This window comes from Mustela nigripes, chromosome 5 (genome assembly GCF_022355385.1).
Source record: "Mustela nigripes isolate SB6536 chromosome 5, MUSNIG.SB6536, whole genome shotgun sequence".
Classification (NCBI taxonomy): domain Eukaryota; kingdom Metazoa; phylum Chordata; class Mammalia; order Carnivora; family Mustelidae; genus Mustela; species Mustela nigripes.
Window position 1 is genome coordinate 149,024,334 of NC_081561.1, and position 70,415 is coordinate 149,094,748.

The following is a 70,415-nucleotide window of genomic DNA, read 5'->3' on the forward strand; positions in this document are numbered from 1 at the left end:
TGGACTTCGGTCTAGTGAAGGACAGGTTCACACATACTTGCAATGCAATGTCGTAAATATTCCTTTGCATTGTTGACGCATAATAGCCTTGAAATTAGAGCATACACTTTGCTTGTGGGAAACCATAAGCCCATCTCAGTGGGACCAGGACTGGTCTAACCCGTTGAACTGATAGCCTTTGTGTTCCAGAGTGTCAACAACATGGTAGGTGGTGCGGACAGACGGATCACACGGGGTTTTTCCTACCAACGAAATCTGGGGTTATTGGGGTCGTATCACTGCAGCAGGGAGAAGACACGGCTCCGCTCGTGAACGCAGACGGGCAGCCCCGCGAAGCTACTGTTGCGCGTCGACTGCTTTGTTACAATGTTCCCTCTCCCTCCATCTGTCACTGTGTGTACTGTAGCGATACAAGAAATTAAAGAGAAAATGAGGAAGATATTTTTCAAGCTTTCAAAATCCAAATATTAGCAGTCACAATTATTTTACACAAAAAAATCCGTGCACGATAACCAGCCCCAGATCCTTGCTCAAATTTGGAGACACACTTAGGGGACTGAAGAACCTGCTGAGTTTTTTGTTCTCACTCTCTGCAGCTAGGAAATAAAGTCCCTTTCCGTGTAGAGTTAGCAGCCCTGCTAGGTCAGGCCCTGGGAGCCTAGGACCGGCCCCCCCAGCCTGTCCAGGCTGAGGAGAACAGGGGTGGGGGTCTGTTTGGGGACCAGACGAGAAACACTCAGTAACTGCAAAGCACAACCACGTTTAAGGCGGAACCAGTAGACTGTTTCATTTTGGGGCGTCAGGAGCCAAACTGTTACATGAGGTCAAAACACACGTTTGTCACCAGCACGTGAGACTTCACTGCCGTTTCCGTGGGCAAACACAGGGCCCGACGGCGCCCGCCAGCCGCAGCAGTCAGCTTGCAGGACGGCCCGCGCGTCCAGGCCAGCGTCGCCCTGTGACTTTTCGTGCGGCGCCGATGATTGGGATCCCCTCACAGGAGTGAGTCCGCTCCGCGAGGTCCTCTTCTCTCTGGTGCAAAGAGCGAAAGACCCACGAAGACCCTGGCTCCCAGGCAGGGTCCGACATGCCGCTGCTGGAGGGCAGAGGGAATGAATGACACGTGTCCCTTTATGACTTGTGCCCAGAGGGTTTTCTACGCTCGTGTGTGGCAGCTTGTCCTCTGTTGGGTCTGCTTACCTTCCTGGTTCTGTCTGCCCCACGCTCCCACACGTGCAGTAAGCCTTCCTCAGGCCAAGCTGGATGTGGCACCCTGGGTCACCCCACATGGCCAGTCCCCCCGGCCCCGCACCAACCCTGACCCCAGGCACGCACATCTGTTGGCCAGGCCCCGGGGGTCGGTGCTCTCCCACAGCAGTGGAGCTGAGGAGACAAGGGTCTGGGTTTGCATGTGGGGAGCCTTGTGTGAGGTCACAGGCGATCAGCCCCAGGAACCTGGGCTCTTCCTAGCTTGGCACATCCCAGTGGCTCTTTTCTGGGAAGTGGGATCTTTATGTTACTTATCTAAGGTAAATGTTGAAACTTTCCATTTTATAACAAAGTAAAAGATAGATGTATTCTCACTAGCCATTAAGGAAACCACAAATGACTTAATGTTTGTTTGTTTGTTTGTTTGTTTTTCAAAGAAATGCTTTTTAAGTCATGTTTTGGCAAGTAATATCATAGCTATTTCTGGGTTTTGAGCTTTTCTTGACTAAGGTTTCTGGACTAAAGATGTTGAAGACTACTTCAGTTTAAAAATTAGAGAATATACGAAACACCACATTAAGGTCAAGAGCCCAAGAGCCCAAAGCTATGAAAGGTAGCTTATGGTCACGCACAGGAAGGGTAAAAGCCCAAGAGCCGCGGGAGCAGAATCAGGGATCCTGACCCCCCCCGTTTGCTTGAAGCTCACGCACAGTCTCTTAATGCGTCCGCTGAGGCCCCCGTTTACAGAAAAAGATCATTCCGTCTTCCTGGACCAGCTCATTTGTTATTAAAACTAAGTGAGAAAATAGGGTTTGCAATGTCTAGTTCCTTTCCTTAAGTGAGTGGCATTTTCAGGTTAACGTCGCCGCACCCAGAGGCATTTCCCTTCCTCACCTTGCCACCAAGCAGGACAAGCAGCGGGAGGGTGGTGGGGGGCGTTGGGAGAACAGGCAGAGACCCCACAGAGACCCCCTGCCTCCCTCAGCCTCCAGGGTCATGCTCTCACCCGGCCGAAGGCCTGTCTGGACCATTCTCTGAGCTCCGGGCCCTCATTAACGCTACAGTGAGATCGGGAAGGCGCTGCCCAAGGACGCCGTCTCCCGTGGGGAGGCAGGACAGAAGGCCTGTGCTCAGGGGCAACATGTGCGGGAGCGGCTCGCGTGGCCCTTCTCGGCCTCGGCACACGTCCTCCCACTGGCCCAAGGCCGCCCTCATCCTCACGCTCCGTCTCTGTGGACGTAAGCCCGTGACCGGCCCGTGTGTGTGTGTGTGTGTGTGTGTGTGTGTGTGTGTGTGATCTCACCCTCCGCATCTGAGGAGGCGCCGCCTCCCCATATCCTGCTCCTTCAGCCCCGCGGGGCAGATGCTGTCTGCTCAGGGCCACCGGCTTCCCCTCCCCCAGTGCCAGGGCTCTGCAGAGACGCACAGGGACACCAGGCCTTTTCTGCTCTGCCGGTCACCCGGGGGAGCGATCCGCAGGGCTCAGGCAAGGCCGAACAGATGCTGTCGCAGGACAGAGGGGACCAGGCCAGGGCGACGGGACTCCGGCTCCAGGTCCCCCGCCAAGTCCCACTCAGTGTTCCCAGGTCCTGAGCTCTATGACCTGGTGACTCTGTTAGAACAGTCCCCAGATCTTGCAAAAGCAGCCACGCCTACATGGGGCCAGGATCGGGGTTCGGCGCTAGACAGGGGAGGAAGGCCGAAACGGCACAGCTCCACCACGGGCCCGGGGCTTCCTTCACGGGCGGTGCACCCCACAACAGAAGATGGGGCCCTCCAGGGACAGGACCCTCCCAGACACAGGCTGCGCCTCAGGAGTCCCAGCACACAGTGGAAAATGTTATTTTGAACTCTAAATGGTGACTTCTAAGCTGGGCCCAAGGGAGGCCAGTCTTTGGGGTGAACATGGCAGAAGCCGAGCTTGGACGCCAGGGCACGCTGTCAGGGCTGGGCAGGCCATGGGGGCCGCGTCCCGGGCAGGCACCTGGGTGAAGGACTGAGCACAGTTGGAGGACCGCTGCTCTGTGAATGCCTGGACATGCCCCGTCCTGCCCGGGACGGACCATCTGGGCAGAACTGTCCCCACCACAGGAACACCTGAGCTGCGGCCACACCCTCGGACCTGCGCTGTGGGAGCCCCAGCCCCTGGGCTGCCTCCGTCCCTCCTGCCCCGCATGCCAAACAGATGACCTCTGCCCTGAGCCCCTTGCGAACCCTTTCTTCCTGATCAGCCCACAGGTGAGGGCCACCCAGGGCCAGGGGACAGGAGTTGGACAAATGCCCTGACTCCTTTCCTTCCCCAGGACCATCTGGCTCCTCCAACAGCCTGGGGACTGCTGGGCTGGGGTGTCCACAGTGATTCGCACTCTGGGTGTGGGTGTTAAGCCTCTCACTTCCCAGCTCCCGGTCCAGATTCCCAGAACCACCCTCCAAAACAGATGACCTCATCCACGCCCGTGGCCACGCTCCGCTTCAAGGCAAGCCGGCTAAGACAAAGCCCAATTGCAAAGTTTTCTTGGTTCTCAGAGAATCAACCCGAGGAAACTAATCTTTTGTTATCATAAAAGCTGTAACCACCCAATTGTGATAAGCATCACAGCATGACTGCCCGGTCCTCGGAGGATGGGGCCGTCTGGGCATTTGCCTGCTTCCCGGGAAGCCCGCTGGCCGGCCCCGCGGCCAGCCTCCCTCCCCGCCGCCCCTTCTTCTAGGCTCTACGACTCACCACCCTCTTTCCAAGAGCACAGTCATCTCTCAGCAAATCAACCTACAGAGGAACACATTGAAACTTTTACAATGCATTCCTGTGCAAGGTTACGCCCAGGACATTCTGGTTAGCTTTTGGGTGTTTCTGAGAAGCTTCTGCATCTCCTTCAGAGGCTGCTGCCTGGGGAGTTTAGCCTCTGGACTGGCCGCCTCACCCATCCCGGGCTCACGGCTCCCAGCTCCGTTCTCCCACGCATAGAGCGCCCTCGGCTCCCACACCTGCCCAGGGCTGGCCAGGGCCGGGGTATAGATCATCCGTGAGATGCGGAGAGGGGCCCTGAGCCCCGCCGAGCCCCGAGCCCTGAGCCGTCCTGTCTTCCTTGGCCTTGTTCTGCTTTTGCCGACACCCAAAGGACATTCTCCTCGGAAAGAGGTTCCATCGCAGAAGGCTATTTGTGAAGCCTGTCTGTCTGTCCGTGCAGCACCCAGGGGGACCCAGCAGGTGCACACCCGTGTCAAGTCACCTGTCACAGCCGCGAGGGCTGGAGAGTTTTCATCCAGACCCCCTCCTGTTTTCAGTTCTTTTAGGAATTTGGTCCTAAGAATTCTTGGTGGGAGCTTGCACTTTTTCTCATAAGACAGACAGCAGTGTGAGGGGCGAGACAAAGCTGGAGGCTCGCTCCCTGCCACCGGGGTCTTTGCTTTGAGACCCCTTCTGTGGGTCTTCCTCCCCCGCTCAGGATCTTCTAGGTCAGGCCCAGATCCCGAGCTCTCCAGGCCGCTGACGGCCGTCCTGCGGGCTGAGAAAGAGCCGAAGTACAGGGCGACCTCACACGGTGGCTGACTCCCCTCCCGTGAGCCCGGGGCCCAGTCCTTCCCGCAGAGCCCCTGCAGGGAGTGCCGCCCAGTTCCCTGCGCCCGGGGCTCGGGCTCCCCATGCTGGCTCCGAGCTCGGCAGCTCCGGGCGCCGGCTCTTCCTCCAGACTCCCCCGTGGCTCTCGGAGTCCGCGTCCTCCACCTGTGGGGCACGTACCTCTCTCCTGCCCGCAGGCTCCCGGTCGCTTCTCACCACCCCCCTTCTCCAAATCACCTCATGCCCAGTTTCGGTCACTGCTACTGCCTTTAATAGCCTTTAATTCCAGCAGTGACCCCGTAAGGAATGTTACCGCTGTCATAAAAGACGGGAACCTGAGGCTCAGGGGACTAGAGATGCCGTCCCAGACACACGCAGATGGCTGGGTCATGGCGGTGGCCACGAGGGCTGCAGAGCCATGGGCTGCCTGACGTGGGACGTGACGCTGGAAGTGTCCCAGCATCTCCCAGGCTGAGGCTAGTAACATTCCACGTGAAGAACAACAGGACTGCGTTTCACGGGCTGCCTGCTGTCTGCGGGCAGCTCTGCTCGAGCCGTGCAGCCACCCGGGCATCCCCCGGGGAAGAGTGTTTGTCTGAGTCTGTGTCTAGGTCTTTGCCGTGTGTGTTCAGGAGTGAACTAGCAGGACCAAATGGCATCTCTGTGTCTAACTTCTGAAGGACCGCCATGCTGCTTTCCATAGCAATGGATCTTCTAATTAAGCAATAAATAGCACAGGGCGCCTGGGGGACTCAGTGGGTTAAGCCTCTGCCTTTCGCTTGGGTCACGGTCTCAGGGTCCTGGGATCAAGTCCCGCATCGGGCTCCCTGCTCAGCGGGGAGCCTGCTTCTCCCCCGCCTCTGCCTGCCTCTCTGCCTGCTTGTGATCTCTCTCTCTCTCTCAATAAGTAAATAAAGTCTTTTAAAAAAACTAAGGTGTGCTCCCATTTTTTAACCTCTGAAAGACATGGCATTAGAAAAGAAAGACCTTGGGAGTTAAAAAAGAAAAAAGAAATTATCTGAGAAGACTTTGAATGAGCCATTATGGCATTCTAGCGATGGGTTCCAGAAGGAGCAGATCTCGGTCCCTTTAACAAGAGACACGCGACAGCCTGGAAGGCAGCCCGTGGCACAGAGGCTCCCCGGAGGGGCCCTGCAAACCTGCGTCCTTGTCCCCTGGTGCGGGACAAGCCTCAGTCCCAGCTGAGTCTCCCCAAACACAGACGGAAACTCTGGAGTCGGGGGATCCTCCTGACGTGAAGCTCCTGCCCCTCCTTGCAGAGTAGCTAGAGGCCGGGCTTCTTACCTGCGCCGGGATGACGTCCAAGGACACCGTCCTCCGTCCCTCCGGAAGGCCTGTCCTCATGAGGTGGAGCGTGTGCATAATATTCAATGCAACCTTAAATACATCGCTTGAAATATCCCACATTAAACATATAGTAGCACATTTAATATAAATGTCTTGTTTAATAATGTAATTTGCTCCTGAAACCATATCAAAAAGAAAAATAATTCCATCTTCAAGCAGGAAAGATTACATGCAATTTGTCCCAACCCAGAATAACTAAGCAATTTTCACAAATAGAAAAATAAATCCATGGATAAAAGAAAAACCCTATAAAAATAATAATCAGCAATCTGAAAGTGAAGAAATACCATATAAAATAAAATGTAATTAAGTTTTATTATGCAAACACTTTTTCTTCTTTCTACTCAGTTTTTTTTTTTTTTTTTTTTTGGATGCGTGCAGCTAACTTGCAGTCAGACTGTCCTTTTAACGTAAAGTTACAGCAGAGAGAAAACCCACTGGGACAGCGCGAAGGTGAGTCCCCATGTGTCCCGGGGGCATGAGGTAGGCAGGCAGACAGGGCCGGGAGCTGGGGGCTCCCTCCTCCTCGGTCCTCCTGGGCAGCGGGCCCCAACTCTGACCGTGCTGTGTCCACCCGTGGGCACTGGGCCTAGCTGTGATCCAGGCGATGTCCTGACTACAGCCATGGTGCCGAGGTGTCGGCTCAGGGCATCTGCCGGACACTGGGGAGTCAAAAAGTCACTCCTCACAATGCATTTGATGTGTTGGGGAGAAACCGCCGTTCTGGGGGGAAAGCAATGTCTGGAAGGGGTGGGAGTTTTCCGGCGCTCTCTGCCCGGAGGGGGGGCTGGAAATAGTCTTCGAGCCAGGCCTGCGGCTACCAGGCCCCGTGACCGCCCAGCGGCCGGTCCGCCCGCCTGTGCAAGGACTGTGAGGGTCAGCTGGCAGCTGTGGATGGACACTTGGCAGCTCAAGACCCAGATGCCTTGGCAGGAGGGCCCCCCCGGCTTCCCCAGCACGGACGGGCCCTCGCCGGGCTGAGGATGTCTGCTCCCGTCCGCAGACCTCACACCCCACAAGTCCCTCCCCTGGGAAGAGGCTTGGCCAGGCTCGGGCTGTCCCCAAAAGTCCAGGGTTGTTCCCTCCCACACTGGGTTTCCAGGCTGGAACCTGGTCCCATCTGTCTGACGGTTTTCCGCCCTTCACAGAACCCTGCACGGCGGACGCTGGGTTTGGGCTCCACGGTGGGCCATTGGACCCGGGCCTCGGGGGCGTGCGTGGCGGTGCGTGGGGGTGTGCGTGGCGGTGCGTGGGGGTGTGCGTGGCGGTGCGTGGCTTCTCTGCAAGCCCCCAGCCTCTTCTGCTGCCGGGGCCAAAACTCAACTTGGAGAAACTCAGACGGAGCAAACCCTGCCTGAGACGTCGAAACCCACAGAAACCCCAGGAAGGCCCCATTGAACCCACAGCAGGAGCGGCCGGCTGCCGGTGGCAGTGAGGGGCGGGGCTCTGTCCCAGAACCGTGTCCCCTGCTGACCATCGGACCCCCCTCCGGATCCTCGCGAGTCAGGCTGTGCACTGCCTCGTTCACCGGCGGGCGCGCAGCAAGGGCGTGGGCACCGCACCCTGCAGGGGCAGCTCCTTCCAGAACAAACCGCCCGTCGGAGACCCGTGCATTGTGCCAGGTGGGAAGCTTGCCCAGAAGGGAATGAGAGACCACACGGGAAGCTTCTCCGCGTGACGCGTCCCGGTTCAGCGATGCCGCGCTCCTGTCGATCACAAACCCTCGGTCCCAGGAGGGTGGGCCCCAGGGGCCTCGGACAGGGAGAGGAGCAGCCCGTGGACTTCCACCATTGATCATAAAACACAACGTGTGTTGAGACGCCTCTCAGCCGCATGCCAGCCCCCTGAGCACCCGCACAAGATGCATCGTTCTGATTTCTCGAGTCAGATGTGCTAAGCCCCTCCGCCAGGCCCCTGCAGACCAGCCTGAGTCACTTCCCTGACTTGAGGTACAGAGACCTGGTCTCTCCCTGCACATTTGTGTCACAAAAATCACCATTTCACCTCCCAGATCAGAGCAGGGTCCCCCCCGCGTCCCCAGACAGCCTGCCGGCACCTGGTTGCTCCGACGCGTGCTTCCCGCCTCTGCCCCATCCCTGCCTCCCCGAAACCCTGGGAAACCCCACGAGTCCCGCCCTGGAGCGCAGCTCGTGTATGTGTGTGTGTGTGTGTGTGTGTGTGTCCGCACAGACCGACGTGCGCTCCTCTCTCGTTTGGGTAGGGAGCTGCTCGGAGACACGCGGCTGCTCAGTGGGGGAGGGGGCTCCTGTGTCGCTAGTGTCCCTCCGGTCCAACCACTGCACGCCTCTGCCCTCCCGCTCAGCTGAGGAGCGCCAGGAGGGAAGGGGCGCCCGGCACCAGGTTGTGCTCCGCTCTGGCCGCTGATGGAACCCGCGAGGTTGGCCCTGAGTGGAGTCGCTTCCTCCACGCAGCCCCCGCGCCTACACCTTCGCCTGGGAAGGGCAGAGGGGAGACCTTCACCAGAACGGGCTCACGTTGAGGGGGGCAAGGCATCAACTCTCCCCTGCTGGGGCTTGGCTCCCTCCACCCCACTGGAGGCCCTGCTACTTCTTTTTAAAAAAGGGAGAGAGATTCATTTATAGAAAACCTTTTTACAATTTATTTCCTGTTGTTAATCCTCAAAGTATAAAAATGAGGCTCTAGCTAAATGCAGGGTTTCCGTGGTGAAATGTTGACCATGTGAACAAATAAATAAGTATTTACAGTCTTTGGCAGAAAGAATGAAGTGTCCTCAATCTGGAAGAGAAATGTGTTCAAAAAAACATAAATAATATACCAAAAAACTGTGGTACAGTCTAAATATTCACATCGGCTCCCACGGCGCCGTGTTGTTTGGCTAGGGACGCCAACACGGCGGTCTCCGCGGCCTCCGTGACTGTCCCGTCCAGTCCGAGCTCCAACGCCCCTGTCCTGGGGACGCGGCTCCGCAGAAAAGTGCAGCAAAACAAAAAATCCACCTCGAAGGAAGCAACGCGCGACTTTATCAAATGGAATGTGCCCGCCGGGACCAAAGCTGTGCGTCCTCTCTAGCATACACGGACATACGGGCACGGTCAGCGGAGAGGGGAGCAGGACTTGCCTCAGACAAGACCAAGTTCTCTTCTCAAGCCCCTCACGTGGAGTGAGATTGTTACTTTCTGTGGAAAGATCGTGCAATTTAAGGCAAAGAACAAACACACGCGAATTTGTGTAAGTTACGCACGTTACGTGCGACACACACGTGACGCACGACACTCGTATGACTGGTTAACGGCTGCATCTGACAAGGCTTGCTGCTGCTTTTTCTTTAACGCTCCGAGTCTTAAATCCCATGTACAGCGACCGGCAACGAGCACAAAGACGGAATCACGGCCGCCGGCCGCAGCGTCATTTAGGCTCCGCTATAAACTCCCCACGAGCAGTGACGTGTTCTCTCCCGTGTTAAGCTTTATCACGGCACCATAATACTGTGATCGGGTAAAGCTTGTATCTTGATAGGGAGGCATTTGTGGTAACTGGATTTTTATATTATCCTAGATGTGCTACACCCTTATTCCCAGAAATCATGCAACATGTGTCACGTGATATATTTAAAATAAGTTATTGGCAAATGAAGCTGCACCAACAGTCTTTTAATAAATATTAAGGAAACATCTGTTAACGGGAACCTTAGTGGAAAGTGTTGCCAGATTCGGTAATCCGCTTTGGCCGGTTTCAAAGCCTAGAACGGGACTGAACGGCAGAGGTGTCCTGGCGGAGGCGTCCGTCTGCTGGTCAGTCCTCCAGCAGTGGAGACGGGCAAGGGGGCTGAGCAGGAATCCCAGCAACAAGAGAGCAGAGTCAGGGGACAGCCGGCCAGGAGGTCGCTCAAGCCCGTCGGGTGGGAGGCTCTGCCGGACCCCCACTGGGACCCGTGCTCGTGCTGCTTTCCCGGATGTCCCCTCTCGGGTACACCTGCCCCTCTCTGCCACGGACAGGGGCTTCTGCTGTGGGCAGGGGTGTGGGGGAAGGGCATTCATTCATTCTCCTTACTGCTAACGTGCCGATTAGACAGCTGGCTCCCCAGCGTGTGGCGGGTCTCCCGACCTCTCTGCCCCCACGGCTCGCCGTACTCCGGCGGACCCGTCTCTGGGGTCGACCGGATGGGGCTGCCTGCTACTGGAACGGACATGGCAAACACTGAAAGTCACATAGCAATGTTTCTCCTGCTTAATTTATGATAGTGGCTTGAGCACAATATTCCCTTCAACTCCATATACACATAAATACAATAGGTAATTACATTTTATATGTAAACGTCATTCTTTTTAAACAAACAAGGAAAAAACGATGTAATGCCATGCTCATGGTCACTGCACAATGTCTCGCGTGTCCCCACGCTGTGTTCCTGGAGTGGGATGCCCGTTCACCTTCAACACGGATCCTCCGAAGGCACGCGGGCTCGGGGTCCATGACGGTGCATGACCCTCAGTGTCAAGGTCGAGGACAGGAGCTGCTGCTGAAGAGAGAGAAGCTGGAAGCAGCCGCACGCTGGGGGTCTAGGGCGCAGCGTCTACAGTACGTCTCTGGAGGTGCGGCAGGCTCCGCTCACACGTCTACAAGCAAACAGCCGTAAGTGGAATTAGGACAGCCGGACCGCGGGCTTGGTTTCCTTTTATTTGGTTCTACCTGGAACCTGAGTATCATCGTACGTTTTAAAAAATCCACAATACGGACGGATGGACGGACGGATGCTCCGATGTGTGTGTGGGAGGGAGGGCGGACACGTCACGTCTGGAGAGACGGCCCGACCGAGGGAGAGCGGAACAGACACCACAACACCAGAAGCGCCGCCCTCGGGCTCCCTTTCCCGCTTCATGTGGATCTCCAGCGTGGGGTGGTTGAAAGCTACCTTGGAGCCTCCCTGACCTCATCAGCAGGAGGGAATGTTTCATGTGCTCATGAAGGTGCAGGTCGCACGGACAGACGGACGGGCAGCCTTCCAGGTCTGCCGTATTGTGATTCAAATCTATTCCTAGACTCGGAACTGCCGGAACCGCCTTCCCGCCGCTCCTCCCCCTCCCGTCCAGGCCTCCCCGCTTCCCTGCCCCTCCCTATTCCCCCCTTCCTTCCCGCCTCGCCCCTCCATAGCAAGGTCGCAGCCTAAAACAGCCTTAGTGGTCCAGAGCATGTGCAGAGGACAGACGACGATGAACAGGCAGAGCCGGTGGGTTGGGACGTGTTGCTTCCGCCGAAGGAATTAGCATTCGATTCAGAACAGACACTGAAGGAAAACCAACCGGGCTGCCGGAACAGAGCCGGCGCTCGCGGCCCAGCGCGCTGCTTGTACGACAGGACCGCTGAGGTGCGTGTCCCTGCCCCGGTCCCTGCGCTGCGAGCCGCCGCGCGGCGAGGTTCTCACCCACCTCTGCACTCGTATCTGAGGTCCGAAAAATAGACCATTTCTTGAGAGAAGACAAAGAGACCCAGCCGCCCGCCGGCATAGGTTTGGTCGTAGATGGGTCCTGAGTCCGCCATGACCTGCTTCCCTTCATGCACTAAGACTCTGCAAACAGAGAGAAAGGATGCGGGGGTGAGCGCCGGCGGGTCGGGGTCAGCTCCGTGCTCGCCAGCCCCCAGCAGCAACAGGTCACGGCTCCAAGACCCGCCGTCCCCCATAGCTGGCCCCTCGGCCTCAGCGGGGCCTCTCGGTCCCCATGGCTGGAGCCAGACAGCCGCCACGGCGGGGGGACGGTTTCTAGGCCGCACTGACGGGGCACCACAGCCTGCCCTGGCACGGACGCCACGTGCCCGCTGTCCCCACCGCTAGGCTGGCCCTCGTGGCGGCAAGGACGGGGCTATCTCTGAACGCCCGGAGCAGGACGGCGTGCGTGGAGGCCTCCCTGACGGGAAGGCGGCCCGCGGGCGAGCGAGCACCGCGGCCAGACAGCCAGCCTGGGCTGCCCCTGCCCCGGGCCGCTCACTCCTACCGCAGACTCCTGCTCCCAGCCCTTGGGAAGAACCCAGCCCAGTCCTGCACTTTCTAGCCAAGTTTAACTTCGGGAGAAAACAAACACCTGATTTAAATCATCCATATTTGTTTTAATCCAAACCACTCACAACCACTGTCACGCCAAAAGAGCAAAATCCTCTCAGCCTGATCCGTGTGAGGGTTCCGTGATGGCTTTAAATGCGGCCGTCCACAGTGTCAGACGGAAACACCAGGCTGTTCTCTGAAGGAGACCGAAGGTACATTTGCAAAGAAGCAGCTAATTTGCACTTTCTGGTACGCCTCAGTGGCTCAATCATTGTCTCCCTTCAGCTCAGGTCATGATGCCGGGCCCTGCGATCGAGTCCCGCATCGGGCTCCCTGCTCTGCAAGGAGCCTGCTTCTCTCTCTGCCTCTCCCCCTGCTCGCTCGCTCTCTCTGTCTCTGACGAATAAATAAAATCCTTAAAACATCATAACGATGGATACTCTCTGTCCCTGCCCAGAATGTTCATTAGGAGGAAAGTCATTTCTCTTCCTCTGAGTTCCATGAACGTGGCAAGTTTAACGCTCTCCGCTTCCGTCACTCGGCGTTTCCCCGTAACTGGTGTGCCGGGAGGGGCGGGGGAGGAAGGCCTGTGATGTGCCCGGGACAAAGGCAGACCTCCTCGCGGAGGGGCGTCCCCTGGGGACGGGCTGGTCCCGAGTCCCACTCACCTCATGTAGCCTGTCTTGGGTCTGTGGGTCAGATGCCACCTGTACGCGGTGTAGTCTTTCCAGCCGATGTTCTTGGGGTCGTGCCACAACGTACGCACCTGGGAAAACACACCGGTCCCGAGTCTAGCGGGCACCCGAGTCCTGACCGCGGTCCCACGGCACCGAAGGCGAAATAAAGACGTTACTGGGCAAGCGAATCCCCCCCCACCCCAGTCTTCGGGTAGCCACGTTGCCGTCTGAGGGGTTTCATTGCATAAATCTCCAGCCTGGACAGGATCCCCTGATGGGAAGCCATGCGGTCCCGGGCTCCGAGCGCCGGCGCTTGGGCCAGAGCCAGCCGGGGATTCGGGTCCTCCATCCTCTGCCTCAACACGAGGCCTGGGGCTAAAACCTCAACTGAACACCGGGTTCTCCCTCTCTCTAGAAGAAGGTAGAAATGACAGACTTAATCTACAAGAGGAGCATCAGCTACGTTTCTCAGAGCGCCAGGCCTGGCCTCTTCAGGCAGGGAGGGTCTGCGCAGGAAAGCGTTAGGACTGGTGTAGCTCGGACTGGTGAGTCCGAGCGGATGACGCCCCGTGGCCAGGCGACTCTGGACGGGGCAGAGCCTGCTCCGTAGAGAACGCGGCAGCCGCAGGCCATGTTGAGGGGCCAGTGCTCGGTGTGGCCCGGTGCCCTCACCTGACCCTGGCCTGGCGTGGCCCGGTGCCCTCACCTGACCCTGGCCTGGCGTGGCCTGTGCCCTCACCTGACCCTGGGTGTTGCCGGTGTGCCACAGAGCGTTGCGCAGGTGCTCGCCGGTCCCCGTGGTGGAGTTCACCACCTTGAGGGACACGCCGGAGTAGCCGTAGGCGCGGGTGGGCTGGTCCTCCCAGTAGGTCTGCGTGACCTGCTTCCACATCACCACATAGAAGCGGCTGCTGGACTGGTAGCCGAAGACGAAGCCGGCGTAGTCATCGTCCCGGTCGGTGTTGACGTAAAACGTGCCGCTGAAGTCGACAGACCCAAACTCATCAAAACCTGGTGCCAAGGAAACATTCAGTCACAGGACTGGGTCGGAAACAGCCTGTGGGGAGATGCCAGGTTGGCCTGGGACCCGCGGATGCGCACAGGACGAGGTCCACTGTGGCTCCGTGCCTCGGCCGCTTCGGACGCGGGGGCATTTAACGTGTTCAGATCCCACGTCCTAGATGCTGGCGGAGCCGTGCTGTGTCATGTAGCACTTCACAGACCAAATCCATAGCATAAAATGGCATCCTGGATGTGAGATTGCAAACATGTGACTCCCCAGGCCCTTGGCAAGACCATTTAGGCCGACATGGAAGGGTGGGGACTCCCGCGAGACCGCCCTAACCGCCCCCCCACCCCGCAAGCCTCCTGCCTGCTCCGTGGGCACCTCGTCCCCAGGAGCCAGGAAGGACCATGCGCGAGGCTCACCGACAGCGATGCCGGGGTCCGAATTGGCCGTCTGCACCAGCTCCTTCCCTTGGTGGCGAATGACCCAGTTGGGGTCGATCTGAGTGGTGCCCTTGGGGTCCAGATGCACCATCTGGAAGTTCCTGAAGTCTGTCTCGCTGATGGCGCTGTTTTCGGGGCACACGTCGTCGATGTCGGGGACGCTGTCGTTGTCGAAGTCATCCCTGCAAGCGTCCCCACGCCCGTCGCCTGCCGCCGGCACAAGCAGGAGGAGAAACGGGGGAGAGGGTTTGCCGCCCGCCTCCCTGGCGCGTCCTCACAGCTCGAGGAGACGCGCCGTGGAGCGGTGACCGTGTGCGGCAGCCCCGGCCAGCCCTCGAGGGTCCCCGCGCAGCCCTGGGCTGCGGGCTCTGGGGGTGTCACTGGACCACCGCGGCTTGCGGTCCAATAGAACTTCCGTCACGACCTTTCTTCATCGTCCTGCCCCTAATCTTCCCATCGGAAGCAGAGTTCTGACTCTACAAATGACTATCCCTGGGGACGTACGACCTTATTTTTTCTGGAAGTTTCTTTCAACGTGTCCAGCGAGGTGGTGGAAGGGGTGGGGGTGTGCGGCGGGCCCAGACCACCGGCTGCTCATGGGGGACCCATGGCTCCCGCAATGGCTAGTCTGCGGTGAGCACAACCGCCCCCAGGACAACGGCCGCTTCCTACACTAGCGCGCGTGAGTGTCAATTGCTTCGGAAAGAGAAAAAGGTACCGCGTGCAGCTAACTTCCCGTCACGTTCTGGAAACCAGCGGTGCGTGGCCCGCCGACGGGCGCAGGCGAGCACACTCACGTGAGGACACGGGGAAGCCCTGAGCCCTCCTGCGAGCCGGCTCCTCCCCTACATGACCACGGGGTGGCCTGAGCGAGCGCCGTGGGTCCAGACAGGTCTTCGTGTCCCGCAGGAATCAGGCACATGGCTCAGGGGTACGGAGGGGACCCCCGGAGCCGGCCCCAGGCCCCGAGTCCCTGTGCACCTGTTGCTCCGTGGCTCAGACGCCCTCCGCCCCACCTCCGCTCTGGAAGGCCAAGCAGCGCCTCCCACACCTGCCACCACTTTCTCACGCTCCCCCAGAAGCCCCGGGCACAGCGTGCACATCACTGTCTGCTGGAGACCTTCCCGGGGTCCCAGGTCCCCCTGCAGCTCCCTGGGTGGGCTTAGCTGCCCAGAAAACCTGCCCCTTTTCCTGATATTTCACAGCCTCCGTTGTCTGTTGCTTTGTCCATGGCAAACCGCAGCCCTCACCGTCAGGAGGCGACACGGCGTGACCCAGACCCCCGCCTCGTCCTGCCTGTCGCGGGGCCTCTCTGCAGAGACCACCGACAGCTGTGACGCAGAGCCGCCCCGAGGCACGGGGCACATGGAGCCTGGCCTGGCCCGGCGGGCTCTCCCGGGGGAGAGCACAGCACCCCACTTCCTCCACGGACGTGGCCCCCGGGGCTCCCTGCTGAGGCGCCTACCGTCTGAGTCCTCCTGGTCCGGGTTGGACACCAGCCGGCAATTGTCCCTGTCGTCGGGGACCCCGTCATTGTCATCGTCTGAGTCACAGGCGTCGCCCTGGCCGTCGTGGTCGTGGTCGGCCTGGTTGGCGTTGGAGATGTAGGGGCAGTTGTCCTGATTGTTCTGGTGGCCGTCCTCGTCAATGTCCTCATTGTTGTCACACTGGTCTCCCACGAGGTCGTTGTCCACATCGGTCTGGGGGACAGAGCAAGACCCACGCTGAGTGTCTGCCCAGCACGTGGGGCGCCAGGCTGGGGGTCCCGTGGACCTTGGGGTTGGGCCGCCTCATGCGCGCGCGGCTGTGTCCCCGGGGGGGCTGTCCGCACCGGGGGCAGCGCCAGGACACTGCACCGCCACGACAGCTCTCCACAGGCTCACGTCACGGGAAGAGGACTGGAAAGAATTAACGCCACAGAACCAAGTGCCTCTTGGACAACGTCTGCGACAGGCTAGCCCACGCCCGACCACGACGCGTTCTGTTCACTGCGTCTTCCAAGGGCAGATCTGGAGGAGAAGCGGATTCCCTGCTTGCTTCTGGGAAAGGAAGATGAGTGGAGGGAGGCACGGCTCCGCCGGGAAGGGCGGAGAACGCCGGGCATCTGGCCTGTGGCCACCGAGATACGGCAGTGAACGCTCGGGTCAGTGACGGCTTCAGTCCAACCACTGAAACGCCGGTGCCGCCGCTTGCTCTCACAGCAGCCGGACAGCCACAAGCACATGACTGTCCACAAGGGACAGACCCCCGACCCGCGCTGCCCGCAGACCCAGTGGATGGACCACGAGATCAGCTACCTGGTCCGGGTTGTGCACCAGCGGGCAGTTGTCGCAGTGGTCGCCCACGCCGTCCCCGTCCGTGTCTCTCTGGTCAGTGTTGTACACGTACGGACAGTTGTCCCGCTCGTTGAAGACGTCTGTGGGCAATCCAGGGAAAGACAAAAGAGCACCGAGCTTTTCCTACTGCATTGAGCAACTCAGAGCCAAACGTCCATTTAACCACGAGGATCTAAGATCATGGTGAAGTGGAGCCATAACTGCATTCGTGGGAAAACATGTCAGGTTTCCTGTCAAAGTCCAGATCCCCCTAGTTTGAACCAGAGCCGCTCGCGGAGGTTTCCGGGCAACGCGGCACGACAAGAAGCTGTGTTCTCACGGCGAGCTGAGTTCACCGTGCGGACCGTCTCCCTCGCTCCCGTCCCCTAGGCCTTGACCTGGGGCACGCTCCCGCCCCGTCACCATTTGCTCCGCGGAGCAAAGGCGATAGAGGCCGAGGCCAGCGATTCCCCGCGATACCTCATCGTAAGACCCCCGCCCACGGTGCCGAGTGCTGAGTCCCGTCAGCACCGGAGCCACGGGGACATGACAGAACACTGGGTCACACAACCCTGTCCGCTGCTGGCAAAACCCTGGAGAGCACAGCCGCTGAGTCAGCGGGACACACAGGACAGACCGAGGCACTCCGGCCGGGACCACGCGGGCCCGAGGGGGCAGGATGCGGAGGGCAGCGAGAACGCACCCCCAGGAAGGGCTGGCGGGTCCGGCCATGGCCAGGGCAGAGGCACCCGCTGGCCGCAGCCTGCAGACGTCGGCACGGCTGCCTGCCGGGGCCCCAGCCTCTCGGGTGGAGTGCCAGCGGGAGGTGCTGGAGTGCCTGACGCCTGGGGGACCCCCGGCAGCTTCCCCACGGCCAGCTCATCACTTGTTAGAAACAAGGGCCAGGGAGGGATACCCCGAGACAGGGAGAGGGGGCCGGCGCTGCCGTCCGACACGTCTCAGAGGCACAATCTGTTGGGAGACGGGACTGCGCTCTGATGGGGATGAGTGGGAAGGACACAGGGTGCAGGGCTGGGGCCTGGGTCACGAGAAGGAAGTCACCGTGTCTGCGGTTCTAGGAGGGAGGTCCTGAGGCTGGCGACCCCCACTGACCCCAGGAGGGACGGGTTGGGTGAGGCTGAGCTGCCGCCAGAACGGTTCATCACGATTCATCCGGTGCCAGCACACGGAGCGGCCGGCTTACGCCACACCCGTGGGGGGACAGTAACTCGGGAACTCGTGTCCACGTCAAGGAGCAGGACTGACCATCCCCATCAATGTCCACGGAGCACGCGTCCCCCTCTCCGTTGTCGTCCGTGTCGATCTGCGCGGGGTTGTGCACGTACGGACAGTTGTCACAGCGGTCCCCAACCTCGTCCTTGTCGTAGTCAAACTGGCGGGGGTTGAAGAGGAGCTGGCAGTTGTCCTACGGAAGGGCAAGGGCAGGAGTTGGGACCCCGCGCGGGAGCCGGAGGGGCAGCGGCCCTCGCGGACGGCGCAGTCAGCCCCAGCCAACACGTCACTGCCACCAAGTCACTGGGTGGCCACCGATGCATCCGACATTGTCCTGCGACAACGATGACACACAGTGTGGCTCGTGGTGAGAACCCACGCATCCCCGTCGCGCAAGTGAGCAGGCGGGTGGTGAAGGGTCCATGGGTCGGTGGGAGGCGGATGTGGCGGAGCCATGAGGAGCCGCGGGGGTCTGTTCCACAAGCGCTGTGCGCCCGTGTGCACGCAGACTCACTCGCGTCCTGCAACAGTTTCCACAGGAAGCGTCCCGGCTGCGGGGACGGCCCGTCACTCGCCGGGGAATGGCCGCGCTCATCGCCGGCTCCCCCAGGAGGGCGGGCAGGCCTCTGAGCCACCGAGAGGTCCAACTCCCGCTGGCCTCCCAGCAGAGCACCTGCGGCCCGTGCCCGGCCAGTGCCGGGTTGCGTGTGCGGGAATGCAGCTCACAGACGTGTCCGGGGGCCTGGGCCCGAGGCTCCCCTCCCTGGCTACCCGACTCCGAGGTCCAGAGCCACCCACCGGCCTCACCTTCTCATCGTCCACGCCGTCATTGTCGTCGTCATCATCACAGGCATCCCCGGTGCCGTCCTTGTCGAAGTCTTCCTGGCCGGAATTGGGCAGCAGCGGGCAGTTGTCCTGCAAGCAGAGAACGCACACGAGTGAGAACACATGCGGGGGCGGGGGAGTGAGGCTGTGGGCACAGAGCTGGTCGCCCGGAGATTGGGAGCTGTCATCGGCCCGGCAAGGCTGTACTGGAGACGACATCCTGTGGCCAGCGTGGCCACACAGGGAGGCTCACATCCCTCACCCGGGACCCCCATGAAACAGCACCAGAGAGCAAAAACCCGAGAGGGGGAGAGCCGCCACCCTGAGAGCCTGGAGAAGGGCTGAGCCCGCCGCGTCCGCCTCCTCCCCGTGATGCCAGCTCCCATCACAGAGTCCAAATCACGTCCCCGTCAGCTCTTCACACAAGTGGGCAACTGGCGTCCTTAGAAAACTCATTTTGTTTCACTCCAGCGATGTCATAATTCACACCTGAGCTGCGTTTCAATTCTGTGTCCCCGTCTGTGTCCCCACAGGAGTCCCAGCCTCCAAACAGACCAGACCCCCGGGGCCGCGGCTGGAGCCGGCGAAGATCCCAGGACCGTCACGCCCAGGCCCCCCGTCCCACAGATGCGGTGAAACATGAGCCTTCTCTGGCACAGGGAGCCGTGGGGAGCGAGCAGAGGACGCCGCCACAACCCCAGAGCCCCCGATCGTGTGGACCCATGAGTCACGTCCGAACAGCCGCAACCACCCCGAATGGGGGTTCCTGGACAGGTAGGAAGCCCAGGAGCCTGTGGCTGGGCACCTTTGGGGCCGTGCCCGGTGCTCACCCGGATGCAGTGGTACGTGGCGTTGGTGGCGCAGACCAGGTTCTTGTTGGGCCAGCCGTCCAGGTCCGAGTCCTCCCCGCAGATGAGCCCGTCGCCCGCGTAGCCCGTCTGGCACTCACACTTGTACATGGGGTCGCTGAAGTGCCCCAGGTAGATGCACTCCGCGTGCCGGTGGCAGGAGTGAGTCTTGTCCTTGCACGGGTTCTCGGGCTCACACACCTGTGGGGAAGGGCCACATGGCTCGGACACATGGACCTCACCCCTCCCAAGCAGGGTGTGAGGTGGGTGCTCGGGGACCAGCGCAGGGCAGCGGGGACCCTCAGCAGGTGCCGGGAAGGCGTGCAGACCCTCGGGGCAATGCTCGCTCTGGAGGCTTTTCCAGCGGCTTCCGAGCGGCGCTGGCATGATGTCTGAGCCGGTCCGTTTGGGTTCCTGCAGGAAAGCTGTGCTCTGCACCCACCAGGGTGGTCCAGGGGGGCTGGTGGACAGGCTCCCACTCCCATAGCCCTCTGCCCGCCCTAGGGAGGCCACCCCTGCTCTTCTTCACGCCCCCTCTGCCCAATACCCAGGTTCTCCCCGATGGGTTTCCAGCCTCTCCCCAGGGCAAAGGGTCGGGGTCCTCACCTGCTTCTCAGTCCTGGCTGCCTCCAGGCCAACGCCGAAGGGCTGGGTCCCTTTGTAGCGAGGGGGGCACGGCAGGCAGTGGAAGCCGGGGTTGGTGTTGACGCAGCGGTGGGCTTTGCTCGTGGTGAAGCAGACGTCGGTGACCACAGCGCACTGCGGGGCATGCTGATGTGAGCCCCGGCCCGGTCCCCGTGAGTTCCCCTCCCCCGGGGCAGGGACCCACCTCGTCCAGGTCCTCACAGTGCGTGCCGTTGCCCAGGAAGCCCACAGGGCAGGAGCCACAGGACCAGGAGCCATCAGGGAAGCTGTTGCACTGGGCTCCCGGGAAGCAGGGGTTGGACAAGCAGCCGTCTGCGTGGGAGGAAGCAGAGCAGGGTCAGCACAGGACGCGGAGCGGGGTCAGCACAGGACCGCGCCCCAGCCCCTCGCAGAAGGACGCAGGCGCTGCCTGCATCAGGAGGGGCTCGCTGCAGGGAAACTGAGTTACTCCGGGGGACAGGGCTTCTGGCGGAGTCGCCACCTCAAGAATAGATCCTCGGGTTGTGAAGTACAGGGGCTGCAGGGAGCCTGGACGGCTGTCGTAGCACAAAACGTTTCCCTCACAGCGCGCATCTCCGTGTCTATGTGCAAACACAGACAAGCTCGGCGATCAGAGCAGTTACGGTCGAGTGCACAGAGCTGAGCTTTCTTCCCTATTTTTCTGCTGTTCTGCGCTCGGTCCTACATCCTCCGCGTCCGGAGCCGCCCCCGACACCCACCTATGGGGCAGCTCCTCCTGTTGCACATCTGATGCTCCCTCACGTCCCCCGCGCAGTCCTTGCCCCCGTGCTGCGGCTCGGGGCTGTTGCAGACGCGCGTCCGCTCCCGGATCCCGCCGGCACAGGTGACGGTGCAGGCTGACCACGGCGACCACGGGCTCCACCGGCCGTCGACTGCAGGCAGAGAGCACAGAGGGTTGGTGGGGAAGGCGACCTAAGCCAGACAGAGCAGGGTCCCCGTGTGGGGCTGGAACACTGGGAAGAGTGCGTGCTCACGGCACTGAGTCGGGGTGAAGCAGACCGGGGATGTCGGCGGGTGTGGTTTTCACCTCTGGAAAATCACACGGATGCCGTGAGGAGAAGCTGGCCGCTGGCCCAGGGCCCCGGCATGGCAGAGCTCGCATCCGTTCCGACGGACAGCTCGGCAGTGAGGGGAAGCTCCCCACACTCTCCGTTTCGCCGCTGTCCCGCAGGGCGTGACCGGGGCTTCGGAGAGGGCTCCTGCACCCTGGGTTGCCGGTCCAGCTGCAGAGCCAGCCGTCCCCTGAGACCCACCGGTCTGGGCCCTGCACGTGGACCCCGGTGAAGGACGCGCAGCGACAGTGCCCACGGTACAAGCTGATGTTTTCCTGATCGTGGGTGAGCTGTCGTCTCTCTGGGCTGGCTCTGGTGAGGTCAGGGCTCGCAGGCCATCCGGAGTCACCCGGAGGCCCGCTTCCAGCACGCAGCCAGCGAGGTCTGGTGGTGCCTCGATGGCTCGGGCCCGGTCCCACGGCCGCCGGCAGGAACGGGCCTGGCCCCAGACCCCCGCGCCCCACCGTCCGCGAGCACCCGCTCCCACCCAGCCGTCGCCCCACCTACTCGGACACGGGACGCCCTGGCAGCCCTTGGTCTCCCGGCCGCTGCCTTTGCAGTTCTTGCCCCCCATCTGGGGGACGGGCGAGTTGCAGAGACGGATTCGCGTGATGTTGCCGCTGCCACAGGTCACTGAGCAGGACGACCAAGGCGACCAGTGGCTCCAGCCCCCGTGCTGCCGGACTGGCACAGACAAGGACACGCATGTCAGGGCGGCCGCAGCCCCACGTTTGCTCACATGCAGGAGTGGAGAGAAGTGGCCGGGGAAGGACCCTCCCCCGAAGGAGCCCCCAGACAAGCCTAAGGGGTCCCCAAAGCCCCGCCCAACCCCACCGACCCCCCCACCCACAGGAGAGCGATGCCCACCTCAGCCCTGAGACCCAGAGGCCTGGATACTCACTGCGATGGTCACACTTGCCCAGGCTGCACGCCCGCGTCTGGATGGACGGCCCCAGGCAGGTGTTGCTGGTGACGTCACAGGACCGCCCTCTCTGCTGGGTCCCTGAGCCACAGGTGGCAGAGCACTCCGTCCACTCTGCCCAGGGGGACCAGCCTTCCTCGCCGTCCAGCGCTGGGTGGGAAGCACAGGGCCTGTTAAGCTTCGCCCAGGGTGGCCACGGGACAGACTGGCCCGCAAAGGGCCTGCGAGGCGGAAGCCGCGTGCTGGGGAAGGCAGGTGCGTGGGGTGCGCCGCGGAGCACAGCGGAGGCCCTGGGGTCTACCGTCTGCGCGCCGAGCCACGCTCCCCACCAGCGTCGGGGAAGGGGTCTACGGATTTCTGAAGATGGTTCACAGGAAAGAGTCTGAAATCAGGTCCACACGGGGCTTTATGGGACGTACTAAGACTTAACATGCTTCCTTTTTAACCTCCGTTGCTGAGTGACACTTGGTAATGAAATATTTCAATTTTGGTTGATTACAAGTCACCAAATTTAGTCCCAGACAATTTAAATCACCACAAGTTAAATAAAAAGGTAATTTCCTGCAAAAAAAATCCTCTGAGTGATGACTTTCTGTAAGTGACTTCCTGCAAGAGGCCTGTCGGGGAGCAGGAAACGCACTGGTTCCCGCATCGTCCTCGGGGTGCACGCCCTGCAAGGGGTTAACATTCCAGAACGCAGGAAACCAGATGAGAAAAAGGTCTCGGGATCGTGTTTTCATCATCCGCCTCGCGCCAGGCACGGTGCGTATCAACTCAGAAGGCGCATCAGGCTCTCGCACACGCCGTCTGCCTCGACACTGTCCATTTCAATCATAAAACTAACCCCTGGGAGCCTGGGTGGCTCAGTGGGTTGAGCGACGGCCTTCAGCTCAGGTCACGATCCCGGAGTCCCGGGATCGAGCCCCACATGGCGCTCCCGGCTCCACGGGGAGTCTGCTTCTGCCTCTGACCTTCTCCCTCTCATGCTCTCTCTCACTGTCTCTCTCTCTCAGATAAAAAAAAAATATAAAATCTTAAAAAATATAAAATCTTAAAAAAAAACTAACCCTGAGTAGGCGGCATAACTCTCCCGTATTTTACAGACAATGAATTGAGCCCCAGAAAAATTATATTTTGCCCCAAATCAGAGTGTCAGAGCCTGACCTCACTGCCCTGCCGTTCTCCAGCTGCATCCAGAGGGCACGTGAGAAGGGGCGGCCCTGGGGGCAAAGCCTACAGGGCGTCCCCAGCCTGTGACCTCCGCCTCAAGGCCCCAGACCAGGCAGGGTAGGATGAGCAACCGTGAGAGAACAAACATTCCGGGAACCCGGACGCTCCCGGAGTGGCCGGCACGCTCACACAGGGAAGGAGAGAGGGGCCCACATGGCTCCCAGAAGGACAGATGTGGCGGAGCTCAGCAGCAGGAGAGGGGGACAGCTGCCCGGGGCTGCCCCGGCTGGGACACAGGGGCAGCGAAGCCTGGGAAGGCGTCCACGCAAAGCCACCACCCCCAGGTGAGGGGCCGGCGACACGGCACAGCAGGACGTGGGTGAGGACCTGAGCCTCCGCTGGACCCTGGCTCCCCAGAGCGCTGCAGGCCAGGGGCTGTCCACAGACGTGGGCTCAGCCCATGGGCACCCTCCCACCCCGTGTCTGCTCCTGGGGGTGCATCTGTAAGCAGTGGGGAGGGGTGAGGCTCCGGTGGGCTTTGTTCCTGTGGTCCTTTCCCTGTGGGGTGCGCCGGCAGGGTGACACGCTGCCCTGACACCTGCAGTGCCCAGCTCCCAGGGGTGCTCTATCCCTGCACAGCAGCTACTGAGTCCACTTCCTCACCCGGTGACAGGACGGCAGCCTGAACTCCAAGGACACTCAGACTCCTGGTCAGCGCGGACCGACCGTGAGTGCCAACCGCTTCGGGGCGAGGCGGCCTGCGTCCTCCCCCACGTCCAGCTCACAGGGGTGAGGCCCTGGCCAGCGGCGGGTCAGCAGGCAGAGCAGCGAGCAGGCACAGACAGGTGGGCAGGCGGCGGCACACGCCGCGCGCACTTACAGCGGAAGCAGGACGGGCAGCATTCTCCTTCCACAAAGGACGGGTTGGCGCAGGTCGCTGGGGGACAAGTGATTTGGTGGCAAACGGTTTTAAATTTCTGCAGACAAAAAAGGGGTCCATGAAACACTCATTTAAACGAGCAAACATCAGTGCGAGGGCTGGATGGCAAGGTCTGGGGGGCGGCTGTGCCCGTGCATGGGGCGGGAGGGCCCGGTTTTGGCATGCTGCTGACCCCCGAGGCCGCCCTTCGTGGAAAGGGGGAGCGCTCCCCGAGGGCAAGAGGCCAAGTTACCTACCGATCACCATGTGGTCTGTGACCTGCCCCCCCGGCCCCATGGAGCTGCCCGGAGCTACGGGTGCCGGCCAGCTCTGCCCCAGCTGCCTCCTGCCTCCCGTGAAATAGTCTTTCACCCCCTGGAGCTCATCTCTTTTGTGCAAAGCAGTGGGGCTGGCTGGTGCCTCACTTAGGTCCCCACATTGGGTCTCCCGACGTGGCTGCACACGTTCCGTGGCTCACCAGGGAAGCCAGGAGTGCGGCCACCCACACAGGCCTCTCTGCCCTCAGAGGACACGCGTCCCCACGTCTCACCTTGCAGGTGCACTTGGTGCAACTGTCCACCACCCACGTCTCGTTCTCTGCAAAGAACCGGCCGTCCTGCCAGCAAGCGGACATGTTCCTCGTCTTGGGCGGGCCGCCGATGAGCTCCCAGAGGAACTGGTTGTCGTTGGACTGCAAGGTTGAGGCAACGTTTCAGTGTCAACAAATACAACGTACCCACTCATGCCCACAGACGAGAAGGAAAGCACCTCCGTGACCTGAGAGTGCCCGTGGTCTGGACTGGAGCCGCCGGCTCTGCGGAAGGCTCTGCGTGGGGCGCCACAGCCCCCTCGGTGAGATGGCATCAGGCCGCGCGGAACCTCCCCCAAGCAGGGTCATGTCATGGCAATCGTAGAGCAGCCCTGTCACCATCGCCCTCCACAGCGTCCCGCTCACACCCGACGCCCCACTGACGGATGGTCTGCAGCTCACTGTTCGGCATGTCTGCCCAGAGGGCTCTAGCCCTGGGTGTGACCGTGACTCGGGGCCCAGCGCCCGGCAGTGCTGGACAGAGAAGGGACCCTGCCGGCCAAGCACCACTGAAAACTGACAGTCAATATGTGGATTCACCCATTCTTGCAGAAGCGACAGGCCTGGTCTGAAACCCAGTGGCAAGGACACACCTAATTCTTGCTGTCTCGGGGATTACAGACTGGAGGGGAAGACCGCAGGCTTTAGACAGAATCAAGTATGTGAAAATGACATGGGCCGCCCCCAATAGGTGTTTCTAGTGCTCCTCCGGCCAACGGGCTGTGGGTGTCTCCCCCCCATGTAGGAGCGTGGGTCACAGTCCCCAAGAGAATCACAAGAAAGGCATGGGTCCACTCTTGCCCCAAAACGCACAGAAACACACTATCCAGGAGGTTTCTGGGAGGTCATCCATGTCCCTGTCCCCAACTCCAAGCTAAGCAAACTTGTCCCAAAGCCCTTTTCGTCTCCTTCTGCTTGTGTGACAGCCCTGGATGCAGGGTCGGTGGCAGCAAGCGAGGCCACCCACGTCTCCCAAGAAGACCCTCCCCTCCCCTCGCTGGGTGAGAGGCCCACAAAGCAGACGCTCCTGCCTCCAATCCCTGACTTGTGGCCCCACACACGGGGGGGCAGTGGGGCTACGGTTGGCGCTCCTGCTTCCATTCCTGCTCCAGAGCCACAGACTCACTGGAAGGTTCCAGAAGGCGCTAAGCCTTTGCCGTGAGCTGCCCTCACCGTGCCCACTGCCTCTGCCTCCCCATGGAGTGGACACGGAGCTGGTCCCACCCATCCTGGACCACAGTCAGACCCAGCCCCAGGCCCTTTCCTATGGGGCAGAGGGTGGACACGGGCACCCCCTGACGGGCAGACTCTTGGCACCGTCCCCGGTGCTCCCTCCCTTCTCACGGGCGCCACCCTCTTCCCGTCCCCTAAGCCAGTAGAGGGTACGTCCCCGGAGAACCTTTGGGATTCCGAGGTCCCTGCCCCCCACCTGCCCCCTGGCCCTGCCGCGGCTGGCCGGCACCCACCACCTTCCGCAGGTTCTCGTGCAGCTCGTTGACGACGACACGCAGCCCCGCCAGCTCGGCCATCATGGTGCCCAGCTCCTCGCAGGATTGCTCGCACACCTCCGGCTTCCGGGGCGCGCCGGGGCCCGCGTACTCGGGCGCCACCTGAGGGCTCAGGTGCAGCGTCTCTGTGGTCTCACTGATGGCGTTGGCTTCAGCTGCGGAAGCACAGGGATGGCGGTGAGTGTGGCCTGACCACGGGGAGGGGGTGCCATCGGCATAAGGTCCACCCGAGAACGACACGTGACAGCACGGCATCCGTCACGGCCCTGCTGGTCCAACAGCACTCTGCCCGTTCGGGGACAGCTGCCAGCAGCACCACAGACGGCCACCGGCCACGCGACCGTGGCGCTCAGCAGCAGGGTGGCAGCGGAAGGCGGAAGCCTGGAGACGGTCAGAGACGGTCTGCGCCTGGCGGAGTCGGGCCCGCGAGTGACTCAGACCGACAGGAGGAGACGATCTCCCGGGACAGCCTGTCTCTTCCATTCCCAGCCGGACCGGCCTCCGACCACGTGCTCTGGGTAAATCCACGGCTTCCCAACCTCACTAGCCCGTTTCTCTAGTCCAAACCCCCTTTACTGGGGCCGCCTGCTCCGCATCGAGGCAGATGCAACAGTCCTCCTACTGGTCAGGACCTCACCAGGCCTCTCTCGCACTCACGTCCTCTCTCTGTGGGCCCCGCACCATGCCCTGGAGGGAAGGGCAGACCCCTCAGACGCTCGACCAGGGGACCCCCTCGCTGTCCCTGAAGCCACACAAACCCTCTGGGGTCCTCACCACAGGACATACGTGGTGGGGACACAAACTGGAAACAGGCTTGGGCCAGTCCAGAGAGGGGGCTCTCCCTCGCAGGAGCCGGGCCAGCCTGGACACGGCCGTGGCCCCCAGCACAGGACTGTCACAGGAGTAAATTGCCCTGTGATCTCAGCATCTCACTGCTGAGTTACACCTCATGGACACTGTCGCCCTGCAGGGCCTCCCACTGCTGAGATTTTATTGCTGTGATAAATCCTTGCCACGATCCTGACCTTGGGAGCTCCCCCGGCTTGTTGGTTGGATAGGGGCACATACCCCAAAACATAAACACGTCAGCCAGTGCTCCCGGGTATCAGATTAAAAACAATACTGCGTCCAGGAATGCACCCCATGGCCCACCGCCGCCTGATTTCGGACAGGCCACAGAGCACCTCCCTAGGACGGGATGCCCCACAGTCACGGCGTCCATCCCCCTCTGACTAGACATGCGGCAGTCTTGCCTGTGGTTAGACCTGGACCCAGACGGGAGCCTCTTGTTCTGCTGTGGAGGCTGCAGGGTCTCCAGGAACTCAACACCCAGGTGGGGCTCAGCTTTCCCGTCACATGGCACAGCTCCCATGTCAGGACACCCCAAGAGCCACTCTGCTTTCTCTGTGGAACCTTCCTGAGCAGTTGGCATCAGACGTCTGTTTCCTATCCTAGTCTTTTCTGAAAAAGCACGTTCCTCCCAAAAAGGCAGTGGCTTAAATCACAGGGACCGGTAGTTGGCCTGTTAGCCAGGCTGGAGACACGGGATGAGGCCAGAGCCCCAGCAGGTACCACGCACGAGGGGCTTATCGTGGGAGCCTGTGTGGCGGGAGCAGGCACTGCAAGCCTCTCCCCCCTCACCGTCCGCCAAACATGGCTCTCGGGATTCCCTTCCTGCACCGAGGCGAACGGCCCAGCCGGGAGCAGGTGCAGACGGTAGAGGCGCAGCCTCCGAGCGGCAGGGCGGAGCGGCACGTCCAGCTCCGGCAGGGCGGACATGAGGGTCCCAGCTCCACGCAGGCCGGGTCCAGCCCCAGCGCGGGGGAGCGCGGGTCTCAGAGCCGCCGTCCTGCCCTACAGACGCCACCCACCGAGCGTGAGCGAGTGATCGGTATTCACCTCGACGGCACCGTCTGACGCGAAGAAGGGTCTCAGTGAGAGGAACTCACAGAAGGAGCCACAAGGGGGACCGGGCGGGCGGCCAGCCTACAGGGAGTCATTCCGTCCACCATGCACCCAGAGCCCCAGCGCCTCTACCCCATCCCAGAGGTACTTTGAAGATTTACTGACGCTGAGTTTACGGACCCCAGCGGAATGAGCTTCATAAAGCAAATGCTCGGGAACAGGCTGTCCGGTTACGGCCGGAGGCAAATGCAACGAGGCATGAACAGACGATGTGAGATCATGTCAGTGGGTCCCACAGTGTGGAGGTTTCCCTCGGGCTTTGTCCGCAGCTGTGAGGAGCGTGAGAAGCCCCCGCTAACCACGGCCACCAGAGCTGCTGGCTTGCAGAGGTGGTCTTCACCACTAACAGACTGGAAAGTTTGCATGGATTCATGTTAAAATGCATGGATCAGCTTTTTGGCACATAAAATGGATTATTTTAGATTATTAAAATATATTCAAAATTAATCTTTCAGGCAGTTTATAAATTTTCAGATGTCAACATGTCTAAGTTGACCAGCAAACTCACTCAAAGACAGTAATCCCTTTATTAGAATATTTTTCTTAAATCCCCACGAGTGCCCCCCACATAGACGCATGCACATGTGCACACATGCACATGCACAGACACACTCACACACGCTCACACGCATGCACACACAGACATGCACACACCTCATGGTAGAAATCCATCCAAGACAAGAAAGGAGACGCGGAGTGCGGTGCTCAAACACACCTACCTCCCTGACTTTGCTGACAGCCCTTCTGGCTCAGGACGTCTTCCGCTGAATTCTCGAACACTAAGTAGACGTTCTGCAGCAAGCCCTGGAGAGAAAGAGAGCAGCGGACAGACATCAAACGTTTGACACTGGGCTGGGTGACATTTTAAACACATAAGGTATTTACATAATATATAAAAGACATAGAATATGAATACATAATGTACAAACATGTAAGGAAAAGCGAGAACGTTTCTCTCCATGCTTCCGCTTGCTGGCGCTTGCTGTCGTGGGTCATCCTGTGTCCGTTACCACTGAGGCTCTGCTCTCAGCGCAGCACAGACCAGGGATCGCATGGGAAGACCGTGAGGGTGGCCCCAAGACTCGTGTGTGATTCTGTCTTCCAAACACGTCCGGTCGGACACTCTGGGCTGCACGTCCTTTGCAGGGGACTCTGCTGGCTGCCGGCGCCTGGCTAATGGTCTCACAAGCCCCGTGCTCTACTCACAGATGTGGACTCTCTCAGGGGAGAGAGCCTTCCACCCTGTGAGGGGTCAGCGGCTTGTTTGGCGGGGCCCACAGAACCTCCCTGACGGCCACCAGGGCTTAGTTCAATGACCGGTGAGGATGCTCGCCTTCTCCAAAAACTGAATTCAATAGCACCTTGATTTCCCAAGAAGGCAGATCTGGAGGCGAGCAAAGCACTGACCCCACTGCGGGTTCTAGACGCTTGTGGACACAGAGAGAGCTTCCAAAATCTACTTCAGCGTGAATGTATTTTAAGACGAACGTGCAGCTAGCCCCTCATAAATCCACAGCCCTTTACTTAAAAAGCACGGCTGTAAATCAGATCTCCTAGCATCTCAGTGCTAAACGGGGAGCGGGCAGCAGACTCCACATGCAGAGCCTGGGATTTCCAGAACGTTGGAAGGGGACTGATGTCTCGGTCATCAAATCAGTCTTCCGTCTGGAAACCCGTGACCGTTTGCACAGGTGAGAAAGCACACCTCTGCTTATCTGCGGTTGAGAAAGGAGTGTGCACGAGTGTGTGTATGTGTACGTGTGCAGTGGCGTGCGTGCATGCGTGTGATTGTGCACGTGAGTGTGTAGGTCTGTGCGTGTGCATATACACAGGTGACATTTGCATGTGCATGTCTCTGTGTGTCTACGCACGGTGGCGTGTGTCTCCCAGGCCAGGCCTGACCTGCGCCAGCACGGGCATCAGGTTAAGAGAGGCCCTTGCTGGTCCGCTCCCAGCTCCCTCAACCCGCCTCACGCAGCTGCCGTGACCCTGCCACACGTACCCGGAAATGACTTTCTCGCGCAGAGCCCTTGGCCACGTACATCCGGCTCTTCTCTGTCCGCAGCTGCTCATAGAATGGCTCGTCCAGCGTGAAGCTGTCGATCAGGTCACAGCCCACATACAAGCTGTAGGTCTCCCCCGTCACCTGCACGGTGATGTTCTTCCACTGGGAGTCAGCCAGGCCCACGTCCTCCAGGGAAATGACGTGCTGGGTACCATCTGTCCAGTAGGTAAGGTCCAGCGTGTCTGCTGGGCCATTGGAGACGATTTCGAATTGCCTCTGGGAAGCGCCGGGGCCCTCCAGAGCCAGGAGCGTGCCCCGGGACTTGGGGTCCTGCTTCAGGCTGGCCGTGAGGAAGAACCCCTCCTTTTGCCTCATGATTTTGGCGATTTTGCTGAGGTAATCTGCGTTCACTGGTGGTATGTAGTCAAAGCGGACGAAGCGGTAGGCAGGCACACTGGGGTCCGGGCCCCGGAACTGCTTGGCCCCAATGGTCTTCCGGTTGATGTTGCTGATGCTGAAAAGGTCGAAGGCCATGTCCTCGTCCTGGGCACCGGCTGCAGTGGGGACAGAGCAGAGTGATTGCCAGCAAACAGGACGAGCACAAGCCCAGAGGGCATTTTACTGGCAGGGAGCAAACCGTGATGTCACGTGTGACGGAGCCACTGCAGCCTCAGTGTCCCCGGATCCCCCCTTTCTCCTAGGGCTTTAATGACAGCTCTCACGTAAAACCGTTATCCTCTGTCTCTGGGCTGCTTCCCAAAGCGAGGCCCCAAGACAGCGGGAGCCCATGCCAGAAGGAAAGCCGAGCACTTTGTCTAGATTAGCTGGCATGCTCCGCAGCCAGACTTTTTCAGGGGAGGATGCACTGCCCCAAGTCAGGCTCCACACACCTTCTGGAATCTGTCTCCTGTTCTCCCACCCCCCGGATCGGAGGCTTAGGTGTGGCCCTGTGTCTACCATGTGATTGCCCAGGAAAACAATCCTGCAAAGGAAAGGGCCTCTGTCTTGTTAGGATTACATTACATGTTGCTTTCCTATAGAGAGCGTGTGACTTATACAAGTTACATTGTATCTCTTTACTTTGCAGAAGCATATTCTGTGATTACACAAGTTACATTGTATCATTTATTTCACAGATGTAGTTTTGAGAGTCTTACTGAATGCTCTGGGTATGGCTCTGAGACAGTGGCGGGTCTCCAGTCTGCAGGTCAATAGTTTTAAGTCACCATGCAAATGACTGGAAAGAAAAGTGATCAGACCGTCCCAAAATAAAATGGGTTAAATAATTCAAAGTAATTGAATAGAAATATTAGGGGAAGCATAGCTTTCCATCTCCTACGTACGTGGCAAGTTCAAACGTTACATTTACAGTGTTGCTGATCCGACTGTGAATTCCACGACCCTTACTACAGCCATTGGGCAACGTGACAACAATTCTTACAGTAGTTTAAAACTTTGACTCAGCAATTTTACTTTTGGACCTTTTTCTAAAGATAGAATCACAAATGTGAGTAGAGATTTATTAACAAAAGGACTTCCGGCAGCGTCATTTATACTCACGATAATAAACTTATGATGCCGATGGAGATTGGCCTTAAAAATATCCGGGTTCTCTCCCGACAGCGTACTACACAAAACCATGTGGTAAGAAAATACACACGTGGGGAAATACTTATGATACATTTTCAAGTGGGGAAAAAGTGGGAAGCAGAGAGTTCTCAAGCACCAGCCACTTCCAGTTACAAATTCAGCAGGTGGGGGGAAAAGGCTCAGTGTGCACAGCCAATGCTGTGCGTCAAGGAGAAAGTATTTTTCTCTAATACTTAGATTTTCCAAAAATAAGTAATTTCCTATTATGTGGACTCAAAAGTAAGTAAATATTTATTGAGAAGGAGGTTCCAGATGTTCTAAGGAATGGCAGTCACATCAGCTGCTGGCACTCAACAGCCCCGGACGACCAGGGACACTGTCTGCACTCACCTTGAGCGCTAGATGAGACCCAGAGGGCGAGCAGCACCAGCGTCCAGGTCATGCTGCCGTCTGCAGCTGAGCCCTACGGAGGAAGCAGACCCTGGTCACACAGGCATACACGGCGGCAACTCTCCATGTTGCCTGGGATTTTCACTCACATGGACAGTTTGTGCATCAGAATCAAAAACAAGTGGATTTGTGGAAAGTAAACGCTTGATAAGAAGTTGGCTTTTCTGAAGGGGAACTTCTGACTGCAGCTGGTTTCTACTGGACCAGCATGTGCTGACAAAGCACTGAACTAATCACATCTCAATGTTCATATTATTTGATCCTCATACTGACCTGAGCAGCAAATACTGTTATTACCATGCCCATTTTACAGATGGGTAAATGAACGCCCCAAAGAGTTAAGTGCTTGCCCAGAGCAATGTTGTTGGTGAGAAGTGTAGCCGAGACTTAAACCCAGGAAGCATGAATTTAGGAAAGTATCAGCATTATTTAGAAAATCATCTATGAAGACCTCTTTGAGTAAATAGTCAAGAAAAAAATAAGTCCATAACTTAAGTAAAATAAATATTAACTCCATGCAGGAGAAGTAAATTTAATTTGGTGTATCCTAATCACACACACACACACACACACACAAATAGCATTCCACTTAGCAATCGCTTTTATTCGGCTGTTCTATTTTCTTGCAGGCCTGTTTTTCCATCCTTGAGGATTTTCAGCTGGCATGGTTCAGGCCAGCAGACGCTGGGCCAGAACTCAGGAGTGCTGGACCGCAGCCTGCTCTGCGCTTAACCCTTGCCCTCCCTGCCTTGGTGCTCCCGCGCCAGCATCCTGCCCGGCACAGGGGGCCCGGAGGTCCCTCCCAGCAGCAGGCTGCTTCCCGCTGAGCCCCCAGTGTCTCCTCCAGGAGGAGAGCAAAGCTCATGAGCTTCTCAGGGCTGCAGAAAGCCAACCAGCGTCCCTCGCCAGAAGGATCTGGTGACCTGGAAGCTGAGGTTCCTGGGGTGGAGGATGGTTCCCCGGGAGCGGGGCCCCTCTCGAGTCTGACTCTACTGCACGCAGCCTCTCCACAAACAAGTCCGTGGGCCGGCTTGTTTTCCAGCCGCACACTGCAAGGCGGCGGGCCCTCCTGGGCAGGCTCAACGCCGTGCCCCCGGGGGCGGCCTGCTCACCCTCCTACCCCACTGAGGCCCCCTGTCAAATGAAGAGCAGTTCTTTGAAGCTTCCACAGACAGGGTCACTGTGAGAAACGAGCTGAGCGAGTGCACCCGGTAAAGGGCGCACGCAGCGTGGCGGGCACGGCAGGCACGGGCGTGTGCTGAATGCCCTGGACGGCTGTGCCCGGACCTGCTATCTGGGTTCTCCAAGGACCGAGGTCACAAGGAAGCACTCTAGACAACCCAGAGTGACCCCTGCCACCGAGTGTGAACGGCAGTGAGTGCATCCAGAAGGCCCCCGTGTCCCCTCGACCAGATGTGTGCTGTCTGTCCCCTGCAGACCAAGGTGGATGGCTGGCTCTGGCAAAGTATGATCCCCCCAAAAGGCACTTTTTTCAAGCTCTAGAGGCCCAGCTTCCTGGGTGTCAGCAGTTTGTACTCTGTTGCTAACAAAACCAAACTGCCTGGTCCCCAAAAAAGGGGTGTCGCCGGAATCGGGACTCTGGCCAAACGACTGAGGGGGTCGCATCTCATCTCACGAGGTCGAGCCAGGAGCAGGAGCGCAGGGACAGCCGCCGCACGGACTGCGCGCCGTGGCCCGAACAACACGCAGCACGGACACAGCCGCACGCTGCCCTCTCCGGGCCCTTGACTTCCACACACTCACTGGGTTTGGGCTCTCATTTTTCCAAAGAAAGACTTCAAAGACTTTCTGCAACAGAATGTAATTAGAACGCATAAAAACCTTTTAAAATTCTTTTACATCAGCAATCCAAGCAGCAATAACTTTCCTGAGCGAATCCTAGTTCCCTCCATCAGAGGGACACGATCACCTAGGAGCCCCCTCCCCCCGCCACAGCCTCCCCGCCGGCCACACAGCAGCCCCCTCCGGGGACCACGGTGCAGACTTTCCTGTGTGGATCGGCCCCGCTGGCATCACAGCTGGATTCCAGGGTCCTCACGCGCTTGTACGTGACCCATTAGTGACATTCAAAGACACTTCTGAGTTAGTAATGTTTAGAATCGCAGACTCTAGGATCTCCCTGTGCTCTCGCTGCTGAGGAGCACTTTTCTCGAACACCTCCCGCACGGCCCCCACATCCACAACGAACCCTGGGGGCCGCTTACTCTGAAGCTGAAAACACGGGCCTGCGGCAGACTCACAGGCAGGCACGCGAGTGAGTGCCGCAAGGACCGTCAGCCCCAACGCCCTCCAAGGAGGCGGACAGGACGCTCCGGGGACTTGCTCCCCGCAGCCCTGCTCGCGGGGGGACCTCCCCCTGCCGATCTAGGAGGCGCTTTTCCCTTCTCTCTTCTTAGAAATCAAAACAGCCATTTCCAAAAAGTAAAGACAATGCAATGATTTTTCAGTAATTGTGTGAAGCTCTTACGTGGCCCGCGAGGCAGCTGTGGCGAGGCTGGAGGCGGGCGCTGAGGCCGAGGCCGGGGTCTGCGGCGAGCCGGAGACTCAGCGCTCGCCGCACACGAGCCGGGGTCGGCGCCGCACTGGCCGCCCGGAGGCAGCCGCTGCTTTATACGCTCCGGGCTTCTGGGTGGTGCTGTCAGTCCGACACGGGAGGAAGCACGTTCAATTCATCCTTCGAAGGAGTGACCTAATCCTCCTCCGATCCCACACTCGCTCCGAGCACCTGGCACACGGGTGCTGGTGCCGCCCCGCCCCGGCCGGCCCTCCAGCTGGGGACCACAGAGGAGGAGCCTCGCCAGGGGAAAGCAAGCTCTCGCTTTTCCTGTCTTCTCTCAGGAAATAAAAAGCTATAAATACAACCAGCAAGATTGGCTGGAACTCCCCTTTTCGCTTAAGAGAAAGTCTGCAAGTTCTGGGGTTTTAAGTAAGCTTCACATCAGCCAGACGGAGAAGGGCTGTGTAAGCAGACGGGTCCCCGTCAGTAAGGTTCAGAGCGGCGTGCTGGGGGGAGGAGTCGATGTATGGGTGAGGTTATTCTATGGCTGAATTAATTTATCATGTGCAAAATAGGAATTTGGCCCAAGAAGTTGGAAACTTTTATTTTCTGCAGCTCGATGACTGAGAGAGAGGAGAGGGGGGATTCATTTCATCCAAACCCTGCCCCGTGTGCTGTCTGGACCCCACGGGAAGCCTCCCCTGCGAGCGCCCAGGACGGGGCCACAGCCCTCTGACACTTTATCCCCAGTGACAAGACAAATCCTCGTCAGCTTCCATGGGCTCCCTTACGGGACAGCCCGCAGAGGAAAGACTCAAGAATAACAATGGGGCAGCCGTCAGACACCCTGCCCCTCCCCAGAGAGCAACTTCTCCCACAGCAGTGTAGACAGTGGTCCCAAGGAGGTGATAACAGAGGAGGGGGAGGCAGACAGAGGAGGGGGAGGTGGACCCCAGGCAGCGTGGACAGGGGACAGAAACAGTGACGGGGGGTCAGCCGCATGGGCTGGTCCTGGGAAGACAGCCGTCATGCTGACTGGGCATCAATGTGCCCAGCAGTGGACAGGTCAAGCTTCCACTGAAGAATGTTAAAGAGACTGTGTGGGGTTATCTCTAAGCCATCGTAGATATAAATTAGCAAGATAAGATCAAGAGGGACCCGACATTCACTTCACCTGGGTCCCCGCTAGGTTTAAGGGAGTCAGATTGGGGCCACAGAGGGGCCAGAGACAGCAGGCTGCTGTGCCTCAGCTCCTGGAGCTTCTTGTGGTGTTTCAGGATGGGGCAGGTGGAGATGGAGATTGGAACTGAATGATGATGATCCTTGCTCACGGCATTGTTTTAAAGACTTTATTTACTTATTTGATAGAGAGAGCACAGAGGGAGGGAGAGAGAGCACAAACAGGGAGCAGAGGCAGAGAGGGAGACGCGGGCTCCCTGCTGAGCAGGAAGCCCAACCCGGGGCTTGAACCCTGGGATCGTGACCTGAGCTGAAGGCAGATGCTTAACCCACTGAGCCACCCAGGCATCCCTCACTTTTTGAAGGTCTTTTTACCTGATGTACCCAGAATGTGTATGTCTTAAGATGACATATCTTCTTGTGGCCAGTTAGTTGGTACTGAAGTCATCATTTGAATAAAAAATACCTAGACTACATCACTAAATTAATGTTATCTGAAATTCCAAAGAAGAATGTATAACCAGGTTTCCCTTAAAGAATCTGTGGTGGATACTTGTCCATTTACTGGTTTATCTTACTCTGCTTACTGCTTGGTCATATCTGTGGCCAGAAAGCGCAGGTTTAGGCACCTCACTCCGCTGTGTCAGCAAACGATGCTTCGAATGCATTTCTTCTTCCATTTGTTCACTTGGCACACATTCACTGAGCGGCCCTCTTAGCATTTCAGGGGTATGCAGGGCAAAGGAGACAGCAAGACTACCTTCAGATCTGATTAGGAGGAATAACCCGTACACAGTGATGCATGTTCAGAGGAGAGGACAGAGAAAATGTTTCTTCCTTGGTATCTTCCAAAGGGGACGATCCGAGCGGACTTCTCGGGGAGACGACACAAGCTGACCGGTCATGTAGGGAGAACTGATTGTGTGCAAGAGAAAAACAAGTTGGCACAAATAGGGCAGAGGCAGCTCAGAGCTGGAGCAGAATCCAGCGCCAGGTCCTGGGAATGTTTCCATGGATGATGGAAGTGATGGAGGTGCTGGGGACAGGATGAAGCTAGACCCCATGGCCCCACTGTGCATGGAGGGAGGGTCCTGGCCAGCCTTCACAGGACAAAGAGGACTTGTGTCAGGGAAGCCCCAGAGCAAAGTGGGTGGCATGGTAGGACTGCCCAAGAGTTCTTGGAAGCCCCATAGAGACTTGGGTAAAATATCAGTTTGGGAGGATAGGGGAAAGTGTATATCTAAGGAAGTGTGGGGGGGAACCAAAGCTGCCCAGACGAGGCTGAATCGTGTCTACCTGGAAGCTGTGAACAGGAACTTACTGAAAATAGGGTCTTGGCAGATTTGGCCAAGTTAAGAGGAGGCCCTACTGGAGTAGGGCAGGCCTTATAGGCCAATAATTTGTGTCCTTATAAGAAAAGGAACATTGGGACACAGAGAGAACCATGCAAGCACAAAGGCAGAGACAGAGAGATGTGGCCAAAGAGCACCCATGATTGCTGTGGGGTCAGAAGCTAGAGGAGGCAGGATTTGTCCTGCCCTGCCTGGATCTCAGCCTTCTGGCCTCCAGAGGGTGAGACAACACATTTTTTGTCATTTTTAAGCCCCAGCATCCTGTGCTTCATTAAGGCAGCCCTAGGAAACTAATCCAGATTCCTTGCCAGGCTCTAGAAACTTCCATCATGATGGTCATTATTTTCCAAGTCTCACTATGGTGCCATGGACCCCCTCCCCCCGGCCAGTGGACATCCTATGATAGATAGGTCTTCTGGTCTGCGTCAGTAAGACAAGCTCAGTGGAGGCTGACATCTGACGTTGAGAACACAGCATGGAGGCTGATCTGAGAATAGCATGGTTGGGACCATGCAGGGCACTCCTCCAGGTCTGGCCTGCAAACATGCCTGTCCAGTGCCCAGTGAACACCCAGAGGGAGTAGCAAGCAGACTCCCACTGCGGGAAAGCCAGGAAGGTTAAAGCTTCAGAAGATGGAGCAAAAGATCTCAACGGGCTAAAAAAATGAGTCTACGATGACCATCAGAGTTGTCAGAATGAGAGGTCACTGGTTCTCTGTGGACACTGGGTGGGGCCAGGCCTAAGTTTCTAGAATGCCCTGCTTGGTGGGAAAATGACATGAATGAGTCAAGAGACACAGGTGCAGGGGGGCAGGTGCAGGGGGCAGGCTCGGAGAAAGAGCCTGTCCTGGAGAATCAGATGATGCAGAGGAGCCAGGAGAGGCCCGAGAGGTCTGAGCAACCTGGACCCGACCAGGCAGGACCTCAGGCCTGGGAGCACAGAAAGGAGCAAGAGGAAAGGACCCAGCCTAGGGCAGAAAACCAGCTGACAGAAGTGGCGTCGCCTGGTTAAGAGCTCGAGTCTGATCCGTCTCCTGAGCTTCCCCCGTGACACGGGCGCTGGGCAGGGGATGGGGCTGGTTGCCCTCCAGAGGATTCATGGACCAGGGAGGGACACCTGGCAGAGTCCAGCCTCACCCAGGGGACTGCAGAGCCTGGACCTCTCGGGAACAACAGCCAGGTGCACAGCCGCCCTGCCAGCAAGCAGAAGGGAACAGATGTCCCACCTAGCGGCCGGCCCGGGCCAGGTCCCGCAGCTGGTCATCGGCCGCGCACACCTCCCTCAAGACTAGACGCCTTGGTCACGGTGGAAGTCTGAGCCGTGGGTGTCTGCCTCAAGATGTATGTGAATGTGACCTGTCATCAGGTCCTGTCACGGAGCACGGGGACAGCAGAGGAGAGACAGGAGTCCACAGGCCTCCGAGCACCAGAGCCCAGTGAGAGAGCCGGCTCTGGAATCGGGCCCCAGGCCAGAGTGACCAGCACCAGACTGGCCAAAAGTGAGGTTTCTTAGCCTGCCTCAGGCTGATGGACACTCCTGAGTGGGGACAGGCCAGCTCGTGGACATGAGCTCAGAGACGTGAGCTCATTATGAAGCTCATTATGAAGCATAAAACGATGAAGGCACGCAGACCCGCCATGGCCTCACCCGGGGCGCCCTCCACAGAGGGGTGGGGGCCTGACCCCCAGACCTGCCCAGGGGCTGTGCTCCCGCAGCACATGCTCAGACGACGGGAACACCGTCCCCAAGGGACCTGGCTGCCCTGGGCCCGGGCTCGGGTCCAGTGTGGGGGCTGAGGACAGAGGTGGCCGTGGCGCTGGGGAATGAGCACTGCAAGGAGGAAGCAGCCTGGAGAAGCGTGGGAGCAGGGTGTGGGGCTTCGGGGGCTCAGATTTCACGCACAAAGGAAGCAGGTCTGGGTTCCCGCTTGCTGCTGACAGCTCACGAGAGACCGTCCACCAACCAGGGACCTCTGGGCACCAGCCCGCCCCCAGGAGACATGGCGGGGGTCCACGCAGGGCCCACATGGCAGCCGGAGGTTGGGGAGAGGGGGGTCCATGCAGTGGGGGGTCCACACGGCAGGGGGGCCCATGGGTTGGGGCTGGGTAGGGGTGTCAGTCCACACATGGGAGTCAATGCAAGGCAGGGCACGTCCCGGCAGGCTGGTCACCGTCGGCCCAGTACCTCAGGACAGGGTCTGGTGCACACTAGATGCTCAGTAAATATCTTTGAGCGACTGCACTGACAGATGAATGAATGAAGTGGCCTCTAGCGTCCTTTCCGCACCGAAGATCAGAGCGGGCCATTCTGATGGAACTGGAGGAGAGGGATGGGCCAATGCTGGTGACTGTCGGGGGGCTCCAGGCCACCCCGGAGAGGACCCTGGGTCGCTGGGAAGCTGGGGGTCTGGGGCCGAGGGCTGGGAGCGGGGGAACCACTTGGCCTTCCCGTGCTGGCTCTGGGCTCTGGGGAGGGGGCGCACCGAGGTCCCAGAGCAGCCGGGTCTCTGTGACACGCGGGGCCGGAAGCTGCTGGCTGCGTGAGAGCTCGCGGATCCAGGCATCTGTTCTCTCTTAGTCCCTCCTTGGACCGTGAGTAAGCAGAGGGCTTTCCTGCCCTCCTCTGGGGGAGCGGGTTCCGGGAAGCAGGAGAAACCACAGAATGTGAGTTCTGTGTGAGTGCGCCCGGGGCTGGTAGCAGGAGGATAAAATTCCTGAAAAAAAAGCTCATGTGGATAGAGGCCGGCAGGATGAGGTCACAGGCTATTTAGATTCTTGGCGTGTACTGAGCACTCACTCACACAAACATGCTGGATGGGGGGCTGGGGGTCCGGTGGATGGGCCCGCTGGGCACGCAGGCAGTGGGGCAGCTGTGGGGAGACCCCGTTTCCTGGAAGAGGTGATCGGATGGACCGGATGGGCAGAGAGCCCGGTTCCAGCCCCGACCCCGTGACGGGAGGCTGCTGAGTCTCCTTCTGGGCCTTGGCTTTCTGCCCTGTAAAATGGGCACAGCCACAGAACACACGGAGTCAGAGCCTCCTCCCGAGGCAGCCCCAGGTGCCCCGTGTGACGCTACCACTGGAGAAGCCCACCCTGCCTGCCCTCCCTCTGCTCTTCCAAAACAGCAGCAAGCCCAAGAGCTCCCTGGCCTCTTGGTGGGGGGTGGGGGGGCACCTCTCCGGCTGCTCTGGAGGCAGGGACCGGGCAGAGCAGGCAGCAGCAACCTGGAAAAACCCCCGTCAGGAGGCACTGCCAGGAGCAAGGACTGAGGCCACGGGTCTCCCGGACCTGTGCCCTTGCCTCCAGGTCAGCCGTCTGGGTGATGAAATGCAGGGGCACCGGCCCTCTGCTCAGGTGCTTGTTCCTTCTGGACGCTCTGAGAGGCTCTGGAAGGACCAGACCCCTCGGCAGGGGTTGCCCGCCCTCCGACCGAGTCGGTGAGCGTGGGGTGCCCTGCTTGCCCTGAGGGGCCCTCCCAGAGGGTGCTGATGGCCGCCTCACCCCTGCAGCCCATGGCTCACGTGGCTCAGACCCATTCCCCGACTCCATTCAAGGTGCCGTGTTGGGGCGCCAGGGGCTCAGTGGGTTAAGTGTCTGCCTTTGCTCAGGTCATGATCTCAGGGTCCTGAGATCAAGCCCCGCATCGGGCTCTCTGCTCAGCGGGGAGCCTGCTTTCTCCTCTCCCACTGCCTGCTTCTCTGCCTACTTGTGATCGCTCTCTCTGTCAAATAAATAAATAAAATCTTTTTTAAAAAGGCGGTGCCGTGTTGTAGACCCATGTCCACAAAGGAGGTCCTGCTACCCCCTTCCCAACCCGCAAGCAGGAGGGCCGTTCCCCACCTTTCTCAGGTGAGCAGGTGTCTATGGGGATCGGGGTGAGGCCTCGTCCGCCTGGGCTCTGCTGCAGCCCGACCTGGAGGACGTGCTCGGGGGAAGACTGGACGATTAGGCGATGGAGCGAGTGGCCGTGCAGATGTCCCCGCTCTCAGCTGTGACATGGGGCGCAGTGAGCTGGGGAGAGGTGGACGGTCCCCTGCTGGTTTCATCCAGAATCCAGATTATCCTGGAGTTGTGCTGTCAGAGGGGAGTGTCTGACAATCATTAATTAGTACCCTTGTTCTTTCGGTAAGTCAATCAGTGTAGAAGGAACGAACAGCACGTGCCTGAAACCACCGAGGTGTTCACGGAGTGGTGAGGCTGACAACGGAAGGAGCCCTGGCCTCCTGAGGACGACTTCTTACAGGACTCAGTAACGTAGCCTGGGGGACGTCGGTAGCGAGCATAAGGACAGGTGACAGGAGCCACCTGCCAGGACCGGAGGCCCTGGAGCAGCGGAAGGGCTGCCTCCACCGCTGCTGGTGGTGGAGACGGACTGTCGGCGTCCCTCCCTCAGCGGGGCCTCCGGACCCGCAGGCACACGGCCAGGTAAAGACAGACGGGGCTCGAGGACCATCCGGGGGACGGCCCGCTCTGAAGGGACAGTGAGGGAACCCGTCAGTGCGCTCGCAAGGAGCACCCGTGAGCCCCGAGTTGGATCCAGGTGAGCTGGGGGAGGCGGACGGGTCGGTGTGGCTCGGAACAGCTGCGGGCCGGCGGGTCGGGGCTAGAAAAAGGTTTCGTCCTTTTGTATTAAGCGCCTACTGTGTGCCGGCCCCCTGCCTTGTCCCGGAGGTACATGCTCTCAGACCTCACGACACAACCTCGCACGGGTGTGACCAGCCATATTTTACAGAAACTAAGGGTCAAACGTTCGGTCACTTGTCGGTGTTGACAGCACTGGCCACACCTAGGTCAGCCCGCACCACGCCTGCGGCCCTCCCTGCCCGGCTGTGTCTCCCCAGCCGTGTCTCGAAGGAAGGCGTCCCACTTCTGGGGCGGGTGGGGTTCTCGGACATACTGGAGATGACCTGAGGATGTCCAGCAGCCCTGGGAAGACAGAGCATCTTCGCAGAAATGTTGGGGCCGCGAATAAACAGTAAGTGTCCTCCAAGGTACGTGTGTAAGATCCCCGAGGGCAAAAGTTTGTCTTTTTAACGCTCCTCCCCCCAGAAGCTACCACCCGGGGAAGGCTCCAGGATCGCTGACCGACAGACAGACGGAAAGGTGCTGAGTTTACAGACCACGAGGGAAAGCCAGGAGCCAAGAGAGCCCCTTCGAGTCCCCTGTGGGAACCAGAACCAAGGCCCAACGCCTCCTGCTCAGCAGTGGGGGTCGCTCCCTGGGCTTTGGGACGCGATTCAGGCGGATCTGAAAGTCTCTGAAGGAAGTCTGACAGCCCAAACGGCGGCTGCGGCCCACGGCAAGGCCGGCAGTGCGGCCCGTGTGGGAGACAGCCGGTCTCCTCAGGCCGGCCACAGGCGGGGAGCAAGGGAGCAGACCCGCGCTCATGTGCAGGCCCACCTCCTGGAAGGAAGGACACAGCTGGTGCCCTTAGGAAGGACTAAGTCTTCGCCGGCGTCTGAGCGTGACCTCCATCTCCACGGGCCTCACGGCTCCCCGGGGACCCCGCCTCCAGCCGGTCATCCCCAGGTCACAGCAGAGCAGGGAGGCTCAAGAGAAGGCGCCCGGAGGCGTCCACAGAACTGGGCGCTGGAAGGAGAGGCAGCAGCGGGAGGAAACCGTCTGGGGAGGATGGGCCGGGCCCGGCCCGCCATCCCGGGGCCCGAAGCACACAGCCTCCTGAGCCCGAGCAGCGCCCGGCGGGAACGCGGCGTGATGTGCGGCGGAGGGAGGCAGGGCAGCAGCTGCCACGTGCCGGGAGAGGCTCGGACGCGGTGCGGGGCCCCCCGGGGAAGGAGTGAACAGAGCTCGGCGCGTGTGAGGCCCCGTGGAAGCCAGGAGCACGCAGGAGGGATTCCTGTGAGCTCAACCAGACGGCGGAGTCAAGAGAACCCCCGGGAGATGCTGCACTCGCACGTGGGCCTGTCAGCGGGGCCCCGGGGCTGCCGCCGGAAGGATCGGGGACGCGACCCGGCCGCGTGGGGGCTGCCCGCCTCGGCCTGCTGCGTCACGGTGGCCTCCGGCTGCAGGGGAGGCCCCGGCTTTGAGCAGCCCCCCGCCCCGGAAGCTCCTCGGGAGCCAGGCTGGCACGCGAACGCAGACGCAGAGAGATGAAGAGGAGGACGCGCCACGGGAGCAGGGGCACAGCCGGCTGGTCGCCCCGGGAAGCCGCGGCGTCTGGGCTCCTCTCCCCCAGGTCGTCCAGAGCCCTGGGAGCGAGGCCTCCGTGCGGGGGCCATACACGTGGCCTCCCGCAGAAGCCGTCTGGGAGTCCACGCGCGGGGAGAGCCGTGCGCCTTCTCGAACGTCAGGACGACTGCGCGTTCGGTGGGGCCGCGAGAACGAGAACGAAGGGCTCCGCGCCTCTCGAGGGAGATTCTGGTACGTCTGCGTGGTTGGGCGCGACGCTGATGGCCAGGGCTCCTACTGGCCGCACACCGTCACACTGTCACACCGCCGTGCTCTCATGCTCACCCCACAGAGCAGCCGGGCCTTCCGGAACCGGCAGGGCCCCAGCAGGACGCAAGCGCTGCGGACGCTGCCGGCGCAGCCCGAGAGATCCAGAAGCACCACGGCCGGGGAGGCCTCATGGCAGCAGGTCGCCCACACTTGCCCCAAATCGTGTCTTTCGGGAGGGAATCGGCGTGGTGCTGGATCACCAGTGGGCTGTCCTGGGAGAGCACACGTGGCCATGGGGCTTTACAAACAGATTCATGTGACTGACATTTGCAGCATCTTTTTGTAATTAGGCAGGAATCTGAGCGCGGAGACAAAGGAGCAGCGCTCGGGCCAAGAGGCTCTGTGCCGCGCTCAGCCGGCGTCCGCATGTGTGCGCCGTGCTATTACGGAATTCAGTATTTAGTCCAAAAGGGCAGAAGAATTCCAGTAATTATAAACCGCCCCAGCTAGCAAGACAGATGTAAACGCGCCTCCCAGGATTGGGCAAGAGAAAGCTTGCAAAGTGCAATCCCGAGGAAGGGTCCGAAAGTCCCTTCTCTCTGTCCGATGCCGTCGCGAGGGAGGGGCGAGGCCTGGCTCTGCAAGACGTCCTGACGCGCACCACCTCGCTCCAAAGGCTCACGGGCCTTATTTTCTTCTCAGTTTTGGATTATTTTCCAAAGTACTTGGCAGACCTCGTGTGTTAGCCAGGGTTCCCCAGAGAAACAGAACCCGCCACCGAGTGAGATTTGTTGCGTGGAAGCCCCTCACGCGGCGAGGAGGCCGGCCAGGCTCAGGGTCTGCAGACTCCCCGCGGAAGCTGGGAGAGCCGGTAGCTCGGGTCCAGCCGTCTACACAGACTGAGGTGCAGGAGGACCGGTGTCTTTCCTGTCTCGCGACCAGACCAAGACTCGCAGCTCAAGACCCAGAAAGAGCCTGTGTTTCTGTCAAAGTTCAGAAGGAGAAAAAAAGCCCAAGCCCCAGCTCAAGGACAGTCAGGCAAGAAGAGTGCTCTGTCACTCCGTGGAGGGCCTGCCTTTGATGTGCTCGAGCCTTCGACGGACCGGATGCGGCCCACCCACGGCAAGGAGGGCACCGTTTTACTCGGTCAACAGATGAGTCTACAGAGCTGGTGTCACTGACGCTGTAAAAGGAAACACGGTCCGTCTGGTTTCCAAGCTACTGCAAAACAGAAAAAAATAATAGAAAATTTCTGTAATTATAAAGTTTTATAAAGTGTTTTTTTGTATTCATTCTGAAGAGCCATGAGAAAATCCGCATGAGGTATTCTTAATTAATTTATTTTTAGAGGTCTATTAATTTACTTGGTAAAGCAATGGGGTAGTCGGGTGACGGGCATGAAGGATGGTACTGGACAGAACGGGCGAGGGCTGTGAACCCACGGACAAGTCACGAAACCCTGCCCCGGAGCCCGTACTGCTACAGGCTGACAACCATGAGTCAGTGCATGCTACGTCTGAAGCTAACGGTGAACTGTATGTCGGCTGGCTGGATTTAAATAAGAATAAATAGATAAAATGAATTTAAATAAATGCTTTTTAAAAAAGAACCTAGGATGAATACACATATTTTTTTAAGATTTTTTGTTTATATTTTTGACAGACAGAGATCACAAGTAGGCAGAGAGGCAGAGAGAGAGGAAGAAGCAGGCTCCCCACTGAGCAGAGAGCCCGATGCGGGGCTCGATCCCAGGACCCTGAGATCATGACCTGAGCCGAAGGCAGAGGCTTAACCCACTGAGCCACCCAGATGTCCTAATACACATATTTTTAACTGAAATTGCCTATTCAAAAATGAAGCCACTGCTCCAAAGTCAAAGGAAAATTGGGCAAAACAAAGGAAGTATTGGGCTATCCAAGACCCAAACCAAGCATTATACAAAAATGTTACAATTTAGCTCATATTTAGGTATTTACCTTCCTTTAGATTTATTCTATCTAGTATACACATCTACGGCCAAATAAAAAAATCTGCTTCTTTTTTATACAGTTATTTTAATAATTTTGTGTTTTGACGCCATACTAGCCTTTAAAGTGCCACCGCATTCCGTGTGGGTCGGTCCTTATCTCCCCTTACGAGGCACATTCCTTCATACGCTTCTGTGTTCGTTCGGTGCTCCTTCGCTCCAAATCGAAGACACTCCCACAGCACTTCTCTAAGGCAGGTCTAGGGTGATGAACTCCCTCAATTTTTGTTTGGGAAAGATTTTATCTTCATTTTTTTCCGATTTTCTATTGTACTAAAATACACATCATATAAGATTTACCATCTGAATTAGTTTTCATTGCACAGTTCAGTGATGTTAATTTAATACATTCACAATTTTGCATAACTATCACCAACATCCATCTCCCTAGAAAATGAATTTATCTTTTATGATCTTTATATCTTATAAAACGGAAACCCTATACTCATTAAGCATTAACTCCCTATTTTCCCGTCTCCTCAGTGCCTGGGAACTACCATTCTACTTTTTGTCTCCGTGATTTTGACTATACTCAGTATCTCCTATAAGGGGAATATCATACTGCTGTCATTTTGTGACAGTTTTTTTCATTTAGCATAATGTCCTTAAGGTTCATCCACGTTGAAGCAGGTGTCAGAATTCCCTTCCTTTATAAGGCAGAATCATATTCGATTGTATGGATATTCCCCATTTTGTTACCATCTGTCCATCTATGTATACTTGGTTTGCTTCCATTTTAGATATTATAAATGATGCTGCTATGAGCATATGTGGACAAATGTGTCCTAAAGACCCTGGTTTCCATTCTTTCGGGTAAACACCCACGAGTGGAATTGCTGCATCACATGGTAATTCCATGTTTAATTTCTGAGAAACCGTCAACATTTTACATAGTGGATGTACCATCATCCATTCCTTCCAAGTGGGCCCACGGTTTTCAGTTTCTCCACATCCTTACCAATACTGGTTAATTTTGTTTACAGTAGTCATCCCGATGAATGTGGGGTGGTGTGCCATGTAGTGTGATTTGCATTTCATGGTACATTGATTTCAGTGCTCAGAAAGTTCTCACCTTTGGAAGAGAGAAATAATTAGCCCTAAACTATGTGCTGTTTTCATCCCACCTTGTGAATCTCAAAAGGAGGACTAGAAAGAGTAAAACTGCCCTAACAAGTCTAATTGAATCCCAAAATTGAATGTAAGAGTATTTATAGGGATATTAAAAAATATTCAATATGGCCACAGAGTAAAATACTCAGTATCTGTATATAATGAAAGATTACTGCATATCTGCTGATGAAGGATAGTAGAACCTACAAAGAGAAGAAACCAATAAAACTACCCAGAACTGATGTGGATGTAGAAATGGCAAAAAATGGCATTAAAACTGTTTTTGCAAATGTATTCTGGACATTCCAAAAGCTAAGTAGCAACACTGAAGATATAAAACACATCCAAGTAGAGCTTCAGAGGTAAGAACTGTAATGAGTAAGGTGGAAAATACACATACACTAACTCTACATTGAAGAAAAAGATATCAGTGAACTTGAAGGCCGAACAAGAGCCACTTCCTATGAGAAAATACAGAGAGAACAGAGGATTTTAAAATAAACAAAGCATTAGTGAATTATAAGGCAGCCTCAAGAAGATACATATACTTGTACCGGGAGTCCCCAAAAGAGGGGCAAAACAATAATAATGCCAAAAATTTCCAAATGTGTAGAGTATTAAAAAGCAACATATTGATGAAGCCCAATGAACCCCACTCATAAGTAAAATGAAAACTACAGCCTGGTCCATCATAGTCAAATCGTCTAAATCAGCAATAAAGAGAAAACTGTAAACAACCAGAAAAAAAATATTACATTTAGAGGAACAAAATCGATAATGTCAGTAGATTTCTTGTAAGAAACAATCAAAATAAATGTACAGACAGTGGAGCCCTGTGTTTACTGTAGTGAAGTGGGGGGGGGGGGGAATACCAGCTTAGAATTCTATACCCAGCAAAAATATCTTTCAAAACAAAAGTACAAGAAACACTTCATCGGACAAACAAATTGGAAAGAATTGTTCACCAACAGACCAGCAATATATAAAATGTTAAAGGAAGTCTATCAGAAAGAAAGACAATAAAAATACACATGGGAAATAAGAACACACAAGAACTTCCTCTACCTGATAAAGGGCATCTCTACGAGTCCTACAACTAATGAAGAAACACTTTCCCCAAAGACAGAGAATGAGGCACAGGTGTCTTCTTTCACTGCTCCTCGTCAGCGTTGCATTGGAAGTTCCAGCCAATGCCACAAGGCAAGGAAAAGCATGTTGAGGCTGAAAAATAAAACCCAAACTGTCTGTTTATTTACAGACCACATGATCATCTCTGTAAAAATCTGAGTGAATTATAAAAGAAGAGATTATGCTGAGTGAAGCAAATCAAGCAGAGAGAGTCAATTATCAGATGGTTTCACTTATTTGTGGAGCATAACAAATAGCAAGGGGAGATGGAGAGGAGAAGGGAGTTGAGGGAAATTGGAAGGGGAGGTGAACCATGAGAGACTGTGGACTCTGAAAAACAGTCTGAGGGTTTTGAAGGGATCGGGGGTGGGAGTTTGGGGGAACCAGGTGGTGGGTATTGGAGAGGGCACGGATTGCATGGAGCACTGGGTGTGGTGCAAAAAACAATGAATACTGATATGCTGAAAAGAAATAAAAAATTTTACTACAAATAATGAGTTTAGTGAGACTGTGGAATATAAAATCACTATAGGAAAACCAATTGTACCTATGCACTTAGCAATGAACCATCAGAAACTGAAATTTTGGATACCATATTTAATAACAAAAACATGAGATACTCTGAGATTAGTCAAATGAAATGAGTGCGATGACTGCTTACAACTAGAAAACACTGGGAGTGCGTGAGGAGGTCCCAAGTCAACGGAGAGACGTTTACCAGGTTCATGTGCCAGGAGACTCGATGCTTCTAAGATGCTGCTTATCCCCGAGCTGACCTGTAGATTCAACACATTCTCAAGCACAATCTGGGCATATGTTTCTGTAGACACGGACAGACAGATCGTGAAATCTGTGTGGAAATGCAGAGGCCTAGAACAGACAAAAGTCCTCTGAAACGATACAACAAGGTCAGAAGACCGACACTCTCCGATTTAAAGTCTCACCACAGAACCGATCGGGACAGACAGTATTATCGAAAAAAAAAATAGAAATATCAATAAAATAGAGTAAAGAGTTATGACATAGACCCATACATGTACAAACAACTGATTCCTGACAAAGTTACAAAGCTCAGTGTAGAAAGGATAGTTTTTACAGAAAACAATTCTGGAAAAATTGAATATTTGCAAAAACAAAACAAAAAAATAGATAACTTTTGATCCATATCTTGTATCATATACAGAGATTGATGCAAAATAAATGACGTCTAAATGTAAAACCTAAACCTCTAAAAAGTCTGCAAGAAGGCAGAGGAAAATACCTTTGTGGCCGTGCGTGAGCGGAGCTATTTGATGTGACATCAAAAGCATACTCCATAAAAGAAAGCATTTGTATTTGGACTTTATGAAAATTAAATTTTGCTTCTTTTCAACAAAAATGTTAGCAGAATGAGAAGCTAACCCTCAGAAAATTTGCAAATCTTATCTCTGATAAAGAACTTACATTTGGAAGAGAACGAGATCCTCATTAAAGAGGGAGAGAAAGATTTTATACGATTGGAGCAGGCACGTCACCAAAGAATAGACGAGACTGAAAGGATGCTCAATACACCAGTCACGAGGCCAACAAAAATGAAATTCCCTGTGGGATTCCATATCGAGGAGAATCTGGTCACAGTTGAAAAGACTGGTCATACCAGGCACCGGCCGGCAGTGGAAGAACGGAATGGGAACATTCACGCACTGCTGCAGGGGAGGTAACATAACCCAACGGCTTTGGAAAACAGCCTGCCCCCTTCCTTGAATGAACGCACACCTGCTGCAAGATCCGCCCATTCCGTCCCTGGGTATTTACTCAACACAGATGAGAACTTATTTCCACCTGGTTTGCACAAGAATGATTACATTAGCTCCCAAACCGGAAACAATCCATTGTTCACCAGCAGGGGACTGGCTGAACGCAGCATGACACATCCCGTCAAAGGAACCTACTCACCCATAACAGTAAGTGGGTGATCTCATAGAGGTGCGCCCAGGGAGGACATCCGGACAAGAGTACCGAGCGTGTGAGTCTATCGACGCAAACGTCAGAAAATGCAAAGTAATCAGTAGTGACAGAAAAAGGACCAAAGGCTGCCGAAGGGACCGGGGTGGTGTAGGGGGCTAGAGGGAGGGCTCACGAAGAGGCAGGAGGGAGTTTCTGTGGCGACGGACATGCCGGGTGTGCTGCATGCGTGTGGTGATGGCTTCCTGAGCATATAAGTGTGTCAAAACATACGAAATCTTACGGTTAAGCTGGATGAAGTTTACTACATGCAACCATAACCTACCGAAACACTAACCAGGACTGAATAGCAATGTGCTAGAGGAGACTTGTTCTGCTTTGCAAAATCCAGTGGTTAGCTTCTCAGGATTTTGTGAGCCAGTTCGAGTCAAACTGGTGGGCCGGGATTCCCCCGTGGGGACCACGTACAGGACCACGTACATCATGGAAATGAGCACATTTGCTTATGCGTCTGTTTTCTCAAACGCTGGTTGACAGACATTCCTCAGCGGATCCCCGGACTGAGAGTATAAAAACACAGTCAGAGGATGGAGCAAATGTTTTCCTTCCGGTCTTTCATTACACACAGGTATCATAAACTACTAAAGTCGTTTATATATTCAAATGTTACCAACTAATTAAATGGCAATAACTCAATTCATTTCTAAACATTGAATTTTAATCCTCTGTCAAATGAAAATTGGTGAACTAATGATGGGAAATGTCATGAAGCACTTGCCTTTTCTCCCTCCCTCTCAAGAAGGGCATCATTTTGGCTCTCTCTCGTGCTTCATTCCGGGAACTCGGAACCACTAAATCCTGAAGCACCCCACGTTCTCCTTCTGAACATAGTGTTCTCTCTGCCTAGAAACTTTTCACCCATATCCCTGTCCCTTTACTTACCTGACTCCATGCCTGGTTCTAGGCAGGTAGAAATCATAACTGCTTCCCCAGCAGAATCTGACCAGGAGACGGCCATACCGCCGAGAGTTCATGTTCTTTATGGATACAGGATTGAATTAATGATTTCATGTTCATCCTAGGGTACACTTGGCTTAACATAAAACATGGGTGAAAGTCCTTGACAACTGTTAAGTTCTATAGGAAGGGATGACATAATTATTTATAATTTTTAGTTTTAAATGGTAGACATTACTTGGATGTTAATTATGTCAATGTATCTTTCTACATAGAAAGACCTCACAAGATTCTTATCTCTTGTCTAGCTAAACAGCTTTCTAACTTTATGATGAAACTCAATGTTCCGATGGTAGTGTAGTTTCTGTTCCTGTTTGAGAAGAGATCAAAAGTGACTTTCTCTGTATACAGGAATTGTGATGGATTTAAATGAGCATTTTAAGAGGCACCTAGGTGGCTTTGGTGGTGAAGCATCTGACTCTTGATTTCAGGTCAGGTCATGATCTCAGGGTCATGAGACCGAGCCCTAGGTCAGGACCAAGTGTGTCTGCTTGGGATTCCCTCTCTTCCTTCCTCTCCCATTCTTATCCCCCTCTCTAAAAATGGATAAATAAGGAGTATTTTAAATTTTTGATGTTTCATTAACATCGGTGGCATATTCATTAAATTACAAAAGTGATTTGTTCTGTTTCCGAAAGCTGATGGTAAATTAATAATTAGAAGTACCAAGTAGCATTTGTAAAAGCAAGCACGTTCTCTACGGCTACAAATGAATCCTTTTCATGTAACAACAGAATAAACAATGTATGAGTGCCCAGCCTTGGTGTTTATCAGAATCCCTGTTTCCATGGTATCTCTGCACATCTTTACATGCAACTTGGTCTCTGCAGGTGAGTCGTGAACATCACCGTTCCTGTCTCTCTTTGTTTTTATTAGAGTCAATCCTCCCTCAATACTCCTGCACACTCAAAGCCTACTGTTTCCTTTTCAGTTTTATTGGAGAAGTGTCTGTTCATATCTTCTGCCCTTTTTTTGATATGATTGTCTGTTTTGTGTGTGTTGAGTTTGAGGAGTTCAGTATAGATCCTGGATATCAGCCCTTTGTCTGTACTGTCATTTGCAAATATCTTCTCCCATTCCGTGGGTTGCCTCTTTGTTTTCTTGACTGTTTCCTTGGCTGTGCAGAAGCTTTTGATCTTGATGAAGTCCCAAAAGTTCATTTTTGCTTTTGTTATCTTTGCCTTTTCAGACATATCTTGAAAGAAGTTGCTGTGGCTGATATCGAAGAGATTACTGCCTATGTTCTCCTCTAGGATTCCGATGGATTCCTGCCTCATGTTGAGGTCTTTTATCCATCGTGAGTTCATCTCGGTGTACGGTGTAAGAGAATGGTCGAGTTTCATTCTTCTACATAGAGCTGCCCAGTTTTCCCAGCACCAGTTATTGAAGAGACTGCCTTTTTTTCCACTGTATATTTTTTCCTGTTTTGTCAAAGATTATTTGACCATAGAGTTGAGGGTCCATATCCGGGCTCTCTACTCTGTTCCACTGGTCTATGTGTCTGTTTTTGTGCCAGTACCATGCTGTCTCGGTGATCACAGCTTTGTAGTAAAGCTTGAAATCAGGTAGCGTGATGCCCCCAGTTTGGTTTTTCTTTTTCAACATTTCCTTAGCGATTCAGGGTCTCTTCTGATTCCATACAAATTTTGGGATTATTTGCTCCAGCTCTTTGAAGAATACCGGTGGAATTTTGATCGGAATGGCATTAAAAGTATAGATTGCTCTAGGCAGTATAGACATTTTAACAATGTTTATTCTTCCGATCCAAGAGCATGGAATGGTCTTTTTGTGTCTTCTTCAATTTCTTTCATGAGTGTTCTGTAGTTCCTCGAGTACAGATCCTTTACCTCTTTTGTTAGGTTTATTCCCAGGTATCTTATGGCTCTTGGTGCTATAGTAAATGGAATCGATTCTCTAATTTCCCTTTCTGTGTTTTCATTGTTAGTGTATAAGAAAGCCACTGATTTCTGCACATTGACTTTGTATCCTGCCATGTTGCTGAATTGCTGTATGAGTTCTAGTAGTTTGGGGGTGGAGTCTTTTGGGTGTTCCATATAAAGAATCATGTCGTCTATGAAGAGAGAGAGTTTGACTTCTTCATTGCCAATTTGGATACCTTTTATTTCTCTTTGTTGTCTTATTGCTATTGCTATGGAGATAGTATTGACATGCAGCACTGCAGAAACTTAGGTGGACGGTACATTGATTGGACTTACATACACTCTAAAACAAACTCCACAGTAAGTTTCTCTCTCCTGTAGATACAAGAGAAGAAGTGTTTGTCTCTTGTGATGAGCACCCCTAGGACCTGCTCCCCGTGGCTCTCCTGCACACCCCACAGCAGGGACTGCCACAGTCTGCCCTCAGTGATCTTACAGCCGGAACTTGGTGCCTTTTGACCCCCTTCCTCAAATTCCCCCTGACCCACTCCCCGCCTCTGGTGACACAAATCTGATTTCTCCTCCTGGACTTTGGCTTTGGATTCCACATAGGAGCGAGATCATAGAGTATTTGTCTTTCTGCACCTGCCTTGTGTCTCCAGGCATAATGCCTTCAGGGTCCTTATATAACGCGGCCTGCCCTCAGCTCATAACGCGCTCCGTGCAAACATCTGTTTCAACATCGTTGTACGCAGGCTCATGATCGTCTTCATGTGATGAAAATCTGTCCAACACATTCAGTTCCCAGCAGTAAAACGCACTGAGTGCACTGCAGAAGCGTCATCTGTGTGCCTCATTTGTAAGAGAATTTTAAATGTCCTGAAGTATTTCCTTAGCTTTAAACAGAGGCACAAAGTATCACTCCAATGACAGCAAACCAACGTGCCTGAAGCTTCCTGAAAGCTCTTACTAAACTGAGGGAGAAACACAGTCCCAGCATTGGCCTCAACTCTGCCTCCAGTGAGGAGGGTTAGCGCAGGCATGGGGAGAAGCAGGGAGCCCAGCTCTGAGCTCCGCTGGCTCGGGTGCAGCCCTGACCCTGCCGTAAAGCAGCGGTGAGGGCGGCCGAGCCTCACTGGGTCTGCTGAGCATCGGAGACGGCAGCACGCAGCGGGCACTGAGCTCCAGACGGGGAGCGACTGCCAGCACCACTGTCGTGGGCATCCCCAGTGTTGGCAGAGTGGGAGCCAGGGGTCCCCTCCAGTGTCGGACTCAACAGTGCTGCTCGGCTGGTTTGGAATTCACAACCCCGCTGAGACATGCTCGGCCGAACGCTGTCTGTGTGTTAACTGTTAGATACATACACTCTTTTTTGAAGGTTTCCCCACTTTTTAGGGGCTTCCACAGTATTTGTTGCCAAAATCCTGGAGGGAGAGACAAAGGCCAGGTGAGGGTGAAGGAACGAGCCCGAGGACCGCTCGCCCACCCACATTCACAGGGGCCCACGTGGGCGATGACCCAGCATGCAGATCTAGCACATGTCACCGCCTCGGGACCCGGGGATGTTATCACAGGCCAAGTTCTCTAACCTTCACTTTGACAAGAGCAGAGTCCCCCAAGCCTGCCCCCGTCTGCTCACAGCACCCAGCCGCCCCCCTGGAGGTCCCGCCGCAGGGCCCGAGCTTGCAGAGGCACGTGGGCGTGACAGACAGGTCCAACTCGGGAGACGCAGGCTGGACTGGGGGTCCCCGGTGTCCTCAGGTACAGCCCGTGGCAGCTGTCTCCGTGCTCCCTCCAGATCCCAGCTTCTGCGCGAGCTGAGCTGCCCCGTTAGAGCACAGCTGCGTATACGTAAGCCCACCCAGAGCTTCCAGGCAGATGAAACGGGGAGCGAAGGAAGCAACCCCACTTTTCCCTCCTTTGGCCGAGTCGGCACCACCCCTAACCTGCTAGGGGAGGACGTTGTTCTGTGATAGTGACGCTCGGAGAGACAGTGTCTGTCCCCCTCCCTCGGTGGCATCCCACAGCCTCACCCAGGGCCTAGTCTGGACGAGCACGCGTCCCCTCAACAGAAACCGTGAGAAGCAATAGCATCAGCGCAGTTCTCAGAACTCATGCAGATGCTGGCACTTCCTGCCTTTCTATTTGTTATTTAGAGATTTTACTTATTTATTTGAGAGAGAGCCCGAGAGAGCACAAGCGGGGGGAGCGGCCGCAGAGGCAGAAGCAGACTCCCCGCTGAGCAGAGAGCCCGACGCGGGTTTTGATCCCAGGATCCCGGGACCATGACCTGAGCTGAAGGCAGAGGTTTTAACCCACTGAGCAACCCAGGTGCCCCTTGACTGAAAACTTGATTGATTGATTGATTGATTTTCAGTGTAACAGTATCCACTGTTTTTGCACCACACCCAGTGCTCCATGCAATCTGTGCCTCTCCAATACCCACCACCCGGTTCCCCGACCCCCCACCCCCCACCGCTTCAGACCCCTCAGAAAACTTATTATATTAACATTTATTTATTCTGAACAAATTTGCCCAAAATCAAAGTTAATTTCAGGACATGGTCAGGTCCAGTGGGGAGACAGTTATTTTTCTGAAAGAAACTACGTAACAGCTAAATGACGATACACAATGTGCTCCATGAAGCACGACCAGTCGCCGACCTTCAGCACCGCAGCAGGGCTCAGGTGGTCACGGGGGCGCCCGCGGCGACCTCCCATCGCCTGCTGAGCACCACGGGGGGGAAAGCACCCGTAGCCACCAGACGGGCAGTGGGCTGCTGGCCTGAGCTGACAGCTCCAGCTCCTGGAGGTAAACACCAACTGGAATCGCTTTCGATTTAATGAGCGTCGGTTATGTGGGTGACAGTTAGGGACCGAGATGCGACCTCTCCCTCCCATGCTGTGGCGCAGTTGTGCGGGACGTTTCCGTGAATGAGGGAAGGAGAGGCCAGCACGCGGGCTCCACGGATCCCGCACCCGACCGAGCCCGGGGGGGTGCAGGGCTGATGGCAGGAGAGCCCCCAGGAGAAGGACACCGCCTGAGCCAGGGGAGGACACAGGTGTGGGAGGCACACGTGGGCAGAAGAAAGTGCTCCCCGGCCCCCGGAAGGCGCGAGCGGTGGGCAGGCCACGGAAGCCAGGCAGCCGCACCCCAAAGGGCTGTGCTGAAGGAGCCTGGCCTCCCTGTCTGTTAACACCAGGGCTCTGGATTCTGCTTGTCTGTTTTAATTTCATTTTTTCCAAATGCACAATAAAGGCATATGGCACAAGATTAAAACAAATCTGAGAGGATGTTTCGTGGAAAGCAAGCCCCCCTGCCCATACCCGCACCTGCCGCTGTGTTCCCCACGGCCCCCAGCCCTGTGTCTGTGGAGGACACGCACGCACAAACACAATCCAGTGACAGGTGACTCTTTCCACCGAACGACGGTCTCCACTCAGGATGACCGGAAGAAGGTCTGTGAAGAGACGCCACGTGAGTGACGTGTTGAGACGGGGCTCCCTGGAGAAGCGGGGGGGGGGGGGGTGGTGCCCCTCAGAGCTGGCGAAGTTGTGCGCAGACACGGATGGCAGGGTCTGGAGGGCTCCCAGGGGCTGGACAGAACACGGCGCCGCTGGAGACTGGCCCGTGGAGCACCATGTGCCACGACAGCACACTGTGGTATGGATGAGCCTTTGCTCAGCCGGCGTCCCTGCTGGTGGGCCCTCGGGAGGCCTCCAGGCTTTGCTAGTGTGGGTCTGCTCCAGTGTTTATGCCCCTCTGGATGCTGTCCCCACCTATGACAGCATTGTCCTAGAATACAGGATACAGGAGCAAAGGGTGTGTGAGTTTCGGATTCTGAAAAGTACGGCCAAATTCCCCCCTGCAGAATGTGCCCCAGATTACGCCTCATCTGGCAAAGTAACAGGCAGCCGATGGTTTTCAACCAGATGTATCCCATGGCCAGGTCTGCATTTACAGAGACTGTCCCAGCCAAAGTGTGGACACAGGGAGCGGTCCCGACTTCTATCCTAGTCCACACAAGGGCCACGCGGACTTCTCTGCTAGATGGAGCAGAGTTGTGGGTTGTGGGCCGGGGACGGATAGGACCGCTGGCCTCTCCCACAAGGGATGGGGCTGAGACTTTGACCATGGGCCACAGATGGAATGGGAAGTATTCAGTCATGGCAGAGAAAAAGACGGGGTACAGGTCGAGGGAATGCAAGGAGCCGTGAGGCTCACGTTGGGCTGGTCGTCCTCCCAAGGGTGCAGGCATTAAGCCCTGTAAGTGGGACCGCAGAGAAGAACCAGCCCTGCGGCTACGGGGAGAAGGTGCTGACTCCACGGGTGCCCGCCAGCTCCCCCACGGAGGAGGAGCAGGAGGCACAGGCGCGGGAAGAGGGAATGGGAGACACCAGCGGGAGGACCCAGCAGGCAGGGGTGAATGGGTTGGACCCTGGCAAGGAGGTCCGCAAAGAGCAGCCTGGAGAGCGGGAAGCGAAGCAGGGGTGGTGGTGGAGAGCCAGCGACGGCGCGGAATGCCTCCAGACCCCCTCGGCCAAATCATCACAGGGCGACCCAGAATCCTTCCTGCTCTGATCAAAGCGTCACCTCGACGGCCTGCTGGAGCGGAGATCGCCCCGGACATTGCCTTGGGAGAGTGCCGGCGCGCGGCCTGGGACGACCCCGCAAACGCCTGCCGCCTCCACCTCCTGCCTCGGCGAGAGCTGCTCCCACGGCTGCAGGCTCCTGGGAGCCGCAGCTACAGCTACGGGCGAGGGGCCTGTGCCCCAACACGCGGCCTCCCGGCAGCACCTGGCCTGGGGGCGAGGGTGCGAAAGTCCAGGGGGAGCGTCTGCCCCACGCTGTGGAGCCGGTGGGAGACCCACGCATGTCCCCAGGCCTGAGAGGTGCACGGCCCGGGCCACCAAGGCCGCAGGCACACGTAGGAAGGAGGCTCCGCTTCTGTCTCTGCCCGTGCGTCTCCGGGGCGCTCGGGAAGGCTCCTGCGGCAGCCTCGTGCTGTGGACTAGGTCCTCGCGGAAGCCTGTCGGGAGAGCAGCCCGGTCACCCGTTACCCGGGCTCATTTCTGGGAACACGGTGCGGCTGCTGGCGCTGGCCTTCAGAGCCCGGCTTCCAGGCCCCCGTCCCCACCGGACCGCACGCGGCGTCCTCCGGCCGGCGGCTGGAAGCTGCCCGGGCTCCGTGGGTCCGGAGACTATCAATATCGTGGTTTGATGCTCTTATCCAAGCTTTCACCAGTTCTCGTGAAGCAGACGCTCGGAAGTAAGTTCATGCCGAGTGTGAAGTACCCGCAACGGCATCACTCGTGGGCGTCATCAGCGCCGCGGGTCTGCGCCGGTCACACTTCTGCGGCTAACGCCAGGTGAGAAAAGTTCTCCCTTTTCTCTTCTGTTCCTTTATTTCTTGATTAATAAGCAGTGAGACATGGTACACAGAGCTCGGCTTGTGCACGGGGACCAGGGACCCGGGAGACCTCCGGACCGGCTGCGCCGCTGTGGACAAGGGCCACGGCGCCTCCGATGTGAGCAAATCAGCACGTCCGGACCTCCACCGTGAGAGCAGCCGGGTCCGCACATGGAGCTGAGGACACGGGGCCGCACCAAGACCATGGTGCCACCGTCATTATCACGCTCAGCCACGGGAGGTGACGTGCGGCAGAGCCCCCGCGGGACAGACGGATGGAGCCCGTGTGGACGGGAGGACCCTCCAGGCCCGCCCAGACAAGCCGTGTGACACCGGAGGCTGCTACGCGTGCGTGAGCGCGCGTGTCCCCGTGTGGACCCGCCGTCACGCACGTCCCATCGCAGGACGGACACGGACCGCACGCCCGTCGCTCTGCTCGTGGCTGTGAAGACGCCCTGACGGAGGGCTCCCCGCCGCACGCGCTGCGCTAGGAGGGACAGCGTGTGACCCGCTGGGGCGGCGCGCCGAGCTCGGGACCTCCCGTCCACACACGGACCGGAGCCGGCGCCGCGCAGTCGTCGGAGCAGCCACGGCTCTGGGCTCTTCGCCGGCGCGGCCCCGGACGGCCTGTCCCTCCGGACACCACCGTCCACCCACCCCGTGCGGGAGCCGGCGCCGGTTCCAGCCGCTCCGGGGCCCGAGCCCCTCGCTCGGCCGCGCCACAGGGAGGGCAGGAAAGAGAAGCCGCGGCGGGAAGTGCAGACGCCGGAGCCGAAACGCTGCGGCGTGGCGAAGCCTCAGAGGCTGGACGTGGCCGCGCCGTCCGCGGATTGCTCGGGCCGAATGGAGCCGCGTCTGGAGCGGGTGGTCTGCGCCGGGCTGGCCCGAGACCACCGCGGGTGGATTCACAGGACGCCGGACGCACACGACACGGACCAGCAGCGCGTCCTCGCGCACACCCGGGGCGGCAGGACCCCGCGCAGGACCCGCGCCTCCGCTCCGGCCCGGCCGCCCCTCCCGGCTCCTCCCCCGGCCCCGTCCCGCGCGCGGATGCCGGGCTCGGTCCTCCCCTTCCCTGTGCCCCTCCGCGTCCGTCCCATGACCTCGGTGTCCCCGTGGACCCTTCCAGATTCGCACATCCAGACCCACACGCCCTCGAGCTCTGCCTTCCCAGTCACAGGTGGACGCTCTGAACCAGATGTTTCCTCCGCACTGGGGTCCCCTCAGACACAGCACGGGACCGTCTCTTCCCAGACTCCCCTTGGGCCTCTGGGATAGTCGACAGCGGGTTTCCTTCTTCCTCCAACACACCTACCTCCTGAGTGTCCCAACTGGATCCGCGTCCTTGTCCCGAGTCACCGACGGGGCTGGCCCCCTCCCAGAGCAGCACGGAGTGGGAAAGCGCCCATGCACAGGTTGTCACTGCTAACAGGGCCTGGTTACGAGCCCCCATGTGAACAGCAGAGTGTTAGGATTCCAGTTTTATAAAGAAGAAAACTGAAGTCCGGAGAGTGTCACGCAGCTGGTGAAGCCGGCAGCTGGGGAGGCAGGACATGGCCATTGGGAGGATAACCCGGGCTCCGTGCGTGAGCCCCTGCCAGGCGGACGTTCAGCCTCACACACGTGCCGGCCGGTGCCGGTGCCGCAGGAGGCCAGCCCGAGCCCGCGAGGGAAGCCCAGTCCTGAGCCCGAGCCCTCGAGGGGCGCACAGTCCTGACCCCCCATGACCTCTGCTTGCCTTCGTGCTCGTCCCTGTCCACACTCGAACCGGACTTTCCTTTCACCCCAAACAGATCCCGTTCGGGGGAGGCCTGGCCTCCCGTGGCTGGTGGTCCACTGGCCCCACAGAAACCTCAGACGTCCCGGGAACGTGTAGGACCCTCAGCCACTGCAGCCGGCACACCAGCCTGGACCTTTGGGCACCACGAGTGTGGACCCGCCAGCTCCTCCGGGTCTGGTCCTTGCAGATGCTGTTGTGCTTCAAATGCCGCTCCTCCTGCCGTGTCCCTCACCGGGGCCTTCTCCTGGGAGACTCGCCTCGAAGGATTCCTCTGCTCATGGCTCCCCGTGCCCAGCAAGCAGAGGACGTCCCCTTGCGCTCCCACGACACCCCGTGACCCGGGTCACGGCGGACACACTGCCTACCTGTGTGGCTGGCTTGAGGCCTGGGCTGTCCGTCGACGTCCTGCGAGCCACCCCGCTGCCCCGTCACCCTCGGTGTCCTGCGCGGCAGCCCCGCCTCCCGCACCCCTCCTGAGCCGGGGACACCCTCGAAGACTCGCAGACTCGTAGCCCCGCCCCACTGTCCGAAGCATTGCCGGCCTCTGCCAGCCTCGCTCGGAACCCTCCGTCGGGAGGGGGTCTGCGGTGGCTCCTTTAAACGGGGTCCGCCGACCTTGCAGTTGAGTTGGGGCTGCGGATCTCTGACGAGGGCAGGAGTGCTGTCCCAGGAGCTGGAAACCCTTGGCGCATGGGGATGGCTGCTCAGACCACGGGTAGCGCCACAGGCTGAGCTGTTTCTTTGGGTGCTTGGGCAGGTGTACCATGCGGTAGCACAAGGACAAGGAAACAGAAGGAGTTCTCGGTCATCACGAGACCCTGACCTACGCCCCTCGTTTGTGATCACACTCACACCCTCATGGGCCACGTGCCCGGTTTCTGCATCCTCAGCACCCCCCGCACCACGCTGAGCCTGTCCCCCCGAAGCTCCAAGCCCGGCTCGACGGCTTCTCCCACCTCCTCTCACGGCCACTCGGGCTCACTCCTCACCCTTCTCCGGCCCCTGCCATGTTTGCCGCGGGGCTGCGGACCCAGCGCGTCCCCTGGGTGACATCTCCTTGACGTTTGCTTACTGTCTGCGTCCCTTGGGCCCCAGAAACCTGAAGGAAAGCCTCACGTCAGTGGGTTCATGCACGGGGGACGCTCCAGGTGCTGGGTCCGCACGGTGGGGGGGGGCACGTCCGCTGGGACACGCGGCGCCGCCTGGCCGGCGCTTGACCCCGGCCTCCCACCCAGGCCCCGCGGCCCCGTGGTGAGAAGGCCGTGGGTTGCACAATCGAGGCAGCGGCCGGGATCCCTCACTGGGGAAAGGCACCAGAGCTCCCTCCACTAGGTGACTCATGCTCCGTCTTTCATCTTGCCGGGCAGGCCTGTCTGTGGGCTCAGAAAAATCTTTCCGTCCCATCAGAGTTCAATAGTTTGTAGATTGCGCTCTTCAACAAATAATTAAAACCATCTGTAGCCTCCGGGGCAGGAGCCCACTCCGGAAAGGCTAACGAGATGTTTTTGGACATCACACACCACTGTCGTAGATGCTAAAAGTCATTTATGTTACTCACCCTACATCCAAGCTCCGCATACGATTGTAAAAGGGGGGCTGTTACCAAACGATTATAAAAAGACACAATTAAAACATTCAAAGTAGTTACTAATAGGAGCATTTTGCAAACATGACTAAATCAGATGGTTTTAATTCCTTCATTGCGGAATAAGAATTAGAAATAAGTGGGTTGAATCAGAGCCTCAGAACAGAGTGTTTTCTCTGCTCCCATGAATCTCTGATGGTGTGAACGTTTCTGAACTCATGTCAGCACCTTCCTGAGGCGGGGTTTCCTCACGGGGAACAAAAAGACTCGTCCCACTGTTTCAAACATTCTGTAAAAATTTGTCTGACACAGATGCGTTGACAGTCACCCAGGAACACCCCAGCGTAGGAGCCGTTCCCTCCTTGAGGACACTGCACAGGCTCGGTACACGACTGGCGTATCTGTTCCCCACAGAACCCCGTGCATTCTTCTCGGGGCTGTTTAACCCCCCAAGTCTCCCCAGCAGAACCCCACAGAACCAAACTCAGCAACCAGACTCGGCGTTTTTAATAAGACACGTTGAGGTATAATCTATGTCCTGAGTGTCCTACACATCTCAGGTGTAGCGTGCGACCAGCTCTGACAAACGAGCGTGCGGGAATTACCACTGCCATCAAGATGCAGAGCGAGTCCCTGACCCCAAGACCCCCACGTGTCCCCCCACCTGGGCCCCAGGCCTACAGTGACCGGCCCATTGTCACCATGGATTGCTGTTTCCATCTCTAGAATTTCCATAAATTGAATTGAACAACATGCGACCTTTCAGTTGTTTTTAACTTTAGGAGTTTATCGACGGGTAAGTGAAGTGAGGTGTGTGGTCTGGAAGTTTGACACATGTCGCCGGTGAGACCATCCCTGGGATCAGTATGAAGAGTCTGTGCATCGCTCCCTGCAAGATCCCACACGCCGTCCATATCTTTCCGTCGGGCTCCTCCCTGCTCCCCAAGGTCATCCACAGACACTGATCTGCTCTCTGTCCCTACAGACGGACGTGCACCGCCCACACGTCCATACCCGGGACCCACAGGACACACTCTTCTGTCCGGCTTCCCTCGATGAGCATGACTGTCCCAAGACAGGTCCACACGGCCTCTCCTCCAAGATGCTGAGCAGGACTGTGCTCTTTGGCTCTTACCCTAACCATGAACCTTTTGATAAAGTTCTGAGTTGTTCCTGGGTTTTGACTCTTAAAAATAAAGCTGCTCTGAACATCCATGCACAATATTTGCTAAGACACATGCCTGCCTTTCTCTTAGGTAAGTAGGAGCAGAGGCTACGGCACACAGGGAGTGGGTTTAGGTTTTAAGAAAATGCCGGACCATTTCCCAAGTTGGTTGTCATCGTCACACGTCGAACAGCCATGTCCGTCTGTCACTCACAAACACTCCAGCTGTGGCGTGGTGGGCGGTGCTGCCACGTGTGGCTTTAATTCGTCTGCAGAGGTGGGGCACTTCTCCATGGGATCGTTTGTCGCCCGTCATCCGTCTTGCTTGATGTAAATAGGCTGTTTTCTCACCGTGAGTTCTGATACTATGACTGATGTCTGGATGCGAGTCTTTGACCAGATGCAGCAGTTACAGACAAGCTCTCCCAGTGCTGGGCTTGTCTTTTTATTCTTCAGCTTTAGAAAGGCAGATGATTTTAAACCAGTTGGAAACTAGAGCTGATATTTCCCAAGAAGATTCTGCACCCATGAAGTATGGCAGGAAAGTCAGAGGACGCGGCGAGTCCCCAAGATGAAACACAAAACGAGAATTCCAGTTCCAGCCTGACACACAGAGAGCGTGGACCCCGTCTCCTCCTCACAACAGTAAAATCCTGGAAAAACATTGAAATTCAGCAACTTTGCTTAGATCCACTGGAGAACGGAGGTCACAGGGAACCCCTCAATCCCCCCGAAATCTGAAGGGGCAGGTGCACCGAGACCCACAGAGACACGGGCCACGGGCTGGTGGGAATGCCTCCGTGGCATTTGGACGAGCGACTTTGCAGGAGCGGAGTGCAGACAGTCGTGAAGGAGAACCCCTGGGCGGCGGTCTCCAGGGCCGCACTTTCGTGGGCTTCGCCTCTCAGATTTCCCAGTTGCTTGTGATAAGGAGCCGAGAAAGAGGCCTCGTGTTGGCGGCAGAAAGGGGAGAAAGGACATGAGTTCGCGAGATGCACAGAGAGGTCTCCACAGCAAGGGCGCACGTCTGGGGAAGGGCTCTCCTGTCCCGCCTGGAGGGAAGCAATCCGGGACTCCAGCCACCACCAGCCCCCAGGCTCGGCTAAGGAAGGAAAAAGCCAAGATTCGCGTGGAGGGAAGAGCCCAGGGCCAGAAGCGCGGTACATGTGAAAAGTCAACCAAAAAGTAAATAAATAAAATGCCTCCCCTCCCCACACTGTACTGGGCAGGTGGGGCTCCGTCTAATGACCGTTGATTTCAGCCCAAAGATGTTAGCTAAGGAGAAGGTCTTAGGGAGATGAGCACAAGGACATGGAGGTCCTGGCACCTCGGCCCTAGGGGACACAGCCAGGCCCGCGTCCTGCCGACTTCCTGCTGAAGGCTCACCGCACAGCTTGTATGTCTGCTCTAACCCGCCAGCCAGCAGACGAAGAGCCACGCTAAGGGACCAGAAATGGAGCAGCATGAAGAGAGTTGGCATGCTCACCAGACACAGACATGCCGAGCATTGAGGGGTTATCAGAGCAGGACTCTAGAAGGACGGGGATCCATACATTAAGGCTCTAAGCTAAATGAAAGTATGCACAATGCAAGAAAAATGGCTCATACAGGGCTAGGGATGGAGACTCCAAGAACATATCAAAAGGTACTGCTATAAACAAAAACACTGGCCAGACCAGAAATACAGAAAACCCCTGGGCCCATCAGTGGACAGGACACAGCTGAGGAACGAACGGCTCAGAGACTTGAAGGTATGTCCGTAGAAATGCCCAACTGATATGCAAACAGAGAAAATCATTTAAAAAAAAAAAAAGAACAGAATATAAAAGAATTGCAGGACAGCTTTAAAATATTTAGCAAATACGTCATTATAGTACCAGAAGGACAAATAATAGAGCTCAAAAGACATCTGAAGTCATGATAGCCAAGAATCATCAATCAACGGGGACATACAAATCAAAACCACAGACAAAGGTTGATATCCAGGATCTATAATGAACTCCTCAAACTCAACACACACAAAACAGACAATCATATCAAAAAATGGGCAGAAGATATGAACAGACACTTCTCCAATGAAGACATACAAATGGCTATCAGACACATGAAAAAATGTTCATCATCACTAGCCATCAGGGAGATTCAAATTAAAACCACATTGAGATACCACCTTACACCAGTCAGAATGGCCACAATCAACAAGACAGGAAGCAACATGTGTTGGAGAGGATGTGGAGAAAGGGGAACCCTCTTCCACTGTTGGTGGGAATGCAAGTTGGTGCAGCCTCTTTGGAGAACAGTGTGGAGATTCCTCAAGAAATTAAAAATAGAGCTTCCCTATGACCCTACAATTGCACTACTGGGTATTTACCCCAAAGATACAGATGTCGTGAAAAGAAGGGCCATATGTACCCTAATGTTTATAGCAACAATGGCCACGGTCACCAAACTGTGGAAAGAACCAAGATGCCCTTCAACGGACGAATGGATAAGAAGATGTGGTCCATATACACTATGGAGTATGATGTCTCCATCAGAAAGGACGAATACCCAACTTTTGTAGCAACATGGCGGGACTGGAGGAGATGATGCTGAGTGAAATAAGTCAAGCAGAGAGAGTCAGTTATCACATGGTTTCACTTATTTGTGGAGCATAACAAATAGCATGGAGGACATGGGGAGATGGAGAGGAGAAGGGAGTTGGGGGAAACTGGAAGGGGAGGTGAACCATGAGAGACTATGGACTCTGAGAAACAATCTGAGGGTTTTGAAGGGGCGGGGGTGGGAGGTCGGGGTACCAGGTGGTGGGTATTAGAGAGGGCACGGATTGCATGGAGCACTGGGTGTGGTGCAAAAATAATGAATACTCTTATGAAACAACAACAACAACAACAAAAAACCACAGTGAGATCTCCCCTCACACCTGTCAGAATGGCTCAAATCAACAACCCAGGACACAGTAGGTGTTGTCGAGGAGGCAGAAAGAGGGGAAGCGGCGTGTGCTCTTGGTGCGCATGGAAACAGGTGCCGCCATCGGGAGACCACTATGGAGGTTCCCAAGAAGTTAAACACGAAACTACCCCGTGATTCAGCAATCAAGGAAAACAACTCCTGAAATTTATTGATGGAAAACAAACCACAGATCCGGGAAACTCAGAAAATACTACCCAGCAGGATGAACAGTGAACTCACACACACACAGACACACACACACACACGCGCGCTTTGGCATAAGACAAGTCACATTTAAACTATGGAAAGATAAAGACAAAGAAAAAATCTTTAAATAAATCTGAGGGGGGGAAACCCCAACCTACCTGAATAGGAACAAGGATATAAATTATAACTAAATTTTCTTCAGAAACCACACAAGCAAGAAAAGAGTGGGATGAAATATTAGAAGTTTAGGTATAAAACATCCACCAAACTAGAATTCCATATTCAGAATAATTATCCTTCTAAAGTAAAGTAGCAATAGCAAATGTCTTGGAGAATCCAAAAGCAAAGGAAGGCTCATTCATGAACGTGCCCTCAGATAAGGAGCGTAAAAGAAGGTAATGTGCAATACTTTGTTTGTCTTATTTTTAAGTGATCTGGAAGATAACGTGTTTACATTATCCTATGAGTAGCAACAATGTATCAGGCACCAGCAGCACATGGATAATGAAATAAATGGCACAAGTAGGGCCGAAGGGAATACTTTGTTACAAGAAGCCTACAGCACCCACAAAGGGGTCCGGTGGTATTCACGGATTTGTATTCCATGAAAATTCATGTTGCAAACTCTAAGACATCAAATAAAAATGTTTATAAGAGAAGTATAAATAATATATTAAGATAGGAGATAAAATCACATCATAAAGTGCTCAAAACCCGAGAAGGCAGAAAAGTAGGAAAAAAACGGAGATAGAGAACAAGTACAGTAAAGAGGAAATAGCTGGAAACACAGCAGATATTAATCGAAATATGCCAGTAATCGATCACTTTATTTTTTTTTAAGATTGTATTTATTTATTTGAGAGAGAGAGTCGTCAGAGAGAGAGGACACAGCGGGGTGAGGGTCAGAGGGAGAAGCAGGCTCCCCGCCGAGCAGGGAGCCTGATGCGGGGCTCGATCCCGGGACCCTGAGATCATGACCTGAGCCGAAGGCGGACGCTTCACTGACTGAGTCCCCCAGGCACCCCAGTCATCAATCACTTTAAATGTGAAGGGTCTGGAAACACCCGCTGAAAGAGGAACTTCAAGAACGGAGGATCAAGTAAGATGTGACGCCTGTTGTCTACACAAGATGCACTTGGAAGGTAAGAGCTTTCGCCACAGGTTAAAAGCAGGAGGACGGCGAAAGATCCCGCATGAACACTAAGCGAAGGACCGCTGCATCGGCTACACTGGTTTTAGAGAAAACAAACTTCAGAAGAAAAATTGGGGGGAATCAAATCCAACAGAAGCGCAAGGAGAAGCAGGCGCCCTGCTCCCTGGAGGCATCGAGACCCCTTCCCAGCCGACCGATTACAAAAGCACCCGCCGGGTTAGAGCTGGTCTGCCCAGAACTATTGGTCAACTTGACTTCGTGAACACTTCTGGAACACCGCATCCAACAGGCCCACAGCACGCACCCCGCAGACCACACCACACGTTTGCCCGTAAAACAAAACTCAACAATTCTTCTTTTAGTCTAAAAAACCCTTGTATCGGCTTTTACCAGGCACAAATGCAAGTGACACAGAGAATCCACAATTCCCATCAAAACGTGCGAACTTAAACACCGGTCATCTGACGTCTTACAACCTCCCCCAGCGTTCACGGTCATGCGTCCCATGAAATCAGCCCACAGCACCAGGGGAGAGCCTGGCCGTAACCCCAGTGCCTGGGACCCACAGCCACATCCTTCCGTTCTCCGACAGGTGCAGCCGAGCTGTCCACAAAGCAGCTCACCGTCCCCTCAGTGGGTCGGGGAAGCAGCCAGGAGCCAACACACTTCCTCGGTCTAAATGTGCTTCTAAATGTGCTAAAAGTTAAATCTTCTGCCGTGAAAGTCACATGAATATAAATCGAGTTTCCGACATAGCCTCTCCCGTCTTCATCTGACATTGAAGACACTCACACTTGTTTCCTAAGTCCTGAGGGAAACAAAAGCGTGACTTCTAACCTAGAAGAGGCTAATGATCTTAGTTGTGCGTTAAATTCAGAATTGTATAGCAAAGTAATAATGGTCTGTTCGTCTAAACATTATTGATTTTTAAATCCCTTTCACGTACGTGAATCAGGACGCAATATATGGACTGCGCGTGTTTTCGGTTGTGGCAGCAGGTTTCAGGGCTTCTCTGGGGTCCCGCGGGCATTGGCCTTTCACACCCCGAGGTCACAGATCCACGGTGACACGGTGAGAACCAGCCGAGCCTGCGAGGAAGGCTTCCACGGGACCCGCACACAGGCACGAACTGCTACCGTCGATGCCCGTGGGCTCTCCCCAAGCCTGTGCTTCTGTGAAGACAAAACAAGAGTCCTGGGATGTCAGTTTTTAGGCTAAAATCTCGGGACTCTGCCAGAGAGCCATCATCCTCCAGTCCGCAGCGGCGCTGTGTGTGTCTTCCCTTTGCCGTGGACCCCCAGCATAGCGCACCATCTGCAATTTCCCTCCGAGCGCTCTGGCATCAGATGGACAGCCCCTGGGGAACGGCCCTGAAAGTTGGGGGGCCAACGGCGGCACGGTCTGCACTGTGGCACTGGCTGGAGAGCGTTACGTGTTGCCCCTGTGCCACGAGGCCCCGGGGCTGGTGGGCCCCTGGAGCGCGCGCTCCCAGACAGGCCTGCTGGCTCCAAGGTTGAAGCCGACGGTGACGGTGGGGGGGGGGGGGGGGGGGTGTCCTGTCACGGAGGCCCGAGCAGACCGACCCGTCGCCCAATCTCTTTCTCCTCTCCCGCTGGGATCCCCGCTGCCTGATCTGCATCGTTCGGACGGGCCCCGGGTCCTGGCTTCTGCTCGGTTCCTTCCCCTCTCCCTCCTGCGCTCTTCCGTGGCCAGTTCTGCTGCCTCCCGTCGCCTCCGTTCTGCTACTGAGGTCATCTTGTGGTGTTTTCCAGATTGTATTTTCCAGTTCCAGACCTTCCATCTCATACGTAGATTTAATTATTATCCTATTTACCTCCTGATAATGCCTGTATTTCTATTCATTCAAATTATTTTTTCCTTTTATCTCAATGAGCACAGTTACAACCGCTGCTGGTGCCAGCACCTGAGCCGTCTCGAGGTCGGCCTCTTGTCGTGGTGTTTCCTCTTGACAGTGGGTCACATTTTCTTAGTCTTTGTATGTTAAATAGATGTTGATTGTATGTTGGACACTGTGAGTGTTATCTTGTGTCGACTTTTGGTTACGTCTTCACCTTCTTGAAGCTGTTGTTAGTTTTGTTGTAGCAAACTAAGCTCCGGGTTAGGTTCAGTCCATAGTTCTCACCTGCCGTGAGGGTGAGTTCAAGCGAACGTTTAACCCTCTGAGCCCCAGCTATGCTGATCTGGGTCTATTCTGTGCACGGGTGAGTCACATTTCAGGCTGAGCCAGGGGTGGGTTTACATACAGAATAAGGAGAACCCTCTTGTGGCATCCCCCTCGCCCTGCATCCCCCACGGGCTTCTGTCCACGCTTCCTCCACCAGGAAGCCCGCCGGATTCTGCTGGAGTCCTCGCTGCCGTGCAGCTACAAACCTGAGCTTCTAGTGGCTTGTCTTTCAGTTCCACGGATCTTTATTCTATGTTCATCTCTTGAGCCTTTCAGTTTTCTTTTTCTCAAACTTCAGGCATTATATTTTTATATTTCTAGAGTTTCCATTTGGCTCTTTTCGATAATTTCCATTTCTCCACTTGGTTCTGCTCTGTTTCCTCCATATTTATCTTTTCCTCTAAATCAGTAAGCATGTCTGTAAAGCTGCTTTAAGTCCATTTTTGGTCAATCTAACATCAATGTTTCTCTTTTCTTCTTCACGGAACACATGTCCTGTTTCTATGCCTAACTAGTGATGTTTGTAATCGCTTATCCGTTTTGGTTAGATTAAGGATGTAGCCAATGCTTCTCAGTAGAAAGCCTGGGCTGTTCGTCCTTCCTCTAAGAGTGCTGAGTTCTTCAAAGGACCAGTGGTGCCCAAGCGATGTGACCCAGGCAGCACAGTACCAGTCTGGACCCAGAAGTGACGGACTCCCGCATGCAGCACCCTCAAGTCTCCGCACCCCAGCGTCTTCCCTCCCAACTGGGCGGCGTCCACATCCACACGATCCATCCCCCTTCCTGTGACGCAAGACACTGCTGCTCTGAGCGCAGCACCAATAACCTCGGAGGTGAGCCCCTTGACCGCTGTGTGGTCATGGAGGTCACCCTGACCGGGGCCTCTGAGCCCGGAAAGCTGGCCGGACCGGGCCGATGTGCGGGAAATAGAACGCGCACACGCAGTTTGTAGGCTCCGAACACGAGAGAAACATAAAGTGTCTTCATGTTCGCTGCACGCCGAAATGCTCAGGTGTGGGATATATGGTGTTAAATGAGACATATTATTAAATTAATACCACCGATGACTTTCCACGGTCCCCACTGTGGC

At 56.3% G+C, this 70,415-nt stretch overlaps 1 protein-coding gene across 1 annotated transcript; it reads right to left on the reverse strand.

Annotated features, from left to right (window-relative positions):
- Positions 1-9,753: 9,753 nt before the first annotated feature.
- Positions 9,754-35,119, reverse strand: THBS2 (thrombospondin 2). Its single transcript, XM_059401447.1, has 22 exons — positions 34,824-35,119; positions 32,276-32,348; positions 30,293-30,849; positions 29,010-29,094; positions 26,284-26,480; positions 24,779-24,919; positions 24,190-24,286; positions 22,119-22,289; positions 21,725-21,901; positions 20,864-21,037; positions 20,329-20,456; positions 20,106-20,258; positions 19,482-19,700; positions 18,634-18,741; positions 17,860-18,019; positions 16,576-16,694; positions 15,744-15,978; positions 14,258-14,485; positions 13,569-13,840; positions 12,821-12,918; positions 11,542-11,681; positions 9,754-10,731 (listed from the first exon to the last, which is right to left on the reverse strand). The coding sequence occupies exons 2-22, from the start codon at positions 32,325-32,327 to the stop codon at positions 10,724-10,726; spliced, it is 3,519 nt and encodes a 1,172-aa protein (XP_059257430.1). The 5' UTR covers positions 32,328-32,348; positions 34,824-35,119; the 3' UTR covers positions 9,754-10,723.
- Between the last annotated feature and the right edge of the window lie 35,296 nt (positions 35,120-70,415).

Coding starts and splice junctions, on each gene's coding strand:
- THBS2 (XM_059401447.1), bottom strand. CDS start 32,327: ATGACCTGGACGCTGGTGCTGCTCGCCCTCTGGGTCTCATCTAGCGCT. Junction 29,095..30,292: donor CGCGAGAAAGTCATTTCCGG/GTACGTGTGGCA, acceptor CTTTCTCTCCAG/GGCTTGCTGCAGAACGTCTA. Junction 21,902..22,118: donor GGGCAAGTGTGACCATCGCA/GTGAGTATCCAG, acceptor TGTCTGTGCCAG/TCCGGCAGCACGGGGGCTGG.